We start from the raw sequence: 72,089 nt of genomic DNA on the forward strand, positions 1-72,089 counted from the left end.
TGTGGATTATTTATTTTTGGGGTTGGTACTGGGTTTTTAAAAAAAAATTGAGAGCCACTGGTTGAAATCAATTTCAATGCATTAATGAATTATGTTTTCATGATGGAGCATATATATGAATGAGTGTTGGCATTCCTGACGGAACAAATTTGATTCAGCAGATATACACTTTGTCAATGGTTTTGGGTCATTTGATCCTCTGGTAAAGAGAATGATGTAACACCGTACATTATTAATGGGGGATGCCAGTGTTGGTTGTAAAACATCGTAAACGCAATGTGTAGCTCAACCGATGACTCACATGACTCATAAAAAAAAATAATGTCCTGCGTCGGCACCTTTATCCAGAACCTCACCATGTCTTAGTGTGTTCTTTTTTGGATCATGTGGCATCTCACCACAAAGTTTTAATGACACCATGGGGATAAGCTATTATTCAGCTCCCTTCAAATAAGACATCATTCCTTTGCGATTTTATTCTTGTGGAGGTAATCTATTTTTTTGTACAAAGAATCTGACGGTATTTGACTTGTAAACCTGACATCTAGTAGCCTTCAAGCAAAAGTACTGAAAGTCTGACATTAACGCTAAAAAAAGTCTACTTAAAGCCGACTGAATCTAAAGCAGAGTGTTAATCTTTTTGAGGTTTTGTTCCATTCATATCATGTTTGTTTACTCAGTGATCAATCGGTTGCAAGGGAAGTAGTCAGCTACAAATTATGTGCGAGCACGAGCGCTTACCACGATGCACTCGTTTTCAGCTGGTTTTGATGCAGGGATGGGATCACGGGACAATTCTTGGACGCCAGTGAAAGGCCTGTGGACTGTGGCAGTCTGCTGCAATCCTCTGTGGGTGGGAACACGCTCCAGTGTCCTCGGCAAAACAAAAGCTGCCCTACCATGCAGCAATAAGTAGGTCCAACCTCACGTCTTGCATCGCACCGGGTTAACGGCGCCTGCCGGCTGAGGCCAAGACGCCATTTCTCCACCAGATGTATTTGTAAGATTTAGTTGTGCAGCAACTTCAAAGTCGCACTTGATTGTTTTTGATTGTACGATTATTCAATGCTGAGGTCTTTTTCTCGTATTTCTGGAGGGAAAAGATATTATCATTCAACCACACTTATTTAATTGCAGCAATTGGAGCCACTCTAATTGGGCCTGGCCTTTCATCTGTAATGGTAATGATTATGAGATTGTTGCTGAGCAGTCTACTCTGATGAGCAAGTTGGATGATATCACTGTTTTAGCTTCAATTTTGGCAATTTTTAATATGAAGAATCTAAACACCCAGTGCAGCAACCTATGCATACACCTAAATGATGCAAATGATCTTTTAATGCCAGTATAGGAAACCATTTTTTTCCACATGTACTCAAGTTGTTTATCATGATGTTTGCCACTGATCTGATCTTTGTAATGGAGGTCTTGAATAAGTAAACAGTGGATGCCTGCATACAATATCAACAGGCTTTGTCAGACATTTAAAGAGCATCTAATCGTGTTGATTTAAGCAATTAAACATGAAGTTGCCCTGTGCAAACGCCGACTGACTGTATCGTCTTAACGATTATCTGCAGAGCCTTATCCTCAAAGCCTTTTCCATGGGCCGATAAAGGGGATTTTTCAGTCATTACGTGGTTAAATGTCTGGCTATTTGGGAAAAGAAAAAAAATAAAAAGGGTGAGAGACGTTAGGTGCATTTTAACCTATTTTGGTTCCTGCGGTCTACAAATGCTATCAGGGTGCTCTTACTGTGCGTTAAACAACATAATTTATCCTCAAATGGCACCTCGTCCCTGTTGGTGCAAAGAATGCAAGTAGAAGCTGACCATCTTTTGACCCACAAGATTGTTAGTGAGTTCAGAAAATGAGCAGTTACTTATTTTAAAAGTTATTCAATGTAACAATATGCGCATTTTTGATCGCATTGAATTGACCTTATAATTATGTCAAGCTCAATGACAATGGAATTGTGTAGTGTCCAATCCAACAACAGAAACACTGTATTCCTTAAATGGTCCTTCGCCCTGATCACGCCCAAAACGACAGAGATTTCCGACCTGAGATGCCATCCAACGATGTGCACTGTGCCCACTATAGGAGCTGTTTTGACAAGGATTATCTCTTTCATCACTCTATAATTTATAACAACCCACAGATCTCCGCACACCTCATATCTCTCCTAAAGAACTCTGCTTACAAATATGAGAGCGATGCTGGTAGCTTGGTTTCTCACCTTCTCCTGAGCAGAAGTAGGAAAAAAAACCCTCAAACATTAAAACATCTTGTTATCTTCGACCCATATTGCAGGCTAACTCTTGCACAGGAGGCCGGGCCATGAATGTCTCACCTGCATAGTGATACTGAGGAATCTCTATATATGTAAATAACACGTAGCACATGCAACTTAGATGGATCTAACTTAATGTCACTTGTCTCTCTTTCTATCTTTTATAACCCTTACGCTTCCGTCTCCCTGTAATCGCATCTGAGGTTAGAACATTTTGCATGTTTTTTTTTTTTTTTTTACTGCTCTACTATGCTGCTAGTCATGCTCACACCATGCCAGCTCTTCCAAAAAGCCAAGACAAAATCACTTACTGCGCTTTAAATATAGATAGAAATGTGTTTCCACACTGTTTTAATGGTTGTTAGCATATACATCACGAAGCCCGACCCTAATTTATAATGCTGCCTGATTTAATAATAGAGGGACACTAAGAACAAGAAAAGACTCAAGGTTAGAAATCATCACACACAATTTGCATGAAGAGCAAAAAAAAAAGAGAGAAAACCAAGATTGCGGCTGAATAGCATTTTCCACCTATTACTTTGTGAATGCTTAAGTAGTTCCAAAAAGCCACCCACATTTCACCACATAGGGAGAAACCAGTCTCCAAGTGGCACCTATTTATGGATTTTGCGACTGCCAGAGAAGCATTCCAGCAACGGTGAAAAAAAAAAAAAAGCATTGAGTGGAGCTCATCCATCATCCTAAAGCCATTGGCTTGAAAACAGAAGCAGTGAGGTTATGATTTGGGAGCACGCTTTGCTCGGATTGGTCCCCCACTTTTGACTTCCTTCAAGTCAAGCCCTCCCCTTTACAACACTGCACAACGGTATCATTCATAGTTTGGTTAAGAGCTTGCAGAATGTGCGCGAGGAAGTGAAGAATTGTTGCGCTGATGTCAAGAACTCTAATTCACCTGTGCAGGCCGCTGCAAAAACTGATGCAGCTGGTGGCCCCTGCCTCACCTGCTTTTATGCCAATTAACTCATCTTCTCACTGCTTCTACCAAGTATGCAAACAGTCGTGCCTATCAGAGTGAAAATCAGGCCAAAAGTTAGCATGGCCAAGTCCATTCAACATGGTCAAAAGAAAAACAAGAGCTCTCCTTGTGTGAGGGTGAGCTTAGTGGTGCTCGGCTTGTTTTCAGGATGAAATCAGATATGACAACAACCTTGTGACGTAATCCCACCGTCCTTCTCCAAGCATGACGTCTCAAACCAAAAATAACTCAACTATCACATTAGCGTAACGGTTGGATTGAGTGTGAATAGATTAGTCATGCCTAGAGAGAGAAATGCTAGATTCTACGTTCATAGCAAAGGAGCTAGCCCAATGTAAAGGGCGCTAGCTAGCATGTATGTAAAAGCTCACTCCTTGGAGCCCTCTAGCCCAGGACTCATCATAAAAGTAACGTCTTCGTGAAAACTTTGTACGCTATGATGTCGTACCACATATTATATCATAATATAATCGCCAGCACTGCACTCGCATAGTGTCTCTCACACATGAGATTTTAACGGGGCGAGAAGGCTGTCGTCCAATTTTGAAAATGCATCTTAGTTTAATATAATATTTCTATTGCTAGTTAGAAATTAGATTAGTGGGGTAGAAGTTGCAAAGTAACATTCATATAGCCAAAAATGTCAAATGGAGAATAAGTAATTTCTCCAAAACTTTTAAATAAACCGTTAAGGGTGGAATCAATACTCAAATTTAATAATTTAGTCTCAGGGTCAGTTTAGTACCGGGGTGCTGTACCCATCCCTAGTATCAAGTTCCAGTTGGTATTTCACAATATTTTTATTAACGACTCAAGGCAGCAACCCTCCTCCAGACATCGGCATCATTGACATAACATGTCTTGTAGCTGGTAAAATCTGGCCATCAAAATAAAACACACCAGTAAAATAACACGGTTACACAACAGGATTCTCCTTCCGTTGCAGCACTAAAAACAGCAGTCAAGAATATGTTTTGTTGCTATATGGTATGAGGTGCAAGTTACCATCCACCGTACGAGAGGCATTGAGAACTAGCAAGAATAGTGTCTCAGTGTTTGCCTTTAGTTATTTGTCTTGAGGGTGAAGACATGGGACGTAATGTCGACCAAAAGCAATGTGGAGGAATACCAAACGTAAGAGCAATGCAAAGTAGCCTTTATCGTAACAGGCTACTGTTTCAGGTTTATTTGGTTTTGTGAGGTGTTACAGGTTAACTAATGTTAGCTTGGATGTTGAATATGCCACTCTGGCTAAACCCTCAGTAAAATTGGTCAAGAACCTAGCCTATGAAGCGTAGCGTTCAGATCAGTCTTTTATTGGTTGTTATCAGAGACGAGGCTGTGACATGTTGAGAGAAGCTCGTCTGTTGATGCTGATGTTAACAAACCTGTCAAAGGCTCTTCATGTGTCTAAAATCTGGCAGAAGACAACTCCTGCAGTCACTGCTCAATTCTGATTAAAAAAAAAGACTTCCAAGCTGTGCGGAGTCCTTGAAATGTGCGGGTAACAACAAGCGCACACAGGAGGTTTGGCACAGAATGAGTGCTCATTGCACTATTGCCTCTGAACTTTCCAAGAGTTTAAAAAAGGGACCACTGACCACTGACAACCACTGAGACAGCGGGACAAAGCAGACAGTTGTTATTCATGTCGGCGTTGCAGAGAGATAAAAGTTTTACAGAAATCCACATACAGGATTGCAACCATGTGGCAACTATGGTACATTAATGCTGTCTGGATGCAAATATGCAGGGATACTGTGCCATAATGATCATAAACACACTCAGGAAATACCTTCAATGAATACCTTCAACCCTCTTCAAAAAAGTTTTCAGAATGACTCAAATGTCAGAATGAGAAAGTATATTCCTGCAACCAACGTTTCTGTCAGTTAGTTCGTTTAACAGGTTACATTTGGGTTTGTGGAGAATGACATAAAACATTAGGATTAGCCTGATAGTATCATTTGTGTTCTGAGGGAGCAGGAACATTTCTATTGGGACTCCAACGGTGAAAAATTCATCCTATCGGCATCTGATTCAGAATGGAGCCAAAACAAAACAAAAAAAAAACCAACCCCTAAAAAAATAAAAACCCGTGTTCTTCCTCGGCACACAAAAATATTAAATTAAAGTCACATGCATGAAATGAACTGAGGATTATGCACATTATGTTTTTATTTATTTTGTTACTAATAAGCAAATATCTTAGCTTCCACAGCAGCATTTGCAGAAAGAAAATAATTCTAGGGTTTGCTTTTTTTTTTTTTTTAATTGTTATAATTCATGCGCGTGGACTCACAAATCTATCATGACCAGATTTGTTACTAATCTTGAGAAATGGGTGATCAAAACCTAATTGGGATATAATTACATAACTGTCATACATCGTGTTGCATTCGACACTTCTTTTGTTATTCCACATGCAGAACACATTACTACATGTTGTTGGTTTGCGGTGCAATTCTATTCCTTTCTGTTTATTTCCCTTGTTAAAAATGTTGGCAAACATTCCAAAATGGCAATAACGATTGCTTTAATTAAACATCATGTGTGTCTCCGCACATAAGAACCGCGCTGGCAGCACTTTTTGATTTATTGTCTCATGAATGGTTTCAATTTCATTTTAGAATCACTTTCCAATTGATGGAGGTTTACGATTGAACTTTTCATGTTCAAGATGGTTTCACAGCAGATGCAGTTTTGGCCTTTGTCCTCGTCTCACTAAAATGGTCGAGGCAGCCATCCACTCACACGTTGTTTAAGTGTGTTCAAAGCCATTGCTAAGGTTGCCCTGCTCAGGGATTCTTACATTTAGACACTTTATCAATATGAACCTTCTGTGTTTTGTGAAAAAAAAAAATGATGATTGAACCGTCAATGTAAAATGTAATCTCCCATGAACAAATCAAGGCAACATCATGTCTAAATGTTCTTTGAAGGCGAAATATTAGGAATGTGGATCAGAGTGATGTCAGCCTGCGCATGGATAGCAGCAGGGTCTCTTTCCAGCAGTTCACAGCTTTAACAAGTGTGATTAGGAGTGACCTGGGGAAATGGTTTAATGACTGCTGCTTGACTGTGTTTCAACATTGAGTGGGTGGGTGGTCTGTCGTGACTGGGAAGGGACAGTACTCTCATGTGCAGCCTCCTAAATGGATGTTTCAACAGAACAACAAACACTTTTCTTATTGCCATCCCGGGGAGGCACCAGAATAGGTCAAATTGTATATTTATACACTGATCCTAAATGGCTGTGGTGAGGTGAGTTTGGTGATTTCCTACCGATAATATTTAGAATCCCGCTACTGCATACATGTACAGTATGTTAACTCTTTGTATCCTTAAATTTGGACGGCGGCAGAATAACCGATTTACATTTCAGATTTATTGACTGCACATGCATTTTTCCCGAGGGGGAGTTGAACCACAGTCCTCTGAAGATACTGCAGTACTGTTTCAGTGACACACTCCTAATAACCATTGCAGACTTTTATAGCTGGCCCGGCGCCACATCTCTCCGCTCAGCTGTGGCGCTTGAGAAGGCAGTGTCCGAGTGCCATTTGTTTCATCTGCAATTAATCAACCATCATGGGTTTGTTGGGTTTACCCCCTCCGCTCGTCCCCATAGCTCCTGCCAGGTTTATGGTCAAACACAGAGCCGACGCCAAGCTTTAAGAGACGTTTGCCACTCAATGGGCTTTTCAAGTTTTGACCCTCCCCTAACACTCTATAAATACAGTAGATGACTGAGGAAAGAAACATGCTTTAGTTTTAAAAAAAAAAAATGTTTATGATCTTGACGATTTTTGATGACACTGAAAAACAATGGTGTGATTACGTATAGACAATTAATCATGACATGACTTATTGGCACGTGGCGAGTTTAGGTGTCTTTTGTACTTGTTTAATGTATTTTTTTCGTTGTTGTTTTCAATCTTTTAAATAAACCAGTCAGGGACGATATTGAATGGGATTGCACCTGTTACAGTTAACTACAGTATAGGGTATTTTTGAGCAAATGCAGTCGATAATCACATTCATTTGGATAAATTGGAAATCAAGTTTATGTTAGCTCCCTAGCCAACGATGCTAATATGTTACCTGGGCACACACCTGATGAGGATAAAAACTAACAAAACATCAACCACCAAATACTGTTTTCCCATGAAGAAGCCAAAACTGAAAAAGCTATACCCAATATGCTGTGTCCAAAACACACATATACCGTTTTCATGCCACTGGCATATTAAGTCTTGGAAAAAAATGCATTTTTGATAATGTCACAAGAACGATGCTGAGGAGCATCCGCAACCATGAATATTGACTATATTAACTGAACACGTGTCTCAAATTAACTTATAACTAAAGAGGTTTAAATAAGAAAAATTATAAGTAAAGAGATTTAAATAAATAGGTTTAATCCAAATTTGAAAAAAGTGTCTTCAAATGCCTGATTTTATTGTCAAAGAAACTGTGATGAGTTCATGGTTTTTCAAAGAAATACTTTTTCAGCCGTCAATGCCTGATCTTTCTTTCTCCATCAGCTTCTCAACCAAAGCAATGTTAATTTGTTTTTACTTCCTTAATGGAAAAATATTCCCCTAATTACAGTAAACACAAAGTTGCTATTTCATATGGAATCATTCACATTTGATGCCAGGCTCTGATAAGACACTTTTGAAGTTTCTGTGTATATGTTGCTTGCTGTTTCTTTGAGGCAGTTCAACAACCAAAATGTACCCCTGCATCACCCATGGGAATGGCGAGCACAGTCAATAACATTCTAGCATTTGGATTCTGGGCCAGAAAAGCCCAAACATCTTTTCCTGGTGGCTAAAATTAGCAACATAATGAGGTAGTGGCTTCCTTTTCTCTAAACTAATACCCCGTTCCTGTGGGAGAGCATGACGTGAGCTTACAGTGGAGTTATGTACATAAAGCTCAACGTTACATTGACTGGGAGTTTTTTTTTTGTTTTAATTCAACACCTTTCATTACAAGAGCATTTAACTTTTAAAATTTAACCCCAAAAGCACGATCCCCCCCCCAAAAAAAATCCTGTCCATTTTGTTGTATGTAAAGGTTGCCGAGGGAAGCTTTAATTTCCTATAATTTCCCGTGCCAACCTTTTTTTTTTTTTTTTTATGAGAGGTCTTGAATGGCAGGGGAGAGATGCTTAAGTCGACTTGGCTTCATTATTAAACCCACGGGTCACCTTTAGTTGTACGAGCATTAATCGGTTTTATTTCAACTAATGAGACCTGCCATGAATTTAACTGAAGGTGAGGAATTTTTATGACCTTCAGCAAACATTTGATCAAGTGCTGAGGCTGTCGGAGGGAAAATGATCTGGAAAATCTTTACGGTGGACGTACAGTATAAAATTACACAATGGCTCTCGGATTTTTTCGTATCACATGAGGAATGCCCTTTCATTTTAAGTGGGCTACTTACAACCTTAACGGGACATATTTTCTTATGCACAGACCTAGCTCTATAGGATCCACATTTTATTTAATTTTTCAAAAATGGCGTTTAGCCCATACTGATCAAATGATGACCGTGTTTTGTGGTTTCAACATCACTTTTTGAGGAAGCGACTCAGCTGAACCTCACGAGCAAGACAAAAAACATTTAAAAAGTTCACAATTGCTTTATATATTAATTATTTGTATTCTTCACAATTATCCATAAAGTCCATACTTGTATCTGTGCTATTTATACTTTCATACCTACCAAATCATTATCTGTATTGCTGATTTTGTTAAATATTTACTATGTAAAGTTCCTACATTTGCATCTTTTTGTAGTTTTAAAAAAAAAAAATCCCCAAATTCGGCAGCAGGCCAGCACATTTGGGACCTGAGCGCTAGTAAGCGGTAGAGCACGGCTGGATGGATGCATTTACTTATGCCAGTGATGGACAGTGCGAGAAAGAAAATGAAAATGCTTTTGCACTGAATACCAAAAGTTAAAATATTATGATACTATTCTATACATGTTGCCATTGAAAGAATAGAAAAAGCGCAGGCACATTTTTTACAGCATTTGGCTATTTTGCCAAAACTCTTCACACAAATAAGAAAATCTTTCACCAAAATGGCAAAACAAGTTTAGCACAACACTCCAAATAATCATTTAATAAATAAATGAATTTGAGTAAGCCAAATTTATGAGAAAATTGCGATAGGATCATCGTTACACAACTATTCATAGTTTTTTGTGTTTGATTCAATTAAGGCTGGCAAACATCGCCCTTCTGGATCTCACTGTTATTATTATGACAAAGCCAATTATTGACTTTAACTTTTCAGATGTTTGTGTCGGTCTCTTGGCCTAAGTTTCTTGCCTGCGTCCTCAGATGTTATTTCTGCAAATATGTGCATCTTTGTGACACTTTTGAGGTTCTTAACACCCACAGAAATGTTAGCCAACCACTGACAGTTGATGTCGGACAAATTAACAATTGATAATTAAAAGTCCCACTGCTGTTGCACTGCATATGTTATGACTCCTGGAGTAAGTCTAGTTCAAATTGCCTGTTCAAAATGAACTGTAGGATAAGTATTAGATTATTGAGGTTTGGTTTCAAATTGTGTGATTCATTTGTTGAACTTAATTGTGTTTCAAATATTTACTGAATTTCAACCTTTTGTGTGAATTGTTTCATCAGTCAAGCATGTTGTCACCTGATGATGCTTACTTCCCATTTGGCCCTTGAGCCTGTCTCCAGGATGCTCCCACAAGAACCAAACATGTTCTCAAGACAACTCCCACAAGCTGGACAGAAGTTCAGACAGTGGGATTGCCTCGGACAGCTGTTTCCTTTTGTGTAAAGCACACACAGTTGCAATTCTAAGAGAGGGCATCTCGGTCTTGTGGACATTTCCACGGGTCAAGAGGAAAACAAATAATGCAGCTTTAATCGTGACTGAGATTGGACCACCAAGATTCACTCTTAACATGCAAAGGTTGTGAGTCGCCATGATTTGTCAAACCTCTCCACGGGATTCACCTCATTAGCTAGAAATGTAGCTAATGATAGATGTAGTGGCTGGGGTTTGATTTGCACTGATGGATGAATCAGTGCTTTGTTTTTTGTTTTTTTGATTCATCATTAGTCAACTCATTGATCAAGGGGGTCTTTCAAATATTTCAGTGAACTGGTCACTGAAGTGAATTCTTTACACTTAATTGATAATTGCACTGGTGGGATCAACAACCGTCATCTTGCCTTTCTCAGACAGCTTAATGTCCGAGGTAGTCCATCCATTCATCCTTCCATTCATTTTCTCTAATGCTTGTTCTCATTAGGGTCGTAATGATCTGCAGCCTATCCCAGCTGACTTCTGGTAGGAGGCAGAGACACCCTTGACCGGTCGCCAGTCAATCACAGGGCACACATAGACATTTAAAAAAAACATTAACACTCAGATTCACGCTGTCAGACGAGTGGACCAATGTATGTATCCATAAATCATGAAAAAAAAAAAAGACAAAAAAAAAAATAACTAAACAGCCGTACTCTGAAAAAAATACTCCCCAATCAACGATAATAAAAAGGAATTTGAGGTGCCCCGATAAAAGTTTCAATCAAAGATGCACCTGGGCGGTGCTGCGAGCATCCTCTGCTTTGCTATTCATTCCAATAATGCGCCTTGTTTCCAATCAAATTTGATAGGCAGATGGTGCGATGGTGAATGATTTTCAAATCCTAGCCGGAAAATTTTTAAGTCTCAACATTAGACGATTCTGGATGACTCTGGATGTCTGCTCCATCCTGGCAAACAGAATAACTTTCATCCAGTGAGAGAAGAGCAAAACCCAATTATTTTGTTCACTAAAATCTGCTCAATACCACCAGATAGTCTTAGCAAACCAATGACAATGGGACGAAAAAAGGAACCAGCAATTTACAAAAACACTAAACACGGCTTATTCACATATTCTAATGGCGCTCGCCAACTATCACTTCACTGAAATGCTCACTAGCACTCGACATAATTAAGCACTGCCAGAGTCGTTGTTGCTCAGAGTGTGTATGCTTACTTCTCAGTAAATTCCAGTGTACATTCTTATTCGCTTCTCACATCCTTCTTCACTTCAAACTGTTCTTACAAATAGCCATATAAACCGCACACATGATTAATCCTTTGATGCTGTCTGAAAGGACATTTATTTATTTAACCAATCAATGTATTTTTTTGCAATTAAAAAGCTTCCCATTAACACGGAATCCCTTCAAGAAATCTGTCCACACGAAAACAGAATAATGCCTGTGCAATGTAAACATGCTCACAACAATAACATGGAATGCAAAGTAAGCAAGAAGTACAACTTTGGTTGGCCTTCGCTCTTTATGTCTACCATACAATAACAGACACAGGTAGTCACGACACACTAAAAGCATTAGCAGTCATCCGTAGCCTTTCCTCGTCACCCAGATAAGGGATGCGGCTTGACATTTTTCTGCAGGGTGGCCAAGAGGACACAACACTTCAGTGTGGGGTGGCCGTTTGTGACTGTACATGTTTGCGTTATTTCATTTTTTATCATACTATCCTCAGTCAGGGCTTCATGAAAAAAAAAATTATACATACCCACAACAATGCCCATCACATTCATCATCAAGCAGGAAAAAGTCCAAGTCGAAAGCGACATTTTACTGAGCATTATTTACTTGATAGTACCATTTCCTTTGCCATGGCTTTGCTTTTATGTCTCATAGTACTTCAATTTCATGCACAGATTCGCTAACTCAAAGCCCATTGATGTGATCTCTTACACAATGACACAAAAATCGCTTAATTCTTTGACATAGGTTCGTTCCTGCTTGTATTAAGGAAGTGCTGAGCAGGATTGGGATCTGTATTCTATTTATTGCATGAAACCATGACTGTGGATTGTATGAGAAACAATTGTACTTGTCAGCCATGTTGTTTGGTTGCTGTGGTGTAACGGTAAAGATTTCAACTGATGTTGACGTTAATAATTAAATATTATTTACTTCAGACACATTTCAACACTTTATTAGGTGCATTTTTATTACTTTAAATACACGGTGAATTTAAGTAATTTGTGGCCGACTAAAGGAGTCCTGGGTAGGCGCCAGCACGCTTGAGACAATCGTGAGGAGAATCAGCTCAGATAATGGATGGATGGATGTGGCAGGAAAAGACTGCAGGAAAAATAAAACGTAATTTTTTTTCCCTTATGGTGGATGTGGTCAGAGGGGTGACGAGGATGGCATTGGGTTTTAATTTAACCGCTGTTGTTGTTTCTGGTCTTTGGTCCTATGAGGTGCTACTAGTTATATCTCACTGATCTTTATTGAAAGGTCTGCTTGGTAAGCCTTAGCACATTGTTCAAAATGAATTTATGATTAATGTAGGAATTATTTTTATATATTTCATAAGGGCTCCCAACTCGTAAAGTGGGACCATGTTTTGTGCCGGCTCAGAAATGTGGAAGTCCCTTCCTTTGGAAGTTTGTGTCCTTTGAAATGCACCACTCATCGGTGATGCTTATCAGATACAGATGAGTGAAGGATCACGCAAACATGGACAAGGACTTCAAGGGACTTCATCAGTCATGTTGTTGGTTACAATTACTTCCAAGATGCTGGATTAGAGGAAAAAAAACAATTTATTAGCTTGACAGGTACATTGTAGTAAAAAGCCGTCAAGTCTTTAAAACATTTCAAATTGGCCCAAGTGACTATGACATTTGCCCACAAAGCCACAGGCAAGAAAAGATGAATCAGGATAGTAATGCATCACTGACGGTGGATAAAGCAAGCGCCAAGTTAGTCCAGCACACGCTAACGTGCAAATGCCACATTTCATGAGACTGGTCCTGCTTTGAAAGCTGATGGAAGTCTGAGGATGTGTAAAAATAAATGAGTAGGAGGGCATATAAGTCTCGCATTACAGATGTTTGTAGAAACATCAGAATGGTGAGGCGCTAGGTCATAACTTAGTAGCAGACCTTTTAACAGGAGGCCGCTTGTAGCGACTCACGCGGTGCTCCCGCGGGGCCCGACGCTGTCCGTAAGCTCAGCTGTTATTTCACTTCTTAGACTATCCCTGTTCATTGTGCATCTTGTGTGTTGCGTGTCTGTATTGTAAGACATGCAGTTTAATCAGGTGTCGGCCAGCTAGACAAGCTACGCCACGCACACATACGCAAGACTGCTCACATGCTGGAAATGCCTCCATGGGTCAGAGGTATTTATTGATGACATCTGGTGTAGGTTAAAGGGCCGCAGAATGTACAAGTACATATGGAAGTCTCTTTTCACAGCAGACTGCGGATGGCTAATGTCTGTGTGTGTGCGTGTTCATGTTAGCATACACACACCAGTCTTGCACTTTGGTCACATGCAGAGTGACAGGCATCCATTGAGATTTATCAGGACTAATTCTGTTTTGTTTTTGTTTTTTTCCCAGCACTTCTTGGTCGCTCTCTACAGGCGCTGTTTTCTCTCCTGCACATTCTTATTGCTTGATTTTATTACAGCAGCATGGCTGGTGAGGTCATTCATGGCCAATATGGTGGGATGACAAAGTAATTTATAAAGGCCCAGCTTTAACACTTTTCATGACATGACTTTGTGCCTTCCGCCATCATTCACACTGTCCTGAAACACCAAACTCCAATGACATCATTCATTGATGTTTGTGAAAGACTGACGGACAAACACATGGACAGACAGCTATAGATAAATACTGTAGTGAATGGCGTAACAGTGAGTCAGTACACCTCCCGAGACCTCTGTTCAAGGGATATTAAAAAAAAAAAGAACAAGGGAAGAGAAGAAATACACATTTTAGTATCGGAATATGTTCGGTCATTTTCACAGTTGTATGAAAGTTAAGTTTAAACATCGCCTGGATAAAAATAAAGACTTCATGATGATGACTATTTGATTCTGGAACGGATCACTGACAGTGTTGCAAATCCAAACAAATTGAATGCCGACCAGTGACATGGAATGGTGGCAGATATGGGAGGTATTTTAGTCTGAAAATGCAGCAGTGTAAGTAGCATTTTAATAGCACTTTTTTCATTTTAGTTTTCCAAATGGCATTTCTTTTTTTTTAAAGTATTGTTTTTTTTCCCCCCAACAAACACAATATTACTAAATTCTAGTCCGGATATGTGCAACTGCTTACATCCAAAATGTGATTATACAAACTACTTTAAAAAAAAAAAAAAAAAACGATCTATCAATAAACACACTGGTACCCACAAAGTCATTTTTTGTTTAGTCTCATTTATCAGTCCTCTAATAGCTTTTGACTTGGTGCCATTATTACTGTTGCGATGATATACACTTTATCTGTCAAGAACAAATCACGCCACATTGTTACATTTCACGGAAAGAAATAAAAAAATAATACAACAACTTTAAAGTAACAGTGTCATTTTTAGGGGAGTTTTGGAAGAAAAATTAACAGCACAACGCTGTGTTCATCCTAGAGCAGGTTCCCCGCTGCTATTGAACTTATGACCCTCATCGCTCAGGGACATGTTCAGACAAAGATAGAGGGCAGCAGAGAGATTTAGACATGCTTATGGAACCTGTGTGGTCTCCAGATATGCACTGTGCAGTCCAGCGCACACACAAAGCCTACACACGCACACATGCGCAAGTTCGGGCCTTGGCTGAAACTTAGCTCTGATTCATAGCGAGTGTTCCAGGAGGAGAATACCCAGCAGTGTTGTACCTAGCACTCTGCAGCTCGTTGAGAGCGGGAAGCACAAAGGAATAAAGCTGTCCAAATAGTCCAACCCCAAATGATGAGGATGACATATAAATGGCTTATTTTGAAAAGGAAGTTGGGGCTCAAAAATGTGCATCGTTAACGCTATCAGTATGAAAAATCGGAGCGAAACAAGCCACGTGTAAAGACTGGAACTTTTCCTTCTAAAACATCACTTTGTATTTGTCCCGAATGTTTTTCACATTAATAACGAGAACATATGTGATGTCTTGCTTTCAACGCGTACCTCAAATCTTCCCTTTAATGTGGTAGATGAACATTACATTGAATATCTGTTATCCTCAAGAATATTTGACATCATTTAATAGTAAGTTCAAGAACTATGTGGTTAATCCTTCTTCCAAAATCTCAAGCCTCATTTTGATTTGTTACAAATAATATAATGAATGAACTATTCATGTGGGACAGATTGAATTGCTGTTTGTGGTTGTTACTTTTTTTTCTATGTTAGAAGAGATGATAGTGTGTTATTCTCTTGGGCACTGTGCTGCTGCAACACTGCTGTCTGAGAAGATAATAAAAGCAGCCACTTCTCACAGAGCACCACCATCTCGGAAATGTTCCTCGTCATTTTTGAATAGGGGAACACGCCCAGACTCTTAGCAGATATTTAAGTCTTATGAAAAACAGCTTTGCAGTTTCACCAGTAAAACTCAGAGCTGAGCATCTTTTACCCGATGAATGAAGACAGCTGAAATGGATTAAGCTAAATGTCCGTGGAAAAAAAGAAGCTCACTACAGAGTTAAGGAAAATCTTACGACACAACACTGACCACTGTGTTCCCAACAGATGTGAAGATCATCTTTTGTTTTGTGTTACATCTGTAGCAGAAAGGGACGAACCCTTATTGGGAATTCTGATGAAGTGTGAAGTGATTGTGAAAAACATCATGTTCGTGCTGTTTCGAAAACATTGTCTCCTAAATCAGAGAAAAAAACAAAGCATGATGCACATCAACCATTTAGCAATTTGAAAGTTACATTGAATATGTGATGCACATTATATATAGTTACAGTCCACAAAAGCTGTGTAAAACCTCTTTATTGCATGACAATCAAACAGTATTTTATCGCTGTCCGGCGGAAACCATGTATGTCTAAATTCTTTTTTTTTTTCATAAATAGAGACTAACTAAGGCGATTTTAGCCAATTTAAAGTAGTGAAAACTTGAAAACAAATATAAATACACTGCCGCTCTTCAACCTCTTCAGTTTCCTCATTCTGCGGAATCTGTGTGGCATAATTTTCACCTATTTTTTAACATCTGGATGTTGTTGTGTAGGCAGTAATGAGTGAAAACAGTAAGGGTCGCTGGATTAATTTGCCTTGTTTGTTTAAAAAGGTTCTTATTTCGTAAAATATTTATATTCATAAAAATTTTCAAGAAATCATATTTATTACAAATGAAGGTTTGAAATCTCACACATAATTTTTTTTCATCTTTTGTAAAGTTGTCATTTGGACAGTACGAGGGTTCTTTCCGACTGCAAGGATATGCAACAGTTGAATACAGTGAACCCCGAAGGATCATTATCCGGCTCCTGCAAAGATTTCTGATGAGCTGATCATTTGAATCAGGCGTGTTGGAGGAGAGAAACATCTTTAACATGCAGCATACCGGCCCATGAGGACAGGAGTTTGCGGCAAAATGGTCAAGCACCTCCAAGTGAACAAAGCACATATAGCAAATTCCCATACGCTCCTAAAGATTTTGCTGAGGGTGACGTGCTGGTCCACTGTTCCGGAAACAATCCAAAATTCATACTGAGCCTCTAGAATCTGTGGTTTGACTTATTGATGGACCTCAACAGACGATATAAATGAGGTTGAATGGCGAGACCCTCATGAGTTAGAAAACACCCGATGGTATAAAAGTAGTGATCCACCTCACTGTCTTGAAAATCCACAGGTGTAATTTGCAAACTATGGAATGGAATCAGTTCATCAACTAATTTTCTCCCTTCTCAAAAGAGCAATGACGAATTATACTAAACGCATTGGTCATTGGATGGCGTTTTGGTGGAACTGAAGAGTCTTCAATGTATTCTGCGTACCGACACACATCATCGCCCTATCCGCACCATACATATGGTGCACAGCTTCCCGCTCCTGAACCGCCGGAGGTCGTTCTCCACGGCATTTCCGAGATCCTCTCACACACTGTTTTTTGTCTTAGTGACAGTCAAAGCAGTTTTTCTGCCAGTTTCTGGTATGAGTACCAGGATGCAATCTTAGAGCAGTGTGACTCGTTAGCACTCATGTAGCCTGTGCGATTCAAATGAAATTGGTCATTTTAAAACATTACTGGTGGGTCAAGAATGTGGACATATAAAACACGTTGTTAGTTTGTATGTTTGTGATCTCTTGTATGTTAAAATTAGACAGGTTTCAGAGCAATTATTAGGATGTAATTGTTTTTGCTTCTTTGAGGCCAAATAGTCAAACTTGACTTCTCCGTTATAGATCAGAAACCGTTCTTTAATTTGTTCTTTTGTTTTCAATTGGCAATCCAAACTAAAAACAAAAACATTACTGGATGATTGTTAGTTGCTTTTAATCTACCATACAAAAAAAAGACAGATGTTGGATAATTTAATTTCAGACTTAGAAGAAAAAAATGAAATTTCAAAATGAGTCATGGAACTTTATTTATTCTATTTAACTGGTAGGGTTTGCGTGACTCAATATTTGGTAACAAGCATTATTAAAGCTACATTAGCTTGTTAGCCACTAGCAGTCCAGACTATGACAACAATCTATCAGCCATATTATTATCATCAACAATTTTTGTATGCATTGTATAGAGGAATAAAAGATGTGAGGAAGACATGACAATTGCTTTCACCACAGATTGTCTGTCCGCTGACATTGATTTTATTTTCATTCATTGACTAAAACCGCTAAAGTACCTTCATTGAGGCTGGTTACACAATATATAGCAACCACTTAAAGATTAAAAGCTTTCAATAGCGACATAATGATGTGGGGCATCCAAGAATTGTCTCCGTGGTTTAGCACAATAGTACTTTCATTTATTTTATGTTGACCACGTTAATCATCAATGACATAGAGTTTGTGCTTCGTCTAGTTTAGCTGCAAAATTGTATAGAGTTTGGAGAACCTACTACCGGATTACCTTCTTTGAATCATTATCAGGATCTTTCAATGTTTGCATGTTACGTAACAGAAGGAAAACGTTCTCATAGCTTTCTTGGTTTCACCTTCTTTAGAAACATGACTTTGGAAAGCGTTCCAATATTTCTCTTCTACCACCCAAGTGGACGTCACCCACTTTGACATTCCTCTCTCCGCTGCTTATAATGAATGTGCCCCCATGTGGGAAAAAAAACCCTGCACAATCATTTGGACCACAGCCCAGGCAGATTAGATGAGATTGGAAAAAGCACATTTTGGCACTTTTGCAGCTCCTCAGGAAAAGAATGTTGATAGTAATTGGGATAAAATGCATGTTTTCTTTTGCATGCATGACATTTTATTTTTGATATATTTTTTTGTTATTATTTTAATACACAAGCATAGGTATTCAATTGATTTACATTGTATGAAAGAACAACTTGCTTTAACAATTTAAAGAATAGACATACTGTGCAGAGAGTTTTCTGATTATACAGAGGAGACTTAATCTTTCAGGGGTGAACAAAGGACTTTAAAAAAAAACATCAGTACATATTTTAGCCACATTCAGCCCAACCAGTGGGAACAATAGTCGTGATGATGTGCTGGCAAATGGAATCTAATACTCTTTTGTTCAGTCTCAGTCACAGCACATACCTAACAGTATGAGAATTTAGTTTAATTTGAGGTAAAGAAAAAACAAATACTTTTAATGTCATAGTTTTTGGTTCGTTTATTCAATCATCTTAATTTATATATGTAATATGAATGTATGGAATTACTGTGTGTATAAACCAATGCTTGCAATTTCATAATATTGCATTTCATCCAATGCTTCTCAATTGTTTGCCACCTGCCCACCTGGCAGGAGTGGTGATCTTCTCACCCTTCGACTCAGAAGGTAAACAGACAGATTCCAAGATATAAAAGAGAGACAATCACAATATTTAGCTAAGTGATTCGGGTAAGAGGAAGGTTGCCCACCTGAGCTTTGGGAATGGCTTTTGTGTCAGCGGACAGGTCAACAGCGTATCCATTTTCACTAGCGGATGAGAATGTGTTTGCTTAGCCTATCTCTGTTCTCAGTGTTTCATCCCAATTGACTGATACGCTCATTGATCCTCCGCACATCTTTGCAGCCAACTATTAAAAATCTGCTGCCTATATTTCACGTTTAGTATTTCATTTGTAGAATAGGAAAATAGTTTTACCTGGATGAAAGCATCTTAACTAACTTGATCTGTGAAAAAGATTTAGCTGCTGAAGGCAGGTCCGCACCTGTCACACCAGGTAAAGCTTTTCTCTCATCAGTGTCTCATGTCTGGCTTTGCCTCTTCTTTATTTGGATAAGCCCCTCTTAAATGGGCCTATGAGACCCTTCATATGACACGGGACAAACAAAGGGGTTTTTCAGTAGAATACTGAAATGGCAGAAACCAAAAGTCATTGATTTCAAAATGAGATCAAACTAGATTTTATTATTGGCTTGCAATAAGGAGAATAGTTTTTCTATCATGCCTTGTACCCCCGTGTACAAACTGTGAGAGATCCCACACATGACTTTGGGTCACAATTTTCTATTGCTCTAATCCACATCACAATGATGGACCTTGGGATGTTTAACATTACATTTACATTTGCCAAAACTGGGATTTTTCTGAACAGAATTGGGGGGTGAGTAGTTGTGGTGGAAGGGGGGGCAATGTTAACCCATCCCACAACAAAGGATAATCAGTCAGGAATTAGGACAATAAAAATAAAAAAATAAATAAAAATGACAATTGGACCTTTTCTGACTTTGATTAGAAGGAGGGGAAATCAGGCTAAAATTAGACCCGTTTATTGGAATGTGCAATTAGCGAATTTGTGTGTAATACGATGCGTGCAGTGCTTGGCAAACATTTCATTTCTTGGTTAACCAACATATGTAGGCTATCGTACAAACATTTTGGGAAATTTGTCTTCAATTTTGCACAAAAAGGATCGGCTCCAGCACGGCCGCAACCCTCGTGAGAATAAGCGGCTCGGATAATGGATGAATGGGTGGGATTGAGTATAAAACTTCGCCAAATTAGGAAAATTGGAATCTCCTGATATGCTTCAAAGGAGGAAAAAGTTACGCCTAAGTAGCCTGCCATTATTTCTTGAACAAGAATATTGTACTAGAAAAAGAAGACAAAGAGCCAAATTGCAAAAAGGAAGAGCATAGAAGCTAACATTTGCGGTAGTGCTAAGACGGGTGCGACTTTGGGTGATGAATACTTAAGGATGGACTCTGTAGGAAGAACAACCGCTTAGACAGCATAATAAACCAGGGCTAGGCAAAATACAACACATGGTTACTACAGTTTAGAAAACTATATTTTAAAGTGATTCACAAAAATGATATCTTCAATATGTGCACCACCTGTGACATGACATCTGTTTTGATACATGCAAAGCAAAAAAAAAGCTCAGAAAAGCCCACAAGAGCAGCTATACTTCAGTTGGGATCAATTAGAGAGACCTCAAAACGTTGTGTGCTGATGATATATGTTTTTTTGTACCATGTTCAGAGCTGCTTCTACACACTCTTGGTTGACCGTGTTTGAGCAACACACAACATGCCTTTTCAATTTTAGTGAATTCTTCACCCTGAAAAGTAAAAACTTGAAGTTAAAAAAATAAACTTGATTAGTTTTTGAACATGATTACTATTTTCACTAATTTGAGGTTGAATGGGTTAAGTGGCTAATGTTATTTTATAGTGAATGAATTATTTATTTTTTTTACCCCTGACTAATGCTGCTTAAAAAGTACATTGTAAGTTGTACACTAAATGGATGAAACTATCTTTAAAGTCACCTTACAAAAGAGTGGTTGGTATTTTGATTCATTGATTTCCAAGGCAGCAAAAAAACACATCATTTCATTTCAATCAAAAGAATGTGCGCTGACAAGACTGATTGCCGTGCTGACAATATCTGCCAAGATTACGGCAATAATTCACTTTTTTTCAAGTCATTACATTCGTTTTTGTTTTTTTTTAGTTAGGTTGGTTTATGTATTAGCGAACAGAGGCCTGGGTGCTAAAAACATAATATGACAGCTTGTCAGAGCAGTGAGACAAGACTAATTACAGCCTTGTCTTCCCCGGGGGAGCAAGAAAGTCCGACCTTGTGTTGCTCACATCTAATCACTCTGACATGACAGGATGAGCCATCCTGTTGCCAAGCCTCTCAAAATATCAGTCATGTGTGAAAGCAGTCACCCGCCGAACTCAAGCTTTGACTTCTCTTTTCTATTTTTGTATTTGCCCTAAAAAAATAGTATCTGCTACTGCTTATCAAAGCCCACAAACTTACAGTATGAAGCGCAATTAGACATCAGCAGCCATTAAAGCTCATTCGCAGAACCGACATAGCATTTCACAAATGATGCACATTCTGCTGAGGCTCATGAAGATGATAACGACCCTTCTTGGAGATTGGGCCAAATGGCTTCATTTTGGGCTTTTCTGAATCACTTATTGAGCTGTGCCTTAGGTCCTGCCCTTTTTATGCCGCTTAGCCGTGCACTATCTCAGCCTGAGATCAGAACACACCAACAAAGAGTCAGCATTCATATCGACAAATAGATCCCGAGGTCAACGGGGGGTATAGAGGAGGGGGTGGGGGGGGAGTGTGCAAGCTGGAGTTGTCGAGTCAGGCCAGAATGCCTCATCAGTGCCAAGTTTTATTATGTTGTAGGTCCATTGCAAGCGCGATCTCTGAGTGTGTGGCATTGTGGAGGACGTCCAGATGGTTAAGATGGAATTTCCTGATTGTTATTGAGAGCTGAACCCAACCGGTCCTGAAGTGATCACTATCAACCGGCGCTCCTTGAAGCACACAGCTATTCATTAAAGATGCTTATCGCACAAGGCTGAGGTGAGAGAAAGGTTTTCGAGGGCAAATCACTTGGTTGCATCTAAGGCAGGCTAGGTCGACATCAATCCACGCAATTAAAGAGACTTCAAACAAGAGTCGCGGGCATCCTTTTGGCTTTTCACTGCAGTTGGGGGAAAATGCAGGATGAGTGTCACATATTTCGGCATGCACACAAGAATACAGAAACAAGTTCCTTAACGCAAAACTAAATACCGCAGCATGCAACGGGAGATCAAAGCAACACTGCAGGAATTAGACAAGTTCAACTACCTTTGGAGCTAAGTGTAGCGTGAAGCGGCTATTATCTAGCTAGCTATATGCGAATGTCACCTCACATTTCAGGTGTAAGTCTGCATCTGTCAGTGTGCGTTTATTGAATAACTTATAGATAATATATTATAAACACAAATAAACAGATTAACATTTGCATCACACAAGGCAATTGCTTTTTATTCCTTAATTTTTATTCATTTGACGAGTGCTGAACACTGCAGGTCTGCCTCGGTCTAGCTTGATTTCTTTGCCCGAGTGCCTAAAATGGACGTGTCTTATAAACAATGCATTCCTTCATCGCAGCAGCTCGCAAGATAACGATGTCCGTCAAAAAAAAAAAAAAAAAAATTTAGATAAAAATTGAACTTGAATCGTGGGATTGTGAGGAAATGAGCCGTATGCTTGCATGGGTTTTCTCCTGATACACCAACTTGCTCCAAGACTAAATTGTACATATTTACAAAAGTGAGCATGAATTGGTTGTTGATGTGTGCTTTGCCATTGTCAGGCCCTTGGTGTGCCACGCCTCTTGCCCAACATTATCTTGAATAGGCTACAGCTCGTCCATGATCTTAATAAAGACAAGCAGCATAGAAAATGACAATGAAGTGAAGGTTGGGATGATTTCTTTTCTTTAACTTCTGTTCAAGCTTAAAAACTGATGCTTCTTGATTTTCATGTCAGTGCAAGCCTCGTTTTGCCTGTTTTGAAATTTGGCAGACCACACTGCGCCAGGGTGGCCGTTCTGGTGTAACCGAGGGCATTTCCTTTGACCTGAGCCCGGCGCACTTGGCAGGTTGGTGGCTGAAAGTTGGCTAAATGTTAAACCTGCTGGAAGCAGATCAAACTATTGGAGTAGTGTAAAACCATTTTTGGTGATATTGATCAGGGCAGAGTTTGAAAACGGTGTGCAGTGAATCTTCTCAATTGTTGTAGAAATAAATTAATTGAACCCATTATTGTTCTTATTATTTTATTTTTTTAAATGGGTGAAAAAGGGTCACACATGGAGATCACTTGAGGCGGAAGGCGGTCTCTATTTAACATTAATGATCTGTGATCGCACTGTCCAACTTCACTTTATCCACCCGTGAAGGTCTGCTAGCGGTTCCTTATAAATGTATTTTATTTTATCAGTTTCCTTTTCTACCATGTCAAGGACTGTGTCTCTCACGTGCCTATTTTACGGATACGCTTTGATTGGCAGCAAATCAATTTAACGACACAGCAACACAAAGCGCTCGTCACTAACAGTAAAATTACCAAAACTTTGTCTAGCTGACATCCATTCAAAGTTTGACAGCTCACTGCGCACTGGGCATGAATATAGAGCTCATACTGGAGTGAATGCCACTAATGTTGTGATTCTGGCTTGTGGCTGGGTGTACCACAGTGTGATGTGACCAGGAACAAAAAAAAAATATGTTGCACCAAATTTCTGGAAACAAGCTGAAAACACACATTAGAAATAATAAAAAACAATTCCTTGTATGTGCAGTAGAGACATCCTTTTTTAAGACACTCGTCCTCATAATGTTCACAGATGAGCTGTAGTCAATCCAATTTTGGGGAGGGGATTACCCTTAACTGGTCATTTTTCAATTCCAAATTACTATTCCCTCTCCCTTGGACTATTTTGAACCTTGAATTAAACATATCCTTAAAATGCATGTTCTTGGAATGTGGCAGAAAGTCAAGATTTCAACACGGAACCTCAAAACTGAAGCATCCCTACTAATCAACAGGTCTTCGCACTGCCCGAGGTGATTATTTCGTCAATTAAATGGTTACATTTTGAATCCCATGCTTTTGGTGTGAGTTATGTAACTTGATCGTTTGCTGCCTAGGAGTTCCCCTGCCATTAATCTTACTGTGGCTCTGAGTGACACGATGGATTATCAACTCAAACTTTCAGCCACTTGAGCTGGCTACTGATGTTTAGGCTTTCAAGAAGAAGAAAGAGGAAGTAACAATTCTTCTGGTGGTAAAAGCAAGACGTGTGTAACCTAAGCATTGTGGAAACCTTCAGCCGTCTGTAGCATTATCTGGACAAACTAATATTTACCCCGGGACAGAGCAAACACACTCATTGACCCAAGCTTTATTCAGTGCTCTGGCATTGTTGATGGATTAACTCAAATGTTGAAATCTAACTTCAAATCTTCATCTCAGTTTGATCTAAAGGATTCCCTTTTCAGAGGACATCAGTCACTTAAAAAGGAATTACGGTACTGCTAAGTCGGAAGCAAATAACGTGAACTCATGTGTTGACCCCAGACATGAGAAAGAAACAAAAGTTGCGCTTAAACATCACTGATCAGCTGCTGCATTGTCAATGCACACACTATCACGATTGCAAACCTCCCACCAGGATGGAAACAAATCAACAACCGCCTGTTTCTCCTCTTTTTTTAAAGCCATGTTCAGAGGAATAAGAGATTTGCTGCAGTTTGAACATGAAAAAGACAAAATAACGAGTTGGCTTAAAGTGCGACCGCAGTGTGGTGAATCTGTGTTTGGGTCAGGTCTGCTTTGAATAAAAACTGATTTGCCTCCCCCCACTAAATTTAGCCTCTAAAATTACACACTCTTAAGAACATTGTAGGAATGCACAAGACCTAAAGGTCCTCCTTCTTACCAGTGTGTAATGAGAAACGTCTTGTCCGAGGGGCCGGTCAAGAAGGCAAACACCTGCAATGATGCGACAGCGGGACTCCCGTCATCCTTTTAAGCTTCCTATCATCACCCAATTGACAAATTAGATTGGTGTGGCATGCAATTCAAGGATGAAAGTCCCCAAAGCATTTTGCTAATCTACATCTGGGGAGAACCAAAGACAAGAAAATCCTCCGATCTGAAATGAAAACGCAGTAAGAGAGCAGCAGATGTCATTCAAATGATTTTATTGTGTGCAACTACTTGACCCTAAAATTGAGTCAATTCAAGGCACCGGTTTTTTTTTCAGTGGCTATGTTTACTTGAACATATTTATTTGGATTAAAAGCCTGATTGTGACCTGATCAAGCACATTTCCATCAAGATTATATTCCGAACGAGTGGGGTGATTTATGGCGATTGATAATCCAATCAATGCGCATGAAAACACGGATTCCAAAATGTCAGAACAAACCGTCTTTTATCGCGCATGTCTGTGATGTCAACATACATGTTTCTGTTATTTTTAAAGCCCAAATCGAATCAATATTTTTAGTGTCCATGAAAACAGTGAATTCAATTTGAATTTTAATCTAAACTCAGACTGGATTCAAGAAAAGTTGTCCATGTAAACATAGCCAGTGTAGCAATGTCAGCAGACTGTATCTATTAAAGCTTAGTAGTCTATCAAGCTAAGCCTGTGTGTGCTGGATTTCTAAACCCAAATATTGATATGATAAGCCATGATCAATGAACAATCAATTAATATCCATTATTAATATTATTATTATTATTATTATTATTATTATTATGATTATAATTATTATTATCATTATCATTATTATCATTATTAGTAGTAGTAGTAGTAGTAGTATATAAATGTATTTGTTTTTCTTTTGTTTCCAGTTAACACACAAATTCCAGCGCTTCCAGCTACTTTTTATTCATGTATGTTCCTCGTTTTTATTAACGCCAACGGATTCCGATTAAACCTAGCTCGAAAAATGAAGTTTCGAATATTCCCACCTGAGATTTGAGTGATGATGTGTAAATTGTGTTTCTAACAAAATATAGTAATTTAGTTAGCTGCTACATCACTGGGACTGAAATAAAATGAAGGGTTGATTTTCATTTTACTGAAAACCTTTGGAAAGACATAAAATCATAAAATTCACATTTTCACTGTTACTCCTGTTTTCAATGTGCTTTTCACTTGAAAAACCCGCCAGTTGAACAGGAATCTTTTCCTTCCATAAATTACTGTGGCCAACTTGGCACCGGGGTATATTAGATTTATGCTTTTAATGGCCGACTTGGGATTCCCCAAAAGTCACCCAGAGTGAAACGGAAACCCTGAGTGTGCTTGTTTATTTTCTCCTGCATGTGTCAGGCAGATGACATTGGGTTTCACTGATGAAGTCGCTGAAACCTTGTTAACTTAGTAATTGATACGGACACATCCTCCTCATTATTGAGCCACTGAGAGCAGGACGATGAGAAAAGCACTTCCTCTTTCATCCTGACACTCACCTTTTGTCTGTGTGAGCTACTGACGCTGGTAGTGGGTGAAGCTTTTCTGTGTCATTTCCCATGTCCGTTCAGATTCACAAAAGTATTACAAATGTTTTTAAGATCAAATTTTTCTAATGTGTATTTTATCAGTTGTACTGACACTCACCGGCCACAACATTTGCTGTCCATAATTGGATGCTGAACCAATTATGACTCGTCACAAATAAAAAAAAATGTGCATCCTTACTAGAAAAAAAAAGTGGATGTGCCCAACCATTTTTTGTTTTATTTTTATTTTTTTTCAAGGCAGGCAGTTGCTATTTCTACTGTACTGTAAAAATGACTGAAAAAAATTACATTTAAATGTAATGATTTTGCTCATATGCATAACCAACATTTTTTTTCACTCTACAGACTTTTTATGCAGTGCAAAACATTTAAGTCTCTAATTTTCGCTTTCTGTAACAATATACATTCCAAGATGCTCAATTACTATTGAATACTGATTAGTTGGGATTAAGTAGAGTGGACCCCTGTTTGGCCTCACGGTTCATGAATTTAATATTATTTTTATATTTTTTTAAATTTGTAAAATATTTTTTTTAATTAATATTATTATTTGTTTGATTTGCAGGGGCGGCAACCTTAATATTTCATGGAAAACACATTTATGCTGCATGTGCATTTTACAAAAAAATATTTGGGGGTATAAAAAAAAGGAATGTTTATTTTTTTTTCAATGTATTACAATAGGTGTCAATCATACATGGATTTTCACTGTACATGAGAGGCCTGATCACTATCCCACGTGAATAGCAGGGGTCCACTTTATACACTTTCCCTTTGAATTGATCTGTTCATGGGTCAAATTATAAAAAAAAATTAATAAATGTAATTTATTCCAAACAGACAAAATGTAACAAAATAAGTTGAAAGAAAAAAGAGATTTCTCAAATTTTATTTTTATGGCAAGTGACAAACATGTACAGAAAAAAAGATTGCTGACGAAGACAAGCCAATCAACATTCAGGAGTCTATGTTCGTGACCGGCGCATAATCCAGTGCAGCGAAAATATGTGCGGAGCCATGTTAGATCTGGTCTCGCTAATTTCAAAAATAAAATCTAAAATCAGACACAGAGCATGGTGATGTTTAGATGCTCACTGAGTTGAAGTCTCCCGAGATCTCATGACATTACGCATGAGGGTGTTTCTAACAAACGGGCTTCGTCAGTTCCCCGGGGAGTGTTCGTCTTTCAGTGCTCAGCTGTCGAGCATTTTCGTGTCGTAGTGATGTCATGAGTGCAGCTGTGCTCCCTTCCAGTGCAGTGGCTTATACTAGACCCTTCATTCACTTTCAAGTCATGTTTTCGCCATGCCAAATTAGCAGCCAGCCTTTGGGTCAGTGCTGTGTGTGAGCGCTAAGATGGGAGAGCACGTCTGAGTGAAAAGCACCAATAGGAGCAGCATGCACGCTTCTCCACAACTGGCTGCACACTGTCGTCTTCAAAGCGTGGCCTTTTTCTGGCTCTCTGGCCTGCAGATCCGAGCTGCTCATGAAAAGGCCAAACAAAAATATTGGCTGTTTGACTCCGATTATACTGTCAATGTGGGGGCAGTCAGACAGTTTTATACATGTTTTACTGCATCCCGGATGTTTCTAAAGTCAATAGGTCATGTAAGTTAGTGTTTATTTAGACTTGAGCTTGTCCAATGTACCTTAAAATATGAGAGTTGATGTGGGCTGGCTGCTCCGTCTGGCACTGTTGTCACAACCAGCTAAGGTGTGGCGGCAGCCGGGCACAGTGGAAAGCTTGATTAATGACCTACACCGTTGTTTACCTTTTACCTTTTGTTGCATTATCTCTTCAACTCACGACATAGTGGTACAATTCACCGCTGATCCCACTGAGTACATGAAGTGGGGAACAAGACTAAAAACAGGTTTTTCAAGCATCCTTTCGGATGATTGTGAAGCTACAAAAATTCTTATTAAGCTAGATCGAAATCTCCCTTGTGGGAAAGTAGACAATTCATTTTATTAACGAGACTTCATTTAGACTTTGTTTTTGTTTTTTTATTGCGTGTTTTTACAAATTATTTTTGACTTTCAAAGAACCACCGGTGGATTTTAAACAATAATAGGGATTTTGTAGATTTTTATTTCAAACCACATGCTGGGAAAACGATGTATTTTTTTTTTTAGATCCTATCCACCGGTTCATTTCATTATGACTGGAAAACATGGACCCCCATAGTGCTTGTAATGCAAATACTATTTTGGAGAATATTTTGAGTAAATCAATATCACATCAATCCTTCTTCCGTACCAGGAAACACGTATTTTCTCATTTGAAGATTCCAACCATGTTTCTCACTGAATTTTACTTCCTCTACCCTGAGACATAGTTGGTTTATGACCAGCATATTTGTGAGAGGTGTCGTCATCTTATTATCTGCTAATAATGATTTGAGCCAGAAATGTACATGGAGGCAACCCCTGAATGGCTAACATGACATGAGAAAACTTGAAATAAATTACAGATGGGCATTTTTGCAGAAAAATAATGTAACATGTACATTATTATAATAATGTCAGCCTAGGTTGATCTCATCTGGACTAAAAATGCTCCAAACAAAGTATGTGCTTGATTGTCATTAAATATAAAAAAACTTGAATGTTTACAGTACTTGTTAGTTTTACACTTAACTTTACGGTTCAATCTGCTTGTTCACTTTATGGCCATTTTTGTTGATCAATCAAAGACCAAAAGTGAGATCAAAAGTGAAATGACACGTTTCCATTTGGAAAGTCAAATGCCATCATGTCGCGTCTCGGCCCGTTTTGGCCCACTCAAGCATCCGGTTGATGTGGTGAGCTGGCGGTACAAGTAGGAACATGGTGAAGACACATTTATCATCCGGCAGACTCCAGAGCTGTGACACTGCCTGCTTGCAAATGTTGGGGATAGTCAGAGGAAAGAAAAGTAAACAGCAGATGAATTGCATGGAAGACATTTACATGAATGGACAAGAAATAAATCAGGGGAAAATGAAGAATTTCACACCTCTCACTATTATTGATCATGTACAAGACATTAGGAATGGATACGACCATAATATGTGAACTTATTTGTATCTGTACTGTTCTCTGCGCTTCCACCTGTAACGTAGTCCTCGAACTCCTCACAGTCTGTCACAACATAAAGCCGGCGGTGATGAGCAGAAGTGAACTTGTCAAATGTTACACACTACCTGACAAAGGTAGACTGTACGTTCCACTCTTGTACATGTTTGCATGCACTGTTGCCATGACAAATCCATTTATTTGAAACTTTAGACTTGAGAGAGAAGTGCTGACACGCGCCGTCTTTTTAAGACATTGTGACGCTAGGCCAACTCTTTCGCTTTTTCCGAGATGTGTCTCACCTGACGTCGCTGTCCTGAGATGATCTCTGGTTTGCTTTTAACGGTGGTGAGAAAAGAAGTTTGAGCAAAAGGCTGTGCTACACCCCCGCCGTACAAGATCATGTCAAACGCATTGAGTCTTATACGCTGGAAAATTTGAAGTACATGATCTGTACTGGACATGTGACGGATCATTTGAGTTTGATTTGAAGGCCTGTTGTAGCTTTTTTGGCGAAAGCCTGTCATCTTTTGATGGCTGCTTGGAGAATTTGTTTGCGGTCCGTTTTAAAATCCCTTCCAATTACAGACGTCTATCCTTTGGTAAAACAAGAGAGCGAACCGCCTATGTCAAACATGTTAAACTTTTGCTTTGTATTTTAAAATTCTATAAATTTTTCTCGCCCTTCTCCTCATTAGGGTCATGAGTGAACTGGAGCCTGGTGACAAACCTATCACGGGGTAGCTTTAGGCAAGCAATCGTTTACCCCGGATTGGCCCGTTTGTAACACTGGGCAAATTCCCGGGGAGCCACGAGGGGGCGCTAATTTGGCCAGCTGGTTTGTTTCAAAAGCAGCAAAGAAAGTTCTTTTTGTAGACTGAGGTAGGAATTTTCTCGTTTGGTTGGCCAGGTTTATGGTCCGTTTGGGCCGCCATTTCATTAACACTGTCGATTAATGGATTATACAAGCATATGCCAAACTAGCATCTCTTGCTATCTCTCTCTCTCTCTCTCTCTCTCTCTCTCTCTCTCTCTCTCTCTCTCTCTCGCTCGGTAGAAACTCCAAGAAGAATCAGCTTTCTGTCCTAAAATGTAAATGAATTAGCCTAGCATCACACAGCAACGGATGTGCATTCAAAAGAAAAGATGGTTATTAGAAACAGAAGGGGTGGTGCATAAAAGATAAAAAAGAAAAAGAAAATGAGAGCTTGAGAAGTTGTAGAAATACGCCAAACTCAAATGTTTTTTTAACTCGCCTCAAAGCCCTGAAGTGCATGTGCCTGACAGAGATGGCACAGGGAAAGCTAGTGCAATGTCACGTTATCAAGAAGTGTAACCCTAAACAGATTAAAAAATGTGCAAGGGTCCAATTTCATACTTTTGGCTCATGTTTTTTCTACTTGAGGATATGTTCTGAGTCCCCACTAGTCGAAACACAACATTCTGATTAATATTGCACTGTGGAAAATGAATTCATCCGCAAAATGTACCCGTTTTTAGCCATCTCACAGAAGAGAGAGGGGCATTTTGCCTTTTGCTATCGACTGAAAATGACTTCACAATTGATAAGGGCTCAGCTAATGACCAATCACGTCTCAGCTAGGAACTCGTGGGGCCATATAGATCATATTATTTTAAAAGATATCAACGCTCCCCCAGCCAGGGTAAGACTGGCTTTGAGACTGATGAGGAAGAGATAAATAAAAAAATAGATAGATAGATAATTAAATAAATAAATAACATTTGAAAAATATTTTTAAAAAAATAATATACAAAAGACTGAAAAATTAAGGGTTGCATTTAAAAACAATTTGACATGACTGTTTTTTAAATGTGAATGAAACTAACATGTGCATGTCATGTGGTTTTTCAATTTGTTTTCAACTCTGCACTTGCTGATATGAATTAAAATATGTTTTAGCTCGTAATTTTAATCATAAAGAAGTTAAAGTTTGATTGTGGGTAATTATTATGAGCTTTTAAAAAGAAAAAGGAAATGTGTTGTGTACCATGATTTACTATTTCCTTTATATTTCTACGATCGGCTTTAGAATTTACATCTATGGCATGTGCGGGTTTCTAAAAAAAAAGTAGTATGTAACTGGTTGAATGTTATGCTTGTTTAATTTCCGACCTCTCAGGAAATATGACATGTGGTCCACTGTTAAATTTAACTATTTAAGTTCTCATAATTGTTAAATTATTATTGTGATCTACAGAGGTATTCAGTTTCTATTTAGATTTTTGGTCCAATAAAATATAAATATCGATGGTGGGTGGAATGCTAAGCTATTTTACACTGATACACTAAAAAGCGTAAAATTATACATCTCCGTGAAAATGCTGTGAACTAAAGTGGGCTGGTTTGAGCCATCTAACTCCAAAGCTGAAAAGGAGTCCGACTATGCCTGTCTATGACCAATTTAGGGTGCTCAATGGACCTAACATGCATGTTTTGGGAATATGGGCGGAAGCAAGAGGATCCACGGGTAACCCACACAAACACGGGCGAACATGCAAACTCCACACCGGAAAGCTGGAGTCAAGATTTGAGCACTGGACCTCAGAACTATGAGGCTGAAGTGCGAACCTTTTGTAAAATTGATATTACATAAATAAATGGAATGACTAAGATTTATTGTTTCCCTGCATTTTGGGCACCCACAATTGTGGGTGGATGATGGTCTTCAAGTGGCCACCCATAGCGGCAAACTTTACATCATCCGCACGTGGAGATCTTGCCATTCCGAAATGTACTTGGCACACACACAGATCTCCTGCATCTACATGCTGTGTAGACCACGTTGCTCTCTCTGCGCTGAATTGAAAGGGAATGAGGGGAGCCACTTCGAATATCCAGGAGCCATTCCCACTATGGCACGCAACGGCTGGACTAGTTCAGCAAAATACTGAAAGAAAGAAAACTCCATCCATGCGCGCAGTTGGACTGCACTTTGCACTAGACTTGCGCTGGGCAGGAAAATACGGCCCAGAGAGAAAAAATGGAAATGAGGATGGAGGTCTGTTGAGTCCCACACTTTTTATCATTTTCAGCAATTTTAAAGGGGAGTTTGCAATTAAGGGAACAAAAGAAAACTATAACACTTTCTCATATCTGTTGATACAGTTGTTATAACTTGATGCATAATAAATTTGACCTTGTCCACTGCCAAAATGCAAATCTTCCTGTCTGATAGAGGCGTCAAATCCAGTGCCAGAAAGTAAACCCTTGACTAATTAGTCTTTAGCCACAGGTGCTTCTACTCAAAAGCTTCTTTACCTACCGGTTGAGTGTCAATAAAGCCTGAGCATTGTCTTTGTTAAGGGAAATATTTTTAATACAGCGCATCCATAATATTAATATTATGCCCAGAATAACTTTTGCCTCCAGAAGAATTTATAATACCATTTATAATTTATTCAATACATCCATCCATTTTCCAAACAAGGGTGCGTCGACCAACTGTCTTCGGGCGGTAGACGGTGTATACACCCAGAAATGGTCGCCAGCCAATCTTGTAATTAGAAATTAAATTTAACTCAAAATAAAATTTGTTTTGCACTGATTGAGGGTGCACGCAATATTACAGAGGTACAATGTTCCCTTGCCCTAAACGAGGAGGAAACATCCATCCAAACGGCCCACCTGCTGTCCACCCAGCACAGAAAACACAGTGGGGGGGTATCACAAGCGCCCCTGATTGATGATCATAGGTCCCGCAGGAAGTAACCCCGCCACCATGAAGGAGTGTTTTCTGAACCCCAAGTGGTATCCGGGAAAACATGAGCGACTTCAGTCAGGGAGCATGTGCATGCTCATCAGCCGTGCTAATGTTTGGACTTAGTGAGTCTCGTGGGGCTTTGCTGCAAAAAGGGGAGGAAAGGAATCAGGGGCAACTAAACACAGCATAGAGAGGACCCCCAAAACTTACAACCTGCCATAAAATTGGAACAGTGGGACATTTCCTCGAGCAGCCTGACCAGAACTATTTATACAAATAATAAGCGGAGGAAAATATGATTAAATGATAAATCCTTCTAATTCAGAGCTCATATTGTATGGCAACACATCGTAATGTTATGACCTAACATTATTCATAGCCTACTCTTAATAATGTGCTGGTCATTTCATGGGCAATAACTACATTATCACTTCAAACACACATGCACACTAACACACTAATAGTAATATATGTATAGTCATACAGCAAAGATATTTATATATCGAGGATATGAAATCAATAATGAAAATCATTTTGGGATGGGCACATCCCAATTGCTTCATATTGTATTTGGAGGCCATGCCAACTCTCAAGACAAGCAAACACGCAGGCCACTATTCAACTGTATTGCCACCAATTGCATACTGTATAAATAGTATAAATATATTTTTATAATAATAACTGCAATATTTCATCAGTAGAGCAAAAGTCAACTATATATTTTGGATTATGTATTAAAAGAAACAATATTAGAGAGCCTCTTCATGTGTTACCTCTAACATCATTATGCAACGCCCTGATTTATTTCACAAGAAAGATGACGGCAGTGATGATGAGTTGACCAACCACATTCTTTCCTGACCACACAGTCCTCCTTTAATTCACAATCATGCATGTTTGTTTGCAGAAGAGAAGGCCAACACCTTGATTAAGGTGTAAGGGTAATCTGAATGTAAAAAAATACTGTCTTCAGGTTTTTAGTTGTTAAGCAGATGGTAATTAAACTGAACCATATATCTCAGGCCCAGGTTGATACAGCTGTACTTTTGGATTTTTCATAATAGTTTTTCATTTTATTTTGACTTTTTTTATTGTTTTTTTTTTAATTGAGTTAGTTTAAATTAGTATTTAGAGTTTTTATTTTAAATGTTTTTTTCTTCTCATTTTGATTCAAGTTTTAGTATTAGTTTTAGTTTTTTATGTGGAGTTTTGAAAAAAGTTCCTAATTATTGTGTAGTAAAGTGAAGTAAACTAAAATTCTCAAATTACATTTTGACTGACTTTCTTCAGTACAGGGACATAGAGCAATACCAAAATAAACAAATTTCAAACAAACCCCGAAAGCTCATGTCTGACATTAATTGGCAAAGACCAAAAAGAAGGACATTTTGCCGTATTTTATAGTTAATTTCAGCAAGTTCTAAAAAACCGAAAATGCACTTCCAGTTAGTTTTAATTTTTGAAAAAGCTTTTTCAATTTATTTTTCTTTTGTTAACAAAATGGCTTTTTGCTTCTAATTGTAGTTTTATTTTATTACTTTTCATGGCTTATAATACACTGATAATGCTCTGGAGGGGGAAAAAAAACTATAAACTGCCTTCCATTAAGTATTTTCAGCCTTTTCATAAACATTTGAAATGCACTGAAAGGAGACTCTGTTCACAAGAAAGAACGCTGGCATATAGAAACGAGCAGAACTTAGCTGTGTCATCACACAACAGCCCTCATAAATGGCGAGGGAGTCTATTAAAAGGTTCAGTGAAGACCACAGAGCAAGCAAGAGCTGTTTAGCAGGAAGAAGTTATAGGGAAAATACTTTTAATTTATATTCAGGAACTTCGAGAAGCTTCATGTAAGCAGATTTGTTCTCTTTGCTGCAGCTGCACACCAACAGCCAACTTGCCCATCACCCCTTCGATTCCCATCATGGCAGCTTTCATTACAATTCAGATAACATCAGTGGAGGCGCCGAGGCTGTACACAACTCTCTGGAAAGGTGGAGTGGTTACACCTGAGTGCTTCTCCAGCAAAGCACCCATATAATAACCAACAAATATTATAATTCCAGGAAACTCTCAAATTAGGCCCTAGATTTAGACTCGGTTTAAATAAAATCTGCAGGCCATTAGAAGAAGAGAAGTGCAAGACCCGCTGGAAAACACGCCAACAAAAACAATTAATGGCTGCTGCCAGAAAATGAAGACAGAATTCTCAAGGCAGTTATCCGATTTTTCATTTCTTGTATTTTGGGACTATCTCTATATGTTTTAGTGATTTTAGAATAAGCTGTGAAAACACAAGGTAATTTGAAAAATCTTTATTTATTTTTGGGTCATTTTTCATATGAAAATGAAATTATAAAAATATATTTATAATTAAAGCTTTGGCAAATATTCAATATTTTTTTTATTTCTGCATAATAGAGTTGAGGGCACAAATGACACATTTAACAGCTTCCATTTTTTTTTATCAATGACAAACTGGACATGCAGAACTATTTTTTTAATGACAAAATAGTCATGTTTTGCGGAGCACTGATGCGTCCATGCATGCTTACATTCATAAGGCCACAAAGCCTGTTGAGGCTTTACTGCATCCACAACATGAAGAGAGGCCCGTGTTTGTTTGGGTTCAGACTTACTGGAGTTGAAATGAGTTCAGTAAAATCTGATTATGAAGCTGGTAAAAGTCCCGGTTATGATGATGAGGTAGGGAGACTGAGTCCATGCACAGTGTTCAAGTCTTCATGGTGTTGTTGCTTGCTCAGCGGACTGGGGGGTTTTCTTTCTCCTGAAATAATAATAAAAATACTGTATATAAATACGTACTGTATGTTTTGTGGATCCAGATATTTTTCTCTATAGGTTACCAATAGGTTAATGCATCAAGTATACAGGCACTAAGTAAAGATATCAGATGTATTACATTTAGAAATCAGAAATCGGAACTACAGAACAGAATTTAAACATGAATTCTACGATAAATAGCAGTCAATAACAATAACAACAATAAGCGTTTTTTTTCACTATATATATATATATATATATATATATATACAATATTTTTAAAATATGCATTATATGACTTTACTTCAATACACGTTATTACACTCCAATAACATGTAATTCATATCGTGCAATTCAAACTATAATCATATTAATAAACAGTGTATGAATACCTCTCTGGTGGTGTGAGTCAAAACCGAAAAAATATAATGTCTTTAGAGGCACTATTTGATATAACTTTAGCTGCCTGAACCTTAAAAAAAACGTGGCCGTTGAATGCGCTAATTCTAACCAGCTAATTGCCTCGTGACTGAACTTGAGGAACTGATGGATCGAGCAGACATTGTTTAGGTTGAACATCCTATGTTCATTTTTACACAAAAAGTACGGCTCCATTTGAATGTACCTTCTCGGGCGTGGTGCTTGAAGGCCATCGGAGAGTGGATCTCTCCCGCGTGCATACTCATGCCACTTCCCGGGTGAGACAGGGCCGGGCTCTGCGGCTGCCAGTGGTGGTGACCCGGCGCCACATAGCCGCCCGCTGGGCCGCTGTACACCCCATATTGGTTCGTGGGGGAGTACGCGCACGCCGAGACATAGCTGGACAGTGTGGAAGTCGGCTGTGGAGCATGCACACAAGGAAAGGAAAATTATTCCCTCTAAAGAGAATCGAGTTGAACGGAGCTGTTCTAATAGCACTGCAATATTTTTACTCAAATATTACAATCAAGTGTGAGTAAAAAATATTGTTTATAGTAAATTGTTACCTGCGCGTATTTTATGTCAGCATCAATTGCGGATTTGTCGATGCCGTTGACTGCGTGAGCTGCAGGGAAAGCTGCTCGATTGACGCTGCTCCACTCCTCCATTTTGGTCGGATAGCCCTCTGTTCCAGCAATGGCTGATTAGAAAAATATCATAATATAAGTTTACATGTGTAAGATTTTTTTTTTAAAAAAGTAGTAACATGCATGAATTAATTCCATTAATCCTCAATCAATTTCTATAAATCACGTGCATCACAAATTCATCTCCCATAACGCATAATTCTCTTCAATAAAACGGGAAACAGATTTTAAAAAGTTTTCTTTTTTTGTTTTTGTTATTTTGTAATTATTATTGGTCCAAAAACACTATTTAACATTTCTTATTTATTGTTAAAAGGGGGTATTAATAATGTTAAAATTAACATTTTAAATACACGTGATTGTTTCACGATAGTCCAAACGTATAAGAACGAATGTCTTTAATCACTGGTTTTTAAGGTCAAGAGAAAAAGTATATAATGAGCAGTTGGGGGATTAGGGTGCGATCGAGCAGATGAGGAAAGATGTTTGCACGCACGTCATGCGTGAAAAGGCCTATTGAAAGTGGCCTAATGGACACATTGTCCTGCCGCCCAACAGGTTGTGCAGAAGAAAAGCAGTTAGTCGCACCACGTTGTTGTGCTCACCTGCCGGGTCCATGAAGGCTCGGATCCCGAGGATGTTGCTGACAGTGTGCGCAGAGGGCCAGGCCCTGGAGATGCTCACGTGTCCCGCCGTCACCGGCACCCCAGGAGGGGAGCCCATCTTGGTGGCAGCCGGCGACATGGTGTTGGAGTAGGAGTACGGATAAATGTGGTTGTAAGGGAGGCCGGCCTGTCCCGATGCTTGCTTGCCGCCTTCGTACTGGCTGGGCTGGGACAGATTCCCAATCTTGTTGCGTAAAATCCTGCTGATGGAACTCACCGAGGGCACGTTGTATTTATCGCAAACACCGTCCGCTAAGAGTCTGTCTCGGATCTCCCACGCAAAGATCCCGGGGTCGTTCTGTTTGTATTCCCTGATGTTTTTCACCACGTTGGGCGTTGTGACGCGAGGCTTGCTCCCGCCGATTGCGCCCGGTAAAATGGAACCCGTCTCGTTGTACCGCGCCAGAATCTTGCTCACGCATCCGTGCGAAACGCGTAGCTGCCGGCTTATGTCGCAGGGTCTGATCCCCAGTTGGGCCAGCTCCACAATTCTCAGTCGAATGGCGTTGGGCAGGGGTCTTCCATTCACGAACACGCCGCCCAGTTGGTTCACCTCTCCATAGGTTTGCTCTGCGCCACACAAGCACGAAGAATTTAAACAATAATCTATTCATCTTTTCCATACACATTATTATGAAGTCATAAAATACTGCACGCTTCCAACCACCCAACGGTGCAGTGAGTGGATTTATGTGCAAGTCTAACACCACCTCCAAATGTCTTGTTCGGGGAAAAATGGCGTTCCTGAAACATTTGTGTGCGTGCAATAGAGATCACTGAAGATTAAAAAAAATCATTATTTTCATTATGTCATTTTATAAAGACATAGATTAATTTTAAGAAGTGCTGGCGTATAGTTGCTGATTTGTTAACTCGACAAAAGTGCAAATATATTAAGCTCATGGTGGTCAATGTTTGAGGGGAATTATGACTTTACGCAGGCGTGGTGTGTGTGGACACGCTTCCACAAGCAACGAAGCAACGAAGCGTACAGTAAATAAGATGCAGTCTTACCCATTTGCTTCTTTACGTTCCGCAATGTTTGGAAACACACGAGCCCGCTTTAGATGGCGGCAGTGAACGCACAACAATGAAGTGGAACAAAAAAAATAGTCCACTTAAATGTCCCGGAGCAGCAGGGCGCGATGTTCTTGCCTCGTCTTTCAGACGCATGCAATAAAGGTGGCCACCAAAAGTGATCTTCATCCGATAAAAGCAAATTGAAGTTATCCCGGGGAGTCCGGGCTTTGCTGGAATTAATTTGACGCGTCCTCTCCACGTCAATCGTAGATGTACTACGTCGAGGTTGTGCTTCCGTTTCATTGGCTGCCGGGAGCTGTGCGAAGCTGTCAGCCAATGCAAACCTCATCCGGTTGGAGCAGTGCAGCCTCCTTGAGTATTTTGCATAGGGGAAGTGGCAGAAAGGAGGAAACGTTTCATCCAACATGCAGCCTGCTGGTAAGAACTTCAAGCATATACATGCACACGTATGCGCAGGAATGGAAAGGGGGATCAAACTTACTGGAAAATAGCAACCACACAAACAAAAATGGCGGAGTTGCAATGCGGACATGTAAAACGGATTTTTAAAAATGTGTTTTACAATTTTAATGAAATAATATGTATTTGAATACGGAATTATATACTGTTATTTTGCGCCGATTGAGATATTTATATTTGGTGTAATTACTGATTTAAAATTGCAATACAATTAAAAAACTATCTAAATAAACCGGATGATGGATGTGTTCATGATCTTAATCATATGTTACAAATAATTTCCATTTGTTTCTTCTTATTTTGGCTTTATTCTGCAGATAATTAATCGACTGGATGCTGACTGTGCAGAATGAAAGCAGAGGCTCCAGGCTGCAGACTTTTATAAAATGAGAGAGCCAGAGCACCAAACCTGATTGGCCTCGTGTAATCGATAGGTCTGCATTTCCCACTTTCCCAGACATATAGGGGATATCAGCGCGAATTCCACAGCTACATTATCACAGCGTGTTTGCAGACTTTCCATGCAAGCTAAACGTTTATATGCTCGCAAAATGGCTCTTGTAAAACCGTACAGTCGACCTAAAGGTAACAAGGTGCAGCACCCTTATACCCTCCATACAACTCGACTACCACCACCACCACCATCATCATCATCATCATCATCATCATCATCATCATCATCATCATCATCGTCATCATCATCATCATCATCATCATCATCATCATCATCATCATCGTCGTCGTCGTCGTCGTCGTCATCATCGACGTCGTCGCAATCATTAGAAGCTGTATATGCTTGTGCACCAATTTTTGGTGACACGAAACACGCAAGAGAACATATGTTATATTTTTCTTAACTTGGAATTGCTCTCTAAATTAAATATGAGCCGAGCTCCATCTGAAGTTGTGTTTCTTGATCTTGTTATCATGCAGGACTCCTCCAGCTGGACAGCAGAAGAATTGCATGGTTTGAGTTATGTGGGGCTGTGTGAAGGTCGGTACACCGCTTGCATGTTTAAAACAGATACAACAGGTATAGAATGAGATTTTCTACGTTATTAAAATGAGAGTGCGTGAGTGGATTTTTTTAAAATATAAATATGTTTAAACATATTTATTGTGCGTAAAAAAAATGAATAAACAACAACCGATTTTGGAAATGTCTTTTATGATTAATTACTATTATTTTTTTAGCATATTCAAGTACAAAATGTATTATTTCCATCAGTATAATGGTTTTTATATTTTCAGATCCCAAATGATCTTCAAATTATATAATTTAATAATATAGTTTATTACCCAAGTTTTCAGTTTATTTGTGTTGTTTTGTTTCTTTTATTCTGCATTGTAACTAAATTTTAATAGGCGACTAGATGGAAAAAATAAATAACATCCAAATCATTTGACGTGTTGGAGCTACTTTTGTTTTCATAACTGTATGTGGTTTTGCGTGGTTTTAGTGATTTGAACGCATGATTCAAATAATGATGTACGTACAGAATAATGAAAAAAATCGACACTGTGAGCAGATGGTAATTTCTATTTAACCGCATTAATTTTACTGAATTTAAACAATTCATTTATCGCGTGTATACAATATATTCACTTTAAAGAAAATAGATTAAGTTTCAAAATGCAATTTACAATCCCCAATAAAATATTCGACTCCAAAAAAAAAAAGGAACAGTTCCGCAAAGCGACTGAATCACCTAACTGCATCGCGTTTCCAAAATCACCTTGATAATTTTAAAATGAGTAGAGTTGCGCTAAAAGAAATCCCCCATTAATCAAAAAATGCTTTCTATTCTCACAACCACTAAAATGTTTTACGTCCACAGCAAAATGGCAAACACGTGGAGGCCACAAGAGTTTAGGAAAAAAACTTAACGAAACCGAATTAATTATCATGCATTATATAAAAATGTTTGCAGCCTTGGGTTGTGTCAATACAAAACTAAAGACAAAAACAAGAACAACAACAAGATGATATTTAATTAAACGGCTCCCTTTCGTCAAAAAAAACAAAACAAAACAAAACTTTTTTTTGCGCGCGTCCCGGGCTTCGGCATTGTAAATCAATTATTTTGCGCATATTCCAAAATACTGTTTTAATTTTAATTTTCGTTTGTTTTGTGAGTATATCTTTATTGTCGAAATAATGCAAAAAATAGATGATGGCTGAACAAACTTGAGGTCAACACCTGACACCAGCAAGGTGCAATAATGTCTCCCCTATCCAACCCCCAATCGCCCCTCAGTAAATATTGGTTTTGGTTTAGAGTGTCATCCTAGGATTCCTTTCCTCGAGTGTACTTTGTCTTGAAATACTCTTTAAGTCGTGTTTTATTTTCTGTGCGCGATTGGAAGTGTGTTTTATTTTTGCATTACATTATAAACATTAGCTCGATGATGTGCTTTATATACACATTCTTCAAATGACATTTGCTCCCGAATTTTATCGTTTTAAATCCCAGCATCACAGATATTTTTAATTCATTCATTTGTTAAATGTATTGCTCGACATCGCTGCTATAGTTAAGCCTCCTCTACTTCAGTGGAGTTTGACCCTCACGAATGAGAGGCGCTAATATCTGCTTTTTTTTGTGCGCCTGCTCGTGAGCTTGTGCTAAAATGGAGGCTGCAGGACAGCAAGCTGATTTCTTTTATAGGTCCAAGAGCCAGTGTAGGCGGTTGGCCATGCCTAATGAGGGCATGCAGCGGTGCCATGTGAGACATGCCAGCTTTTACCAGGCTGTGTAATTGCTTGTGACCTTCAATAAACACGTCTCATATGTCTTTATGTTCTCAGTATATACGTCTAATTGTTACAGCAAGGCAGATGCGTCATGTCTGTGTACACGATGTTGGACTTTTTTTTTTTTGGTAGTTTAAGTCAGGGAAGTAGTCGTTTCTTTCAAAAATGCAGACTTGTTCCTGTGTTTGCTTTTAGAGAAGAGAATGACATCTACCTGAACATAACTTACTGTAGGCTATGTGTTATCTGCAAGAGTGTTTCCTGTTAATGCCACGACATTTTTCTTTTGACTGTTTAACTTGCTTTTCCTCTGGCGGCATTAAATGAACTCAAGGACAGTTTCATCTGTTTAGCCTTCAGTTGCTCTCCCTTATAGGAGGTTTCTTGTGTTACATAACATGTGCGACTTAAGTGCTATAAGGACAAATCTGGTTTTGATTTAAGAGGAAATGTACTGCAATAATGCTATTTTCTTTTCATTTATGTTGCTTCTGCTGAGCATTTACACACTACGCCTCAAGATCTAAAGTGATGTTGTTAACTTCCACTGCAAAACTGCAGTGAGGACAGGCGTGGTTTCCCCATTTGTTTTTAGATGTGTTATCCTGAACAGATAAAGGAGAACTTGCACTACCACAATACTTGGTTCCAATCAGGTTAGGGCAGTAATTGTCACAGTGGTCCAGAACACACTGTTCTGTGTGTTTGTTCACAGAAAACAAAGATAGCTGCCAAAAGACAGCTGAATAACCTTGTGAGAATTTGGTTTATAGTCCAAAATGGACTTTTTCTTTTGAAATCATAACACAAGCGCAGCTATGATTCTTGCTAAAGCACACAGAAATATGGCTGTGCTTATAAAATCATGACTCAAAAAAGGTTGTACCTTTTCCATCATTTTAAAATCAATAGGGTGCATCACTTTCATAACATTCATGGATTCCATAATGTCTAAAAATAGGTAATTAATCCACAAATCTCTTGTCGGCCTACTATATTTAATATTATTGATATGAGTGGATAGTGTTTTTCAGTAGAAAGCCTTGACAAGAAAATTGCAAAATGTGTAACTGCAAGAAAGTTACAGAGTTCAAGACATCATGTACATGTGTGCTTTGTCAGTATTCTGCACATACTTTTATAAAATGGCTTTAATTTTTTGCTCTTTTTGTTTTAACTTCAACGTTTGAGTGATCACTTGATTTTTGTGTGTCATTCTGTCTGAATTTCGGTCAAATTCTTGGCCAGTCGACTTTAGAGGCGGTTTAATAATTGGTTGGATTTACACTCTACGTGATATCTAAGCAATCTAGATCCAGATTATCTGATTAAAAGATATTCCCATTCCGTTTCAGTTATGTGGATATTTTTACTTTTCTTTCTAGATTTCACAAGCTATCTCCACTTTTCCGCCATTACTGTTGTAGTCAGTAATCCAACTGTCTGTCAGGCTTCTAAACGTTTAAATCTTTTGGATATTTATTTTGCAAAATATGGTTCTATTTGGGGGGGACTTGACAACTAAGCAGGGAGGTTTAGGGTGTGGCGAGCAGCTCCGTGCTAGATCAAGATAATGGCTTTCACTTTTTTTTTGCAGCTCAAGTCTCTTGTCCAAACAAATGAAAAACACCCACTGGTTCTCATCAGAATTTCAATCCATCTATTCTTCAAAAATGAATGTAATAGAATTGTACAAAATATGACGTCCTACAAATTGGACTTCTTTTGGACCCCCCCCCAAAAAATAAAAAAAATAAATATATATATATATATATATATATATATATATATATATATATATATATATATATATATATATATATATATATATATATGAAGTTGTGTTTACCAGTTTACCCAGAAGGTGATAAATCGCATTGGGCAATGGTTCACTACGGTTTACCAAATTGTTTTCAAATGAGATGCACTCTCACAGCTATTGTACCGTTGATTGTTTTACCTGAACCAAATAACAATCTAATCTATGTTTAACCGTTTTTGATGTTGTTATTGAAACCAGATTGTTTTGTTGAACAACTTTAGAAGGACTTGAATATGCTATGATTAAAAAAGATGGTGGCCGCACAGTGGGAAACTCTGCGGTCACCTCCAACCATGCATTTCGAAGATTCTAAATGAATCGAAGAAAGTTTTTTCCAATCAGTCCAAATTATGTCTGCTTTCAATTACTTAATCAGTAAACGATCTTACTACATTGTCACGAAAACAGCCTCTTGTGTTTACACGGTGTTATCATGCTAGCAACATTTCGTTTTTGCCGTTGGTGGCCATTCATGCAATCTTATCTTCGGCTGGATGAAGTCGAAATCTTGTAACAGTCCCATGCACTTTTGCATACCTTCACAGTTGGCTGTTGTTAGCTTGTGCAGCTTTGCCTTGCTAGTATGTTGTCAATTAGCGGAGGGACCTAATTAGTTTGGGAGCACTTCAGACTTCATCTCCAGCTGCTGCTGATTCATGCTCGGTCTGCTTGGATGTCCGCCACGGCGTGAAAAAGTTTGGGTCACACATGGTTGTTGACATAAGCCTTGTACACAATCTTCATTTCACGTCTGCTCTGATGTTTAACATTAACTTCTGACTTTCAGCTCAGTGTTTTTATTTTTTTCCCCTTATTTACGCACCATGCTATCCTTCGTGTGAAATCTTACTCCACCTCACATACAGCTTTGACACGTCTCATAAAAGTTTTGCCTTCACTTATCCTCTTGAAACTCAAAAGCCAAATCGTGTGTCATGAATTGCCTGGTGTAATGCTGTGCCTTTAAGCATAAGAATGCTGGATCCATTATGGAGAAGTCTGGAAAGGGCTATTCAAGGCCTTCTATCAGAGGCAGTGTGATATTGTTTTCCGCCAAACCCGGAATCAAGGACTTGGACAAGCCTTCTTTATGTCAGGAATGGGGGTAATGTATTTGCACTGACAGCTGCTCCTTTTAAGATTAATAGCCTTATGAAAACCGTGTGTCTTCTTCCCAAAACCAGGCTCATTCAGTGAGACCTCCTCACAGAAGAAATCTAGGAAAGAAAATTAATGTCACAACGCTGGAGAACTGTGTGTGTGTGTGTGTGCGTGTGTGTGTGCAGACCTTGGGTGGATTGCCAAATATCATTTCTTTTTTTCATAAAAATTTAAATGAGCTCAATCCTGCTCTCTGATAGTCAGTTTTAGACGCATGTTTTCCAGTCATGCAGTATTTGTCAATGTTGATGTTGGAATCTGTGTCAATGGAGGTCACCCAAGAATCAAGTGATCAGGTTTCGGACAAGACCCCTTCCAGACATTTCCACTGAATATAGTTTTTGCAGTGTATCAAGATATTTTTGACAATTCTTTCCTTCCAAATTATTTGGGAAGGAGGAAGACAATTTCTGTACAAAATTGAAAAAGTTTTGAAAGACACAAAGCAACATTCATAAGAGCATGATTAGATGTGGTCGGTATGGGCGAACCTGAATCATCAAACACCAAAAACAGAGATTGTGCGTTTGAATGATGGGACAAAAATTACATGGCAGTACTTTTAACTTGTAATACATTTCCTAAGTCTCCAAACTAAATAATAGTCATCGTGCCTCCTCTCCTGGTGGCCCACAGAGATCTGGTCTCGTCTTATGACCTCACTGAACCACATGGTCATAAATACGCTCCCTTATTTCTACCCTTGTGTGCTTGCTAGTTAGGCCAAGAAGTGGGTTTGTTTTGGGTGTCCTGTGTATATTCCCGCAATAGATATGCTTTCAGGACGTCCTGAATCACACACACTATGTATTGCCGCCTGTGGTCACCTGTCATGGAGATATTCTGCTGAAAGCGGCACAACCTGAGTCCAGCGTCTGCATAATGGACACTTGTTTGTCCTGCTGCTGATGGTTTAATTAACTGTGTGTCTGTCCTCTGTGAATTATAATGTTGTTCTGAAGTCCACATTCAACAGTGCCACACCTGTAAATGGACCTTTAAGTGAACATGTGCAGCTGACTGATGTCAGAACCTCAGCCCACATGGTTATTTTGTTTGGTCAAATGTGGACACATTGCCTTTCAGCTCATGAAAAATTACTATTTGTTTTACGGTTAGCACATATTTCAGGAATCCCTCATTTCTCTCATCGGCATGCCGGCGTTTAGCGAGAATAAGTTCATGCCTTTTAAAAACTAATGAAGCAGCTTGAATACATTTGATATGTTGGGCATATTTAGAGCTGACAGTCAGCGCGAGGTAAAGATCAGTTCACTCTACTATGGGGGAAGCTGAGCTCACTCTTCCTGGTGGTGAAATGTCTGACATGTTTGCACTGAGTTGGGACGGAAAGGTCTGCAACCAAGCCCGGACTTGCAGGCCAAGAAAAAGCCCCTCAATGCTCCTCCGTTTTCTCAGGCAGACGAGACCCCTCCCCAGGGTGACAGCTTCCTTCGTTCGAGCAGCCATCACAAATGTAGTATTAATTAACATCCATTGTCTATTGTTTTTACAGCGAATAATGGCCATTTGAATTATTGTTCACATTTGAAAAATCTCTCACCCACTGCAAAACAAAAATGCCGCACGAGTATAGATGTATAAAAAATAATGGTGATTTCTCACTTTACACTCAAATTTACTTTATTTCTGGTTGCATTTACTTGAACACAATGTAATTATATTTTGCTGCAACAAGTGGATAAAGAACAGAGTTGTAGCACCTACCATACAGGTGGAACATTGTTATGACCATATGTCGCTGGCATGGATGAACAAATATTCAATATTTGTAGCAGAGAAATACATTTTGAACCAATTTGGACAGTTTCCTGCAGGAGACCTGATAAAAAGTCACAACAGACTGTTTAAAAATTACTGCGGTCATTTATAAGTATTAAGTGCTTAATTTGAGAAGAGTTTTGATATTTTCCTGAGACGTGTAATTATCATTAGATAATTTGTCTTTCTTTTGTCTTTCAATTTCTAAGAAAGTATCAAATTGAGTTTTGGTCACTGATTCTTTCATTTCAGCCAACCTCTCTGAGAACACTGGTCAACACATCCTTACTAGATGTTTTTAATCAGAAATGCAAGTATATTTGGGCAGATTCATTTTTTTGCACTGATTTCGAATCTGCCCTCGTTTTTTTCTACAGGGCATCAAGTTTTAATTAGAATTATAATATAACAATGGTACAATATGTAACATAGTATTTTATATATATATATATATATATATTCATATATATATATATCATATATAAGTGTTATATATGAATTAAGGATTAGGTTCAGAAACAGGTAGAATTATTTTTTTCCTGAAAGGCAATAACTATAAATTACAATGCTTGGTACGTATGTTTTTTACTTGTCAAATTTTAAAACGAAAAAATGCAAATATTTCCAAAACATAATGATATATTTTTTAATCAGTGCCAAAATAAATTTAGGGACACATTTAAAAATTGATGTTGACCAGTGTAAACTGTTGTAGAAATTGTAGGTATGAATTTCATTTCGAATAATGATTTTCCATGTAGCTAGTTCATGTGAAATGTATTTAGATTTCACTTTAACTGAAAGCACATCAATCATAAAATGCCAGATTTTAACACAAAGAAATAAACAACATAATTTTTTAACAAAAAGTCTTCCTTGTTTATTTTTTAACAGCCGCTCCCACGTAGTGTCTGCCATAGCATCAACAATATTTGTGGCAGGGCATTGCACATTACAGTTGTCTTTATTCAGTGAAAGAAGTCAAGTGTTATGCTGATATTGAGTTCTTCTTTTATTATCCTCATCAATTTATCTGTCATTATTATCTCCAACTGATTGCATAGATTTTACCTGCAGTAGCATTATGGTCAAATTCAATTACTTGATATATTAAATTAAGATTAGGTGGTAAATGCCCTCTAGTGGCCATATGTATGAACAAAGCCAATGAGTGAATGTGACTGTCAGTATTGCCAAGAAGTTCACTGCAGACTGGAAGATTTGGGTCACCAAAATGTGCCACAAACTATATACTAATCCCCCTTTTCAACTGAAAGGTGCCCAAAAACACACACACACACCCACAGGATCTTATAATTTACTGGTAAAATGCAAAAGCCCACATTCTTTGTGAGCGTTGTGATCATAATTGAAGATAAGCCAGTGTGTTGATGTTATTTTTCCGAACAAACAAACTAAAAGATCTCAATGCCATTGACTAATTTCCCTGCGGGCCCATATAAAGTCTACAAGTAAATATGGGTCCTGTCAACTTCCTTCAAGTCTTGGAGTATCATAAAATGTCAAGGAGGGCTTCACGCTGCAAAACCAACATTAAGTCCAAAAGCTCATTCTGTGCTCATTTTACATATTCACAAAAATCATCTCACTTAGAAATGTCATTATAATTTAATATTATATTATGATTATCGTATGTTTCATCCCAAATCCCCAAATGAATTGGCCTAATCACTCATCAGTATAACCCAGCGCTGTACATGGCACAAAGGTTTATGTCTGATGTGTCCTCCCTGCATGGCGAGTTCGCCATTCGTCAGAACAAACTATTCTCCAATCAATCACCCGCGTTCGTGGAATTATCAAGCAAGGCAGCTGTATTTATATAGCTCATTTCATAAACAGAGTAATTCAGATCACATAATTGAATGCAAAACATTGACTTTAACTGTTTTCAAACAAAAGAGTAAAATAAATGTAAAAGCAAAATGAAGAAATAAATTGAGGCCTACTAAAATTTCTAACGTTTAAATTATTAAACGAATGCACAGTGCAAGAGCAAGATTTCAGGAAAAAATATTTTAAAAATTGCATAGCAGCTAGATGCTACTTCACCATGTTTGCTTTGAGCTCAAGGTTCCACTATTTGACCTGAGTCTGCAGACCGAAGAGTGTTGTTTGTGTATGTTTGGGATCGGTGTTGTAGTGGCGACTTGGGTTCAAGTCTTTTATGGCTGACAACATTTTCTAGATGAGAAACCAGGACTTGCTTGTCTCTTCTTCTCTGATGCACAACAACAATCTTGAGGTTGGTAGCTCTGGTGAGCGATGTCTGCCATCTAGTGATGAACATTGATATGACAACTTAAGACTTTTCGGTTATAATAAACATTTTCACTTTCAAAAATTAATCGAGGGCCACACAGAGTGTGGGCCGCAGGCTGCCATCTTCCCATCACTGATCGATATTAGAGATTATTATGGATGAATTTTAATATAAACTACTCTAAATCCCAAACTGATGCCATGCACTCGTCTTAAATGCATATAAAAATTTGCATTTACAAAATCATATCCTAGAAATCATCCCCAAAACAATGAATCCATTGGATCAGAAAATTGATAGGGAGCTACAAGGGCATAGTGTGGATGTCCCCAAATTTGGCCCTTTAGTAGAAATTCAGGAATTTTATATTTTACGATAATGACACAAGGTTAGCGATCCAAATCACAACTACACACCACCCTGTTTCAATAACTATAATTTATAATTTAGAAAACGACCCGAGTTGATGATGAGGATAAGCTTGACAAAACTTTCATTCTCAACAAATTCTAAAACTAGGGCAATCCAAGCATGGGCCCCTTGCTTTGTTACTGATTTGCCCTTCATGCTGTCTTGTTTTGTTTTGCTTAAAATTGATTCATTTGGAAATATTTTAAAGAAAGCTTCAATTTTTTTTTACCTTTACCTTTATGAAAAGATTGTGTTCATGTTAAAGAACCAAGATTCCATAAACCCATAGAGAGCTCAACTTTGTGTCCAAAATGTGTTGTTTTATTAACGATGCACGACCGTAATGTGATTCCCTTTTACCTGCAATGATTTGCGGCAAATGTGACAGGATTCTTCAAGTATGCATTTCACATTAAAAGCCCCTCAACATCTCAGAGTTACAAATGGGCACATCTTGTTGTTCTTTTTCTTTCAACATAGCTGAGCTCTCTGTGTGTTTTGAGTTCATGTTATTGCGGTGTCTATGACAACCCAGCCACCGTGTTTCATTTAGCAAATGTCTGTAACTTTAACCAGGCCAGGAAACATTTCGAAAACAGTTGTGTACACTCCATAGGTTGTCTTCAATTGTTGTTTCAGTATGAGGATGTGAAGAGTCAGTAGTTAGAATAGAAGTGTCACATCCTAAAGTGTCTTTTTTATTGGGAAGTTTATATTCATTTTTGGAGCAAAATGATGTCGATATTAACTCATCATTGCTAAATGGTTATGATTTGAATTTTATTATTTTTTTTTATCAATTTGGTGCAGTGTCACTGCAGTAGCTTGCTGAGTCTTAAAACAAGGAATCATGTCAGTGCTTCTATTCTTTCAGCAGCACTGTATAAACCAGAGGTCTCCGAACCCGGTGCCCAAGGACCACATCTGATGATACATTGTGATTTCCAAGGAACGTTGTAGTAGAAAATGTAAACACGAAGAGAGATTTAGCAAATGAAAGTGTTGCACATTGATATTTAACTGTTTGCTAGCATCTGAAATCATTGTTGATACAATTATTAAATTAGATGAACGAAAGCAAGACTTTATCAGCATTCCGTTGCTAAAAAGAGTGAGTTAAAGTTAAGAGTAGATGCATGACTGTTTGCCTTGAGATGACTCATACTAAGCCGCTCTAGCCTCTTTCTCCTTTACTGAACGTGAACCCAAACAAGTACCAGCAAGTCCTGGAGGACAGGTTTGATGGGCTACTGTTAATAGTTTTCTTGTCTGTACTCACACATCCAGCTGGCTTCAAGATTGGAGACGATAAACCCTTAAAAAAAAGAAAAAAAAAGTTCTGAACAGTTTTGAAATTTAATATCATGTTTGAGTGAAAAGAGGAGAATGGTCCATATTGTTTTTAAAAATTGGGAGATCTAACTTCAGGAGAAAATTTAGCTTTCATTTTCTAAATGGGAACCAATGGAACACTTTTTTGTTCTTCACCTTTTCGCACTGTGGGTCATATCAAGTTCTCAGCAGCGAGAATGCTGACACCGTGATAGCATCAACAAGATGATGCAAAGCGATGACAAGTCTGCAGAATCAGCCAGCTTGACAAGGCGAGAGGTCACGGGTGATTGAGAACACGTAGTTTGTTAGTCATGCCATCATCATTAAGAAATGAGACGCGGATTAGTTAGCTCAACTACCGGATTGGACAATGACTGGATGATTTTTATTTTTTGCTGACATAAACAATACAGTCAGTTTCGGACGACATATGCCTGAGTTTGCTTTGGGATTTTATTTAAGTACAATGTGTCATTTGTATGGATATGTTTGATTGTTTTGAATTTTTTTTTGTATTAAACCTGAAAAATCATACAGAATGTAAAATACAGTGATCATATCAATAGCATGTGGTAATACAGTATAATATTAAAATAGGGGCTCATAAAGTTAAAATCAAATAAGTTAGTATCTCTTTCCATGAATACACATGCATACAAACCACAAAATAATATCACCTGGTAGACCTCCACAGTTCATTCTTAGCTCCTCTAATGAACTTTTTCCCGGTTGCAAATAGTACATGTATTTTCTACGGTATATAGATTTAATAACTTTTTTTCTCTTACCCAATTTGGGCTACTTTTGACCTAGCGATTTCATGTGTAAAAATTATGTTTTTCCATTTTTAGTACTTCCCAGCCTCTTGACATCTACTGATACAAATTGATATTGAAAGAAATTCTTTGCTAGTGTGAAAACAGCAAGAGAGAGCATGAGTGCACGCTGTAGAACGAGGTGAGTACCTGAGCGAACTCGCTTTTTGAGACATTTACATGTAAACATGTTCAGTATGCTGGTGGAAATACGGGCCGTTGATTAATAAATATTCATAACCTGTCTACTGGGGTCACTTGGCAAATGATAAACTTGGACCTAAATTTTACCTAGATTTAAATAAGTGTTTTATATTTTGCTTTGGGCAAAGTTGGCCTTTCACAATGAACAATTTATGCAACCTCGTACTGGGTCCCAAATTAAATATCAAAGTTGATACAACTCAAAAATGTATTTTGAGCAAAAATCTTGTATGTTTATGTTGTGGTAACTGAAATTGTTGCCAGAAATAATTTGTCAGTCTAAAGCAAAATTAAAGAGTTTCCCTCACTGTTCAAAAATCTGTGGGGCGTTGTCTATATGCACACAAAACATTAGATACAGTGAAAAAAGTCTGAGCCCGTGTAACTGACTCACAAACATTTTTGAATGTTTCTATAGATTCCACAAGATGGCAGCAAAGCACTTCGTATATCAGCTAAACCTAATTGCCTGAAGAAATCAATCTTTTCCCCTTACCTCAACAAGGTAAAATATAGCAATTATAAACTATTACTTTGGCACCATAGGCTGTTTCTTGGTGCTGGAGCAATATTTTTATGTTAGCCACGGCTTTGGTCAGAGAACCAAAAATATCCATTAGGTGAGTTTTTCCACCAAAGAAGAGTCTCGGTTTATATTAGAAACGACTCTTATTATAGTGCAGTTCTAGATCACTTCAAATTACAAAAGAAGAGGATTAGTAGAAGAAGGTTGCAAAACAGTAGAAAATGACTTTTGTTCATTGTAGGGAAAAGGCTGTAATTTTGCATCATAACAAAATGTAGAAACGTTCATGTGCATAAATTGATGCAGCAATGAGGTGTTTTGCACCACTGAAATTACACTTAAACACTGAAGGAAAAAATATGGCATCGTTGACTTAAAGCAGGGGTGTCAAACTCATTTTTGTGGACGGGCCACATCGTAGTTGTGGTTTCCCTCAGAGGGACGGTATGACTGTGAACCCATATAAATTAATTGGAAAGCCAGTTTTGAAATCAGAAGCTAGTAAGTAATTGTTCAACAATTTTTCAATTTATTTTAAAAGGGGAGGATTGGTAACAAATAAATGGCAATATCTCATATCTCAGTGTTGTTAAAAGTGACTAAAATATGCTAGAAACAGGAAGTTGATGCAGATGATTTGCCCTTTGCGGGCCACATAAAATGAAGTTGCGGTCCAGATCTGGCCCCCGGGCCTTGAGTTTGACACATGTGACTTAAAGGATTAACATTTTATGTCTGGTACAAACACACTACCAACGGGCTTAAAAGGGGATCCACAATTTAATGTTTAAACAAAAAAAGCAGTTCTTAAATTATCTGGGATGAAAAAGAAATTAAAATAATTGTAATGTGACATACATGAGCCTTTACAAATTAAATGCAGTTTTGTTTGGTGCTGTTCGTGAGTTGCTATTTACAATATTGTTTTGTCATAGGAGGGTTTAATACATCAGACATTAATATAAATATGTGTAAAATACAAGTACACAATTAATGTGTTATTAAAACGAAAACTCTTTAACTTTGCCAGTGTAAATTTTGCATTTTTTTTTTCAATTACAAGCTTTTTTTTACTTGCTGTATTAAATTAAATTGATCTTGGTATCGAATGGAAGGAACCTATTACTAAATAACCGTGAATAAGCAGTGAGGAGTGTGTTTAAAACACACAATTGTCACCCAGCAGGTGGCAGTATATGATCACAAAAGTAAATGTCCTCGTGAACCAATAATCCAGTTTTTTATTCTGCTCTAAATGGTCTCCGAAAAAGGCCAGCAGGTGTCAGTAATGATGTTCAGAGGGCAACTCACGACGATCGTGCTGTTGGAAACATGCGGACTGAACACTGTCGACCTTTTCTGATCGTTTAGCGATATTAATATTCTTGTCATCATGTAGGTAACTTTGGCAGCTTTCACCTTTTTACACAGTTTGTAAGGTCAAGTGGTTTATACAAACTCATTACAACCAAATTAGTCTTATTTACTTAAAATGATCGACATAAAACAGAAAAAAATAATGTTCCTGCTTTTTTTGTGAGCCATTTGGTACCTTTGTCCTGCCGAGTTTTCTTTTTTTTAGGTTCTTCTGATTAAAATATGATTAATTACACTGGACCACGAACATGCCTGATTTTCATAAGTTCATTTTCAGGAAATATTCATCCACCGTGACACTTCTAAATTTCGAACTATTTCAATGACCATGAATGTAAAGGTAGGGGCCAACAATTTTCCCCAGTTTGAAATAAACACCAGCTCATGAGGTTTTACATATTTTGCTCTGTTTCAGGGTTTTCTTGAAAAGTATGTGTTATTGTTCTAATTTGCAACATTCAACCTGTAGGGAAAAGTGTCTTGCTGTCTTTTGTTGATTTCCTTTTTTTATATATAAATAAAAATCGGTATGATCGAGCATAGTCTTACACCAATTACAAAAACACAATAATCAATATAAATGGAATAATACCTCTCTATATTAGTAAAAGTATAGTTCATACAGATCATGTATTGTGTCTCTTTTTCAGTGTCGACGTATCTAATTCACATTCAATGTGATTTCACAATTGAAAAGAAACTTTGTTCTTTGTCCTGTAATACCTCCGACAGCGAGTGTATTTAGCTGAGCAGTGATATCACCAATACGCATCTGCACAGAGCTGCACCAAGAAGTTGAAAAGACACCTCTGATTAATGTGACACTATAAAAAAAAATACATCATCGACAGCAAGGGCCACATTGCAGTTCAGCAGTGTCGGCTCCCTTTTCTTCCCATCCTTCATTCGCTCCACCCGTTCCCCTCCACCATGAAAGTCGAACAAATGTGCTGACATTGATCCTGTCTCTGCGCCGGGCCTAATTTCATTCCAGCCCGAGAGAGACGGCTATCTCCAAAGATCTTGACAGACAATTGTATTTACTATTTTCTTTTCACAAGCCAATAAAGGGTGAGCAGTTATTGCATCAGATTATATGAAAAACCGTTTAATGATTCCAATTTATAACTCTAGACTGAATAATGATACGGCTGAGAGCTGACAGGCCATGATAAATGAAGCCTCATATAAAACATATTTAGTGTGAAGAATTGCTGGAGATGAATTGCACAGTGATACAAACTCATGATAAAGAATAGTAAGAGCCACTAGAAGACTTGATAATGTGCTATTCATTTTCAAGTGATTTTGCTGGTTAATAAAAGAGCACAAATTAAAACTATATTTATTGTAGAGGAATATTGCCTGATATCACTGCATGTTGAGTCATAGTTGAAGTGCGACCCTTTTTCTTAAAATTGAAACCTGATTCGTTATGCCTGCTGTCAATGCATTCCATTTCATGGCATCATTTGGAACGATTTCAGCCACCGTTTCTCCACACCTGACAATCTGAGCTAATTTTGGCGAACCCTTGGACTGACCACTGGTCAAACCCAGGACGATTGTGATTCGGTTTTAAATGGGAATCAACACCAGGCCAGATGCACAAAGGTCACCCGTTTTATTTTTATTAACATTATACTGAATCTCATTTGATGCCACCATACTAATTTGGGAAAACAATTGCTGCCTCGATCCTCAGGTGGCTTAGTGTTTATGGAACACTTGCGAACTTCACACCCCCTTTGCGCTTCAGGGGGATGTGCCTGGAGTCCAATGGCAGCATCCTCAGCCATTCCAGTTTTCAAGCCTAAATTAGAATGATAAAAAGTGCATCACTGCGTTGGAAATGAGGAGAGATAATATGGCCTTCATTCAACGGTCACGAGTGCATGTGGAGGGAGGTGAATTATCTGAGGTTCACGATGATGCTTGGAGCATACATGAAACTGAGACTATTGTTTTTGGTTTAATGTCGATACAGAAGGGTCAGCCCATCCAAATAAGTGACCCCGATGTCTGTTGCGGAGAGCTGCATAAAAAATTTTTTAAAAAAGGGCTTGAACAGCCTTTTGTTCTATAAGAGAACGTCCTTTAACACAGATTGACCTCACACTTATGAAGGCATATTGCTTAAAGCACCACTTAGGCCCATGCTAACACATTTACCACCATTGCTATTCATACCTGGTTCACTGGTAAGGGCGAGCGAGTTTATTCTTTACCAAGTATTCTATTCCTTTTTTTTTTTTTTATCGATTGACTCAAAAGGTAAATTCTCTTTTGACATTGCATGAAATGCTATTGGTGATATAAATACTCATAGTGACACCATGTGTGCAATATAAATTTTAAATACTGTATGTGGAGTGCGGGTTCTGATGATGATTTATTTCCGGAACATTTTTTCTGAAAGCATTCACGAAACTAATCACCTGTCCACAGATCAATCAATCAGCCCATTTATCCATCTCACCAATGTTATATAAATGAAAGCAAAACGGAAAAAGACATCTGCAGGAATTGCCTCTTGTGTTTTCCATTCATTTCATCCTGTCATCCATCTGGCAGTCGAGCATTCCATCCACCCCATCACTTTATCGACCTTACGCCTCTTGTTGTGTTTGTTTCTTTCCGAATATATTCATGTGTTAATGTGACATGCTGTGTAAATAATCATCACATCCAAATATATATATATGTATATATAATTATTAATTACATTCACTCAACCTTCCCGTCCCATTGTCGGCATTTATCTAAAAAGTGAACCAATAAAGGTATTGTTCCTATCTTGCTTAGTGAGCTCTATCCGTTTTATGAATGTTTTACCAATATCTCAACTAGTTAAAGAAAAGATCATTAATTCCATTGTTCAAATTTGCTCATAGAAGCACCATTCTAACCTATCCTAGCTAAGTGTGCAATTGCAACTGGTTTAACAAAATAAATGCCATGCATTCCATTGAATTTTTATTCAAGGAATCTGCTAGTGAGTTACCAGGAGATGTGGGAAGAGAGTCGTACGGATGACTGAGCTAAACCATGAGAGGCTCCTAAAAACACAGGTTGTTTCTCTCGACAGCTCCTCGAGATGTAGCTCATCCGTGATTGCCGGATAGTTCCGGACACAGAGAGGGCTGAGCTTCGACCTCCCATACACAGCCTAGCAACACTCTATGACCTCATCCCTCTGTCACCCACCCATAAAACATGTGGCCCTTTTTTTTTTCCCTGCCACGTTCACATCTAAAGAATAACTCCATTTCTGTAGCATTTATACCATTGGCATGCCTGTAGAGTCGCTTTCTTGGTTTATATGTTGGTAAGCTGGGAATGGAGTCCTATAAAACAATACATCTCGCAGTTCTATTCACAAACCTGGTGAACCAGGAGATGGGATGGAACACAATGTTTTTAAAGACAATTTTTGGACAATTCTACCAATGTGAGTGAGGACATAAAACATGCACAAACAATGCACATTGTATTCCCCTTGTTGTTTTTTAGCCGCGTTAAACCCTCCATACTCAGGCCTCCCACCCAGAACCTCAGTTCTCGTACAAGACCTCAGGCGACGGTGAACAAGGGGCATCTGAATGGCCCTAGACTGGCCTTTGTGTGGCCCTACTGCGGTGTCTCTTTATTTACACAGTCTTTAATGCTGTATGTTTTCTTTCCCTTAATTGCGTTGGCCTTTGGTGGCCTCTGGTCAATCAATACCATCTCTCCAATGACATCAGCACCTCTATTCAGCCTGTTTGGCCTTGCCAGGTGATGGTGCTGCTTCGGGGGAGAAGCTAACAGCTTTCTTTTTTTTTCCCATCACTGAGCTCACCAGGTACCGTGTAGTGCCGTGACGAAAACGTGTAAATTATTGATTGATGGTTCTATACGTGGAGCAAGAGTTGTGGACAACTGACTATGGCCCGTTGCACAAATAAAGGCTTAGTTGGAGGAGTTTTGCATGAACGAACTTTGGGAGATTGTGAGTCAGGCCCTTTCATCAAGCACCAGTGTTCCTGATGATTGGGCAACGTCCTACCTTTCATACCATGTCATTAAAGCTACCTAGATATCTTTCCACCTACCTAGCAACCCTCCATCCACTTATCAAAGTATTCCCATTTTCTGTTGTGTTTTTCAACAGAGGGTGCACCTTCCCGTACACTCACACAGCAGTGGAAATGATGATGAAGTCTGCTTGATGCGGCAATCAGTGTCAGCAAAACAATTTTGCTGACCTTCGACACTGGAGATGAGCGCGGGAGAGAGCGAGTTGACATGCGTCCACCGTTAGCACGTGTGTGTGAGAGCACAGGCACATTCATCATAAGAGCTCCCTCTCCTGTGTCCAATTCAGCGGTGATTCTCTAGTGCGCCACCATGGCAATGTTTAGTCAGAGCAGGACATAATTATCTTTTTGTGTACTTTAATAAGGAGACATCCGAGTGTTCAGATGACAAGGGCACACACACTACAAAACTCATGCGCTGTGATATTATCCCCTCCATTCCATGTAATTAAAACATAAATAATGAAATGCCGCTAACGAAAGTAACTGCTATGCAAATTTGAGGATCTAGTGAGTTGAAGAACACTTTTTTTAATGCCAAATGGGGGCCATTTAAAGTTGACCTTTGGAAATGTTATTTTGAATGCAATGTGATGGCGCTGTTTAATTTGAAGAGGTGCTTATCTCAAAGTCAACATCTTACTTCTGTTTTCCTGTCGCACACTCAGTCACCATATATTAGGCAGTAGCCTGGCAACCACAAGAGTCGGGCTGTAGCAAATGGATATGTTTGCAATATGCCAGGCCTGGCGTGCTCCTTACTGCTGACCCTGCCTGCCATTTTGTTTCGGTCCTGTGAAGGTGTCACTGATAAACGTTACCTTGTCTCAGCAGGTGTGCCTGGATGGAGGGCCCCGGCGTACGGAGGAGGTCACCAACCCCACAGTGTTTTCCCCTTTTATTTGAATAATGGGCCATTAGGACGGCTGGATGTCCGACGTTAAAGTAGCCGTATGTGTCTCTTAGATAAAAGACGTAATTATCTGAAAGAGGGAGGATGTGTGGTGTTTGTACACCCTTTTCCCTTAGCATTGGCACACACTTTCACCATTAGGTGGCGACAGAGAGCAGTTGAGGGAGGGAACCCCAGACATGACACTCACAAACATTTACTGTACACAGTAGTTGGAAAACTTCATTCGACGGTACATTTTAGTCCAGCAAAGTCAAATAGAACAAACAGATTTCCAAAAATGATCGTGTTATTGTGCTTCAAGGCAATCACCTCATTACCGCCATTAGGAATTCTCAGAATAATAAGGCAAAGTATGAAACGTATAAACCTGCTTGCTTTGGTGTTCTTTTCTGACTGCATTGTGGCCACTTTTCTCCCACATAGTTGTAGTTTAAGAGCGACTTTCCATACAAGCAATTGAAATGTGGTTAGGACGTTTGGAGTGTTATTTATCAAATCCAAAATGGGTGCCAATTAAAGATGAGTTCTTTATCATTTATTTGCCCTTGAGGGTTTTATGCCTCCGCTGCTATCACCTTATAAAAGCTCCCTTTTAACGCAAAGAATAGAAGCCCATTTTCATGACCTCCTCTAATGTATTTCCATCCATCGTCACTGCCTGGAAAAAAGTTTTCACCTCAGCACAAAACATGTTAATTGCCAACGCGGGCCAAGTATAAAGAAAATATCTCCACGTTGATTATCTAAATATGTCGGCAACCCATCTGCAGGAAGCCATTGAAATTACTAAATTGTGTATTCTCCTTGTCGTCTTTCAATTTGAATGCATTCTTAATCAAAAGGCTTCAGAAATGTGCAGATGGGTAATCCTTGTGTCTGCAAGGAGCAGCCTGGTTCAAGGTGAATGTTTCACACCCCTAAGCCCTCGTGTTTTGCTCCATTGTGTTGTATTGGTTCATATCCTCATGGCTTGTTCACCGCACCCAAATGGGGAGGTTTTTTTTTTTTTGGGAACACGTGCAGACATAACCAACTACCCAAACACAGACTGTATAGTGGTAGGAAATCTTGGCCTGTGGTCTGATTTTGCAAATGCAAACAAAATGTTTCAAGAACAACAAAGTCTGTCAATAATAATGCAAGTGGTGAAACTTTGGTCTTCAAACAAAACAATTCGAGGTGTTCACTTTTTAAGGCTTCGGGTACAAAACACACGCAAACTTTGCTGTTAGTAAATATTCAATTGTTATCACTACAGTTAAAAATTTTAATTTATAGTCCCAGTCCTATTTGCTTGCCTGAACAATATTATAAAGCACTTTCTTTAAAACTGAATTTCCAAATAGAGTACAATTTTTATTTTTAAATGTTGAAGTTTTTTTTTATAATTTTTTATATATATAATATCTGACCTGTATAATGGATTATGTAGGCAGATTATATAAATGCAGTTAATGTGTATGTTTAAGGTTTGTGTGGCTACAGATGTTATCACAGCAACCACAGAGCACCTGCAAAGAAATGTTGACACGGAATAAGCAAATTTACTATTATTTTCAGGTTTTAAATGCAGCACATATTTTTCAGTAATATGACATACAAAGTATTTTAGTATTTATTTATTTAATTTTAGAATAGTCCATGAGATGCTTTTCAAATGCATCATATAATTTCTCGGCATACTTTACTTTGGACCCATGCTGAAGGTTAAAGTCGATATCTTAGTGAAGCTTTCAAATCGTTTGCCTGAAGATGCTCGGTGAAGAGAAGACAAGGACAAGCTCTGCCCATCTCGCAATAACCCGTCCTTGACTCATGCTATGATTTATTGTTTTAAAAGACGGAAGAGATCTTGGTAGACTAAAGCAAGCTAACTGTTACAACCTGTATTTCTGAAGTTCTCTTTTCATAGACTCGCTGTGAAATCAATTCAAGTCAGCGCGTTGACATCTGCCGCCTACCTTGAGAGACCGCCACTGCGCCTCCATTGTAGACTTACCTCTCTTCACTTCCATCTCTTATTTACCACATGGTTTGCTTCTCCACCTGTTTTAAAAACCTCTCCAATTGAGATTGATGAGGAGGTCGCAGCTGTGATTTGATACTGCTCCTCTACTTTCACCTTGGGAAATGGCTATTGTCCACTGTTTTGAAGCTGACCCTGTGAGGTGACTTTCTTGATTGATTTTAATGCCCCTTCCATAGCGATTAAATAAGAATGTTGCCTCACCGCTTCATGTATAGTCCCTGTCTCACAGTTAATTTGCAGCTATTATGTGAGAAACATGTGCCCAGTTTCCTTCTTTCTTCACTTACACTATGTCTCCTACTTCAAAAACAGGAAGCACTATGGCGTTGCCTCAGTCGGGAGAAACGTTTGTCTAGAAAGTCAAGTTGATTGTAGTCAAATTGGGATTGAGTGACTGACGATATCGAAAAAATATAAATGGGAATTGAGCATGTCAGTTTTGGAGTTGATTCCCAATGGCAACAATAACTAATTCCACGCTTCTGTGAATTTTTTTTTATCCATTCCACAAGAAGAACATTTTTCAGGTCAGAGGTCCCTGAGAGAGTACCGGGCTCACACTTTTGATTTTAATCAATCCCAACGGCGTTTGATGGGGTTGAGGTCAGGGCTCTCAAGTGCTTCTACACCAAACCCCCCAATAATGAACCGTAGAGACCCGATATATATTGATGCATTGTGAGAGCGAGAAAATGTCATTGTAAGGAGCTGCATCTCATGTTATGAATCAGTGAAACCAAACTATGGTGTGTACCAGACATTCTGCCTTACTGTCGCTACGTAAAAATGCGCTCATACTTTTGTCCATAAAAGACTGAATTGTTTTATCCCTGGTCATTGTGAGTGTAAACCAAGAACTAGGATTCTGTCAAAATCATAACGCGTTATAATTTTAATAAATTTGATTACATTGCTCATCTGTTTGATTTTGGCGTCAATAGTGGAAATGCATCATCCGGATTATCCATTCCTTTCTGGACTTTCTGGACTTTCTGCCATTTCACTGGGGCATAGGCATACTCGCGGGCGCGAGATATCTTCCAAGGACAACATGAGTCGCCAACGGGCCTGCTCCAAATGTAGCTAACTATTGTTGAGATATTGTGATTTTCTAAGAATCTTGTAGAGGTGATCATTTGAAAATATCAAATCTGACAGACATTTCTAGAAATAACGTGTTGTATGTTGATTGATTTATCCGTTCGCTAATTATTACGTGAAATCATTAACATGCTCAGTGTGTTGACTTAAAATAAGGCACACGATGTAAAAGTTCGACAATGTTGTGCATTATAATTGGTGAACAAATTTGAAAAACATCAGGTCATCGCCTGGTAGAGAAACCCTTGTTGGCAATCAGAGCAATCACACCGAGTCATTTCTTGCACTTGGTCCCCGGTTAGCAAAAAGCTCCGCTGGAATTTTGGGGCATGCCTCTTTACAGAAAGTTTCTTGTCTGCTCAATCAGAAACGCAAAGCGTCGACTTCCTCCACCGGTTTTCGGTTGTGTTGATGTGTGTAGACTGACTTGGTCAATCTATGATCTTTATATGCTTCTTGAGCCACTCCTTTCTTGAATTTTGGGTCATTGTCATGCTGAAGTACAATCCACGACCCATCTGCAGTGTTCTGGCCGTGCAAAGGAGGTTTTCATCAAAAATTTGACAGTCCATTCCTCCATTTATTGCTATGTCAATAACCTTTATGGAAAAAAAAAAAACATTCTTGGGTCATACGTATGAGTTTTACATCATCCAACCCGGAAAGAAGATTTTTGTAAATCACTTCACATTTTAAAATTATTATATTGAGTTTTAAATACCTTTTTCTAATCTATTGATATTCAGTCTATTGTTGAGATGAATTAAAAAAAAAGGTACATATGGAATCTGTTTCTATTATTTTGCAAACCAAAATATTTTCATTTTGGCAAAAGTCTGCACTTCAACTAAGTGCTTTTCTGGTTCGTTAATGAATTAACAGCTGTGCTTCAACTACCGCTCTAGCCCATATCAAGTAATGTAGATTATAATTCCAAATCAAAGCATGTAAAGATGTTGCCTTGAGGTCATACAGTCGCCTTGAGCCTGCATACCTCGCACTGAAAAAGAGGTATTTGAGTTAAAAGATTTTTATGTCAAGTATACAAATCAAAATAAAAACATAGATACAATCATTTAATGGCAATAGCTGACATTTCCCGAGTGCCCGTTGAACCTATTCCATGTTACAGTTCACGCCGCTTTCAAACAACTCATTCCACCCCTTTCTATTTCACCTCTCGAACTTGTAACGTTGGTTCGAAAATGTTAAGCCCTACATACTCCAGAGCTCCTTTGCATTCACGTTCATGTTTTCATGTAAGACATGCAAATACTCAACTGATGTGAAGAAATTTCATGGACAACAGCTCATCTGCTCTACTTTGGCTCATTGCTCTTGAAAGGCTAAAAACAGCCATTCATTGACACTTTGACAGCGAGGACTCTGCGATCTCACGCTAAATCTCTCTAAGTGCACGCATTTGGCGAGGAAAAGCGCTAAACCATTTAAACGGATAGCACCGACTATCAGTGCGAGTTTCCAACATACAAGTGAGCCCTCAGGTTTAATTAAACTTTTTAAAAAGTGTATCATCCACAAAACCCGTGGCCATTTCCTTGAGAAGCGCTCCCACTTTCCTCTCGAGTGGTGGATACATTAATACGTGAACTGATTGATTTGAGAAAGCCGTGCCACCGGTGTCCTCCCGCAGCCATTAACAACATTTGAAGTATGGTCATCACCGAGCTTAAGGCCGGGGATTGATAATAGCTTGACCGACAGGGCCTATCTTACCGATCCCTTTTAGGAGGTCTTGTATTTAGCACCCGGAGCACTTGTGGCGAATCTCAAACAACACAGGAGTATTCTCAGAGCGACTGAGTGGAAAGCTTCTTTGTCATCGGTGTGAACCTCATGAATACATTCCATCTCTAACTAACTACTTGGCCTTAATGTGGAATTTCAAACGAGGTATGAGGCCAATTTATTTATTTGTATTCTTTGGGTCTTCGTGGCACCCTTGAACACAGCGATGGCAGGGAGGATAATCTCACGCTTTCATCAACAAAGTGGCACTGCACAAAACCGCATCAGACATGCATTCACTATTGATTGATGGTCACTCCTGCAACACCAGGCAACGCTGTTATTATCATGCACGAATTCCAGGCTCCCCACAATAAAATCATTGTCATGATTTAGCTTCTACTCCCCCAAAGGTGTCATAATAGCTTGCCTTGTGTTTGCCTTGTATTGCTTTCTTCCTCACCAATTAGCCGCGGACGCTTGTCGGTTTCTATACCTTTTGCCTCTGATGCAGGGGACGGTGTTTTGTATCGTAAAAAAGAAGTGCAACTGGTGCAGATACAGGACAGCTATACAGCTAAAGAGACGGATGGATGGATAGATAGATAGATAGAACACTATACCAACAGAGAAGCATTGGGGTGGCAGCATCATGCATTGGTGTTTTTTTTTTTTTTTTTTTTTTTTTTTGGGGGGAAACTGTCATAGTCAGGAAAGGAATTATCAACAGTAGCAAAATTAAAAGGTCAGGAAAGGCCTATTAGATCAGCTGAGTTTTATTGGTTGTCAATCAGATACACTGTAAATCAGGAGGGTGCCACCATTTTTTATCAGTTCCTGAAAGGTGCTTCCACATCTGATTTATAATTATTATTATTATTACTGAGCGACCAAAAAGGACCGCGCACTCCCAAACCAGATGCATGACAAGCATGCCCTTTTAAAGAAGGACAATATATGAGCAAATGTCTGTTTTTTTACTGAACCAATTTACAGTTGAGTATCTTAATATATTTAAACGCTCAAATGCATTCACCTCAACAACAACCTTTGAAGCAAACAAAAAAAAATAGCCATGCACGCACTGGAATTTTCTTTTTCGTGTTTCAAGGGCTCCCTCGTATAAAAATAAAAAATATATATCCCATTCAGAGAAGGCACAAAACAGACATTAAGTGCGAGAATTTATTTTGTGCTCATTTCACAAAAATCAACTCACTCAAAGATTTTAATGTTAGTTCTATACGAATGCATATTTGTCCTGCATGTTACTCAAAATCCCCAAATGAATAGTCTCTCTCGTTCATCTGTAGAATACAGTGCAGGATTGGGCAGGAAAGTTTTTCCTTGGTGCATCATCGCAGGTGCGCCATGCGTCACAACAGCCACTTGTCCAATTAAGCCACCATATTCTGTACATTTGAGATGCCATTAAGTATTGAATACGTCGCTGTTTTTGGAGGACATGAATTGAGGATCACCTCATTCACTTCAAACTAACTGCCAAAGGTTCTTGTGAAAAGAAATCGCTGCTATTTGTGCATTTTTTTTAGATCGGTGCTGTTGTGGCGAAGGTCTCTCATGGCTGATTGCTGATCTCTAAGCAAGCGAGCGCGGTTTGCATTTCAATATAACCGGCTTCATATTTTACCTGAAACACCATTTTCTTGACCTAATTTGGTCCGGGCTTTTTGACTATAAACGCTCTCTTCTTCTCTAGTGGATAGGTAAAGTATTTGGGTTTGCCATCTGGTAGTGAACACTATTATTACTACTTCAAACTGATCATCTCCAGTAAATCTTTTTATTTTCCAAAAAATAATTTAGGGCCACTCTGAGCGTGGTTGCATTGCAGTTGCCCATCCCAGCTTTAAATGAGGGCCGTCTCCGATTTAACGTTTGAATGTTTTTTCTTATTTCTGAACACAGCCGCAACTTTGAATAGAGGTGTGGAGACACTTCAGATCCTCTTTGAGTATGGTACAAATAAAAAATGTTTGAAAAATCCCCCAAAAACAATGCTGTACTTTTGAATAAATGAAATAATTCAGTTTGTTCTGTCAGATGTCATTTAATTTGAAACAAACTGTGGAATTGGAATTATTCCAACTTCATGTAAGTCATATAAAATAAATAAACTAATATTGTTGATTAATTAATTTGAATATGTGCGCTACAGTAATGGAGTTTTTGTTTTTTGTTTAGTTTTGTTGTTGTTAATATTACAAGAGTATTGTAGAAAAATAGATCATTTTACTAAATTTACATTTTCAAACCACCTGGTCAACTGTCATTTCTAGATGTTATAACATGACATATGCCACAATGTATCAAAAGGCAACACTTGTTTTGTATTCATTTCTGCAAGTTTCTACATTATCAGATATACCCTTCAATAACATTCCCATCACCGGTGATCTTATTTTCAAACAGGCCGGTGTGTTCCATGTTGCTGACCCCTTCTTTAGTCATGATGAAACATCTGTGATGATAATCCATTAACCACCCCCCGCCACCCCAAAAAAAAATAGCAATTATATTAGATTAGGTGTTACTCATATACAAAGGAGTGGTGTTGTATTTGGTGTTGTTGATGATCATGATGATTTTTTTTCCTTTGCAGGTTAGGCTCTTTAGCAGTCTATTTAAACAACGAGTCATAGGGTAAGTTCGCCTGCACGCTATTGCGGTTCTACAATGGGGATTGTGAATCGGTGTGACCATGGGCTGGTCATCAATCATTGTATCAGGGTATCTAATGTAAACGTGGCTGCGTGCTGGATAACATGCCACATCTGCTCTTCTCTCAGTGATGCTTCTTGGTTACCAAGCCATTTATTAGAGAGCCCTGCATGCGTGGGGAATAATGTGAAGATCAACCTGCTACCCCCTTATCTCCTTAACTGTAACATTATTCACCGACATTATAGTCCACGTTGGTCGCAGATGGCACGAAAAGGACAGAGAGAAAACCAAATGTGCGCGTAGGGTTGATCCACGCGCTGCTGTGTTTGCGCTTCAGTCCTGTTTATGGCCCAATGAGCATATGGCCAATATTTTGTCTCACGTCATAGAAGGGAAGACAAACATTGTGCAATGCAAAAGGAGTTAGCGGGAGCAGAGCCTCTTGGCCAGCTATGCAAACGCTCTCGGACAATACGAGAAGAGGCGCACTTGCTTTCAGGGTATATAAAGCACATCAGGCTTATCTGTGCACGCACTCCTCACTCTCATTTGGAGATATTTCATGAACCCGGCACGCGCTATCTTTACGCGGCCAAGACTTCAACGACCAGCCTCCCTTTGGTGCACGAGGTAAGCCCACGGCAAGCTTTCTTTCGCTCCTCTTAAAGTGTGGGCCTGCATGCGTGGAAGTGGTCATCACGTGGGTGTGGAACTATAAAAACAATCGCATGGATCTGCATCATCACAAATACAATTATTCACCTGCAACAAATGAACAGGTTGCCTGCAAAATTATCAATGACTCTTTAACAGATCCTATAGGCTACGTTGGAATTATATTTTTACTTTATCGATATGGGCTAGAATTAATTATTGTTAACAGAGATTATTATCCCAAGTTGCCCAATTTTGGGTGGCCTCTTGTGTCTACTCCCTGTTGTTTCTTCAAAGTACCGCTAGGGTCCGCTAGAGCTCTGCAGATGTCAACAGATGTTCACGTTATTGTGACACTCACCAAACAGACTGCCTGAGGGGAGGGAGAAAACGTTCCTATATGAGCGTGACAGATTGTGTTTACACTATTTCTTTACTTGTTTATGTGCACTGTGCACTTGCACTGAATTTTAAGCGCATTCGCTGATTTTGAAAATATCACCCACAGATTGAAACCATTTATACTCGATACAGTTGTCAAAAAGAAAAAAAGAAAAGAATTTCAAGCCTTTTAGCAATTCGCCCTGCACACACGCCCGCACACACACACGCACGCTCACACGGGTATAAATTGTTGAGAATGACAATGCGTGGCATGAAATCCACCGTTACAAATAAACTGGTGCTTTAACAACTGAAGTCATCCTCTGGGGGCATGGCCGCGCGGTTCTAATCTCACCGTGACATGTTTAATTATCACACCAATAGCTACGAATAAAGGCTTTCCCTTTTGCCTGGAAGTGGTGGATTCTGTGTAAAAAAAAAAAATCTCCCCTCGAGCTACATGTCCACAGGCCACGGCTTAGACACCCCTTTAAATAAACCGGAGCGGCTTTACCTGAATATTAGATGTAGTCTTTAATCATAGAGGAGGCAAATCGGGTTTGTCACATTTATCACGGGAGCCTCGAGGCGGGAGTGGTCACCTTTATCAAAGCCAAACTCTCCTCCCGAGGCGGTCAAACGCGCTGAAATTCGGCGATTAAAAGGAAAAGGAACGATCAACATCATTATGGATCCTCCCGCGGCATTCTTATTTGTGCATTCAATCGAAAGATGTATTTAATCAAGAATATTAAAAGCGTTTTCTTCTATTATAAAGGAACAATCGTTGGCATGAATTTTTAGGAGGGGGTTATAATTAATCACAAGAGATGTTTGGTGTAGTCGTGCAAAAAAAGAAGGTTGGTTCTTTGAGTCACTTTTGCTGAAAAATGTGAAGGTGAAAATGAGTCATTTTTCTAAATGATCCATTAATGTAATGGTATAAGTACATTTAAGTTCAGAAGCTCTAAATAAAATATTCTTTCAGAAGAAAAAAACATACCCATCTTTTTTCATATGTTGTGAGAAGGTGTTGATGCACAAATAAGAGGCTGATGGAAAGCACCAGTCCTGCGCTCCTATTCAGTCCCTGAAATGCCCTGTGCATCTGCAGCGTGCATGGAGGCCCTTCGTTATCTTCCTGTCACACACACACGCGCGCGCACGCGCGCACGCACGCGTACACGCACGCACGCACGCGCCCAAAACGCCAAAACATAATTTTTACAACAATATTAATTTAATCCACCAAAACTGACAAAACAGTTAAAATAATTGAATTAATTTCTATTAACTGCAGATGAATCGCGTGAGTTTATTAACCAAGTGAAATCCATGTTATTTAATAATAATAATAATAATAATAATAATAATAATAATAATAATAATAATAATAATAATAATAATAATAATAAAGAAAAAGAAGAAGATCATGAGCAGGGAAGTTCAGTGAGTCATGGTGTTTGAACTCGCAGTTAAAGTAAACAGGTAAACACTGGTAGATAGTCTCTCTAAGTGGATAAATCCACTTAGCCTGCATGTGCACTTTTACCTCATCCTTCCCAACCCTCACGAGACTGATCAAACATGCACTATACCCACTCCCCACCCGCACGAAAAAAAGTGGTCGTAGTCCGGTCTGCAGCAACTACTTTTGACACCCTCTTGTCACGGTGCCACACACACAAAAGCAAATCTCCGTGACATGGGCCGATAAGCCAGCATGCTCTAAACACGGTCTGATCTGGCTCAGCGCGCTTTTTTGGGGTTAAATAAGTAACAGTCAAATGACACCCTGCAAGGGCCCGGTGTGCTTCCTGATGAGGCTGCAGCTGCTCGCGGGGGCCTTTCCTCCATGCTTCCAAAACGTCTCTCTGGGTGTCTGCTGTGCGCACCCTGTGTCCCGTGTCACATGTCGGATTTAGCTGGGCGAAGCACTACTTGGTGGATCAGGTCAGTAACCTCTCTCTCCCTTGCAGGGGCCCAAGAAGCGGCTCTAGTTTGTCTTCATCCACTGAATGGAGCCATTGTGGTATGCTGAGACGTCAGATTAATTCTACCACATATATGTGGGAAAACAAGGCCTGTATGTGAGGTACACGTCTGATTTGAGGTCGAAAATATAAAGGCGATAGAAAAAAAGGAAATTTCAAAATTATAAAGACACTCATAAAAGATCGCCGATTTGAAAATAAAATGCACACACATTTATAAAATATGTAGGGAAGCTATGATTATCATTATTATTGTTATTATTATTATTATTATATCACTATTATTTATATAGTTATTGTAAATATTATTGTTAATCTTATTGTTGTAATTGTTATTATTGTTATAATAATAATAATAATAATTATTATTATTATTATTATTATTATTATTATTGTACATTAATAATCTTCGGTGTGATAAAAGAGCGCGAATGCAAATAATTTTAGTTATGTTTACATTTAAGTCGATTTTGTGCACAACCGTTTCCGCCCATAAGTTTTCACAAGTTTCCTATTGTGTGCGCGCGCGCGTACCCGTGCGTGTGCGCGCGCCCCGGAGGCTTTCCTTAATACTGTGCAAGGATCCAGGGATTGAATGAAGAGATAGTCCATTGAAAGCAGTTGAATGCCATGACAACTAGGAACAACCTCAGATTTATTCCAAACAGTTAGAAAGCATTGTGCGCGGGGCGTCAATCATCTATTATTTGAGGGCCTGAAATAAATGCAAAAACTGCAGCGGCACAAAAGCTTCCAACAGGAGCCGGACATTTGTCTACATTTCCCCTATTGTCTGCAGCTTAGCAATCGGTTTGTATTTGTGTTTGCCCGAGTCCGACCACCCAGGATGCGGCCGGGGACTTGCTCAAAACGTGAAACATTGTCACCCACATCACATACTGCATAGCCGGCAGAGGGAGGAGAGCGGCAGGCAAAGTCATGAAGGGGAGCAAAATAAAGTAAGCAACAATGATAGCGGGCTTGGAGCGCTTTTAAAAGAAGCTTTACACACACAAAACAAATATTAGGATGAGGTGCCAAGATGAGAGTGGCACCGGATTGAACAGATTGATTTAGTTATACAAAAAAAAATCTATACATTTTAGGAGTTTTTTTTAAATACGTAAACAAGTTCTTCAAATTACTATTATTATTATTATTATTATTATCATTAATCAACTCATCATATCACACTTGGTCCACTGTTCGAAACGGAACAAACAAAGACCTGCTTCAACCGCTTGTCCTTAAGCCTTGGCCAAAATATTGACTCAGAAGGTTTACATAAATTACCCCTTATTATTTGGACAAAACCAAACTGAGTTACAGAAACGAAAATAATTGTAGCGAAATTGAGAAAAAAAAATGAATATTTGTTTTATATAAGTAATGAGGAGCATTCCGTTCAAAACGTGCCTTCCTTAAAAAGTACAGTGAGTCTAAAGCTACTTGGAGTTTCTTTGTATGCAAATAGCGAGTCGAAAAGGCCCTCCCAGTCTTTGTAATTAATTGACACGTTATACCACTCATCATGCGCTGAAGCACCAATGGTAGATGCTCGGATCTCCCCAAAACCCACAATTTCACATCTGCAAACACTGTCTTCATCCACTTGACTCCTAAGACCCGCCCACACGTGGCCAACCTTTCGCGTGTTTTAATGCTTTTTCACTGCAGGTTCATGTGTGCAGACCAACCTTATATGGACGCATCGGGCAAGGTAATGGCTTATTTGCCTCCTGCACCCAGCACCGGCACTGTATCCATGAGCCGCGCATAGCACTTGAGCCACTTTGGCATCCCTCACTGGACTCTCTTAGACCGAACCAGAGCTACTTCTGCAGGCGATGCTCGCCCACAGCGGCTCCTCTCCATAGCCTCGACTCTCCTTTCCCCCTTCAAAAAATCAGCTTCAGCTTCTCTCCCTGTGTGTCTCTCCTTAAACAGCGGATTGTCCGACAGAAAGGTGCTGGTGCTGCAACTTTTTTTTCGGTCACCCCCCACCAGAATATGTCGTTGACCAACACAAAGACGGGCTTCTCTGTTAAGGACATTTTGGACCTTCCGGACACGAATGACGAAGAAGGATCTATCACCGGGGCGGAGGAGGACACCGAGGGCTCGGAGAGCACGTCCACGACGAAAAGCACAGGAGTTTTAGTGAAAAGTCCCCTGGAAAACGTGCAGAACCTGCCTTTAAAGAATCCATTTTACGACACTAGTGACAATCCGTATACGCGATGGCTCGCCACCACGGACAGTATTCAATATTCATGTAAGTAAGAGGCTCGTCATCTTTAAGAATTGTCATGCTTGCAAGCTCTAAAGATTTATTTGGATGCACCGAGGCGTTGTAGCTCAACAAATGGTGCTTTATATTACGACGCTTGATTGGAATTCGATTTGATGTGTTCTGGTGTTCTGGGAGACTTCCAAGCACACAATGCACATTTGAACGCCTCACTGACTCGCCCGGTTATTTTGGGGTGCTGTCCTTGCATGCATGTTGAAATGTCTACTTTTTTTCCCTCCTTTTTGATGACGCATGCAAGTGTGAAGTGTCTTTTTGGAGCCGGACATAACATTTTGACAG

General features: G+C 38.9%; 2 protein-coding genes and 1 long non-coding RNA gene across 4 annotated transcripts in view; 2 read left to right on the plus strand and 1 right to left on the minus strand.

Annotated features, from left to right (window-relative positions):
- The first annotated feature begins 23,008 nt into the window (after positions 1-23,008).
- Positions 23,009-25,355, plus strand: LOC148343362 (uncharacterized). Its single transcript, XR_015846433.1, has 3 exons — positions 23,009-23,195; positions 24,089-24,162; positions 24,247-25,355. It is a non-coding gene; the product is annotated as an uncharacterized LOC148343362 (long non-coding RNA).
- Positions 25,356-35,717: 10,362 nt separating this feature from the next.
- On the minus strand, positions 35,718-39,210 carry pax1a (paired box 1a). Its single transcript, XM_088319484.1, has 5 exons — positions 38,948-39,210; positions 37,874-38,503; positions 37,188-37,321; positions 36,827-37,040; positions 35,718-36,205 (listed from the first exon to the last, which is right to left on the minus strand). Exons 1-5 carry the CDS (start codon positions 38,949-38,951, stop codon positions 36,111-36,113), a joined length of 1,077 nt encoding a protein of 358 aa, XP_088175610.1. The 5' UTR covers positions 38,952-39,210; the 3' UTR covers positions 35,718-36,110.
- Positions 39,211-71,150: 31,940 nt separating this feature from the next.
- nkx2.2a (NK2 homeobox 2a) overlaps positions 71,151-72,089 on the plus strand; it is a 1,922-nt gene continuing 983 nt past the window's right edge. The window contains exon 1 of one of the 2 annotated variants that reach the window (XM_088305733.1): positions 71,151-71,771. In XM_088305733.1, the coding sequence (XP_088161859.1) occupies positions 71,507-71,771 (265 nt within the window). In that variant the 5' untranslated portion in view covers positions 71,151-71,506. The remainder of the gene's footprint in view (positions 71,772-72,089) is intronic. The other variant, XM_088305732.1, reaches the window with a different exon arrangement.

This window comes from Idiotropiscis lumnitzeri, chromosome 1 (assembly GCF_059441095.1).
Source record: "Idiotropiscis lumnitzeri isolate Australia: NSW breed Sydney's pygmy pipehorse chromosome 1, RoL_Ilum_1.0, whole genome shotgun sequence".
Classification (NCBI taxonomy): Eukaryota; Metazoa; Chordata; class Actinopteri; order Syngnathiformes; family Syngnathidae; genus Idiotropiscis; species Idiotropiscis lumnitzeri.

Coding starts and splice junctions, on each gene's coding strand:
- pax1a (XM_088319484.1), bottom strand. Junction 37,322..37,873: donor AGCCTTCATGGACCCGGCAG/GTGAGCACAACA, acceptor TTTTCTAATCAG/CCATTGCTGGAACAGAGGGC. Junction 36,206..36,826: donor CAAGCACCACGCCCGAGAAG/GTACATTCAAAT, acceptor TTATTATTTCAG/GAGAAAGAAAACCCCCCAGT.